This window comes from Oncorhynchus mykiss, chromosome 12 (assembly GCF_013265735.2).
Source record: "Oncorhynchus mykiss isolate Arlee chromosome 12, USDA_OmykA_1.1, whole genome shotgun sequence".
Classification (NCBI taxonomy): domain Eukaryota; kingdom Metazoa; phylum Chordata; class Actinopteri; order Salmoniformes; family Salmonidae; genus Oncorhynchus; species Oncorhynchus mykiss.
Window position 1 is genome coordinate 30717428 of NC_048576.1, and position 71309 is coordinate 30788736.

The 71309-nt window shown below is 41.6% G+C and overlaps 5 protein-coding genes across 6 annotated transcripts; 3 read left to right on the top strand and 2 right to left on the bottom strand.

The window, feature by feature from the left end:
- Positions 1-672: 672 nt before the first annotated feature.
- LOC110537430 (gamma-sarcoglycan) lies at positions 673-12360 on the top strand. The gene is made up of 7 exons (XM_021623467.2): positions 673-1311; positions 1735-1836; positions 3024-3114; positions 9486-9605; positions 9803-9875; positions 10903-11026; positions 11263-12360. Exons 1-7 carry the CDS (start codon positions 1114-1116, stop codon positions 11434-11436), a joined length of 882 nt encoding a protein of 293 aa, XP_021479142.1. The 5' UTR covers positions 673-1113; the 3' UTR covers positions 11437-12360.
- An 8441-nt stretch (positions 12361-20801) lies between these two features.
- LOC110536847 (tumor necrosis factor receptor superfamily member 19) lies at positions 20802-22285 on the top strand. The gene is made up of 3 exons (XM_021622519.2): positions 20802-21198; positions 21373-21489; positions 21653-22285. Exons 1-3 carry the CDS (start codon positions 20940-20942, stop codon positions 21862-21864), a joined length of 588 nt encoding a protein of 195 aa, XP_021478194.2. The 5' UTR covers positions 20802-20939; the 3' UTR covers positions 21865-22285.
- A 52-nt stretch (positions 22286-22337) lies between these two features.
- mipepb (mitochondrial intermediate peptidase b) lies at positions 22338-38013 on the bottom strand. The gene is made up of 19 exons (XM_021623465.2): positions 37339-38013; positions 36945-37118; positions 36774-36862; positions 36583-36669; positions 36304-36367; positions 35932-36114; positions 35602-35758; positions 35409-35457; positions 35223-35283; positions 35055-35107; positions 34650-34803; positions 34392-34469; positions 34095-34299; positions 33704-33813; positions 33168-33242; positions 32974-33090; positions 31316-31437; positions 27888-27961; positions 22338-23028 (listed from the first exon to the last, which is right to left on the bottom strand). The coding sequence occupies exons 1-19, from the start codon at positions 37474-37476 to the stop codon at positions 22931-22933; spliced, it is 2088 nt and encodes a 695-aa protein (XP_021479140.2). The 5' UTR covers positions 37477-38013; the 3' UTR covers positions 22338-22930.
- Positions 38014-52736: 14723 nt separating this feature from the next.
- LOC110537432 (non-histone chromosomal protein HMG-14) lies at positions 52737-56450 on the bottom strand. The gene is made up of 6 exons (XM_021623471.2): positions 56219-56450; positions 54606-54632; positions 54385-54414; positions 54252-54287; positions 54025-54132; positions 52737-53700 (listed from the first exon to the last, which is right to left on the bottom strand). Exons 1-6 carry the CDS (start codon positions 56234-56236, stop codon positions 53653-53655), a joined length of 267 nt encoding a protein of 88 aa, XP_021479146.1. The 5' UTR covers positions 56237-56450; the 3' UTR covers positions 52737-53652.
- A 162-nt stretch (positions 56451-56612) lies between these two features.
- LOC110537431 (guided entry of tail-anchored proteins factor 1) lies at positions 56613-71210 on the top strand. Of its 2 annotated transcripts, none has more exons than XM_021623470.2 (5): positions 56613-56963; positions 58981-59146; positions 69695-69762; positions 69939-69999; positions 70728-71210. In XM_021623470.2, the coding sequence occupies exons 1-5, from the start codon at positions 56874-56876 to the stop codon at positions 70799-70801; spliced, it is 459 nt and encodes a 152-aa protein (XP_021479145.1). In that variant the 5' UTR covers positions 56613-56873; the 3' UTR covers positions 70802-71210. The 2 variants fall into 2 exon arrangements, with proteins under 2 accessions (XP_021479145.1, XP_021479143.1); XM_021623468.2 differs by having other exon boundaries at positions 56628-56963; positions 69939-70053.
- Positions 71211-71309: the final 99 nt, after the last annotated feature.

Below are 71309 nucleotides of genomic sequence, written 5' to 3' on the forward strand. Positions count from 1 at the left end.
CTCATGCGGAGGGATGCTAAGCATCACTCAGTCAGTGCCGATTCGGAGCGTGATTCATGGCATCTTGCTGGTAAATGCCAGGTCCATGGGTCTGAGCTCCATACAAAAGTCCCATTGCCTCTGCAAAGGAGGGAAACTTTCTCTCTGAGACTTTGGTAAGAGATGCTTATTGTCATTGATTTGTCTGTCATTGGTTAAGGAACAAGCTAGTAGTCTGAAGATTCTGCCCTATTGTTTATCATGTTGCATGTCATGTGAATTAAAGTTATTTTTAAGTAGCATATGTTATTTCAAGATCAGAACTATTTTTGTCGCTATGGTATAAAAATGTGTAATACATCCCCTGAACATGAGTCAGATGATGTAAAAACCAGCAATCACTTAAGGTTATGTTACGGAAGATTCATTTTTGACCATCACACCACTTATTCCCATAGATTGTTCCCCTGTTTCAGTGGGGGAATACTGAACAGCTCATTAGGATGCTTTGAACAGGAACTGAACTGACATGTAATTACTGGGGAGATTTAGCAGAGTTGTTCCTGTTTTTCTTTTTAAGTGGTTCTTCACAACAAGATCTCATTAGTGTTCAGTGCTGTTCATCCTTTTGGAGGCAAAGTTATCATTTCCATCTCATCTTGTTCCCATCAGTTATTTAAAGCATGCAATGTATAGATTGAGAAATGTACAGTTCACAAATACATTTAGGATTTTGGGTCTCATATCCACTCTAAAAATAATTTCATCATGCTGAAGAGATGCCAGAAATTAAAAACTTCTAAACATCCAAATTGACTGGACTTCTGCTCAAAAGGATAATTTCACTCTCACCACGTTTGAAGCATTCGGTTTTCTGATTAGTTTCTAAACAAGGTACTGTATAATAATTGTTTATCTAAATAAAGTAATGCAACAGCAGATTACATGACTTCAATGCAATGTGGTCACACATATAGCAGCACATTATTGCATCTTTACTTCAAACTTGTATGACTTGTACACATAACATGTTGTATGAAAATGTTTCATTGTGATGCTCCATGTTTATGCTATGTTCCCCAAGGTTGTAGGTAGCCTATTCTGCAACAGTGCTATAACTGTCCTTCTCAGCTGATGGTTTTGCAGCAATACCCCCCACCAGCAGAGGGTGCTGAAGGCCCAGACACAGAGGAGCAGAATGATGATCACAGGCTGGGGGTCTATGGCTGGAGGAAGCGCTGCCTCTATCTGCTGGTGCTTCTCCTGCTCTCCACCCTGCTCGTCAACATTGCCCTGACAATCTGGATCCTCAGGGTCACCTGTCTCAACACAGTGAGTGCATTTCAACAGTATTTCTCTTCTCGCCTGCTATGAGGTTCCCTCTGACAATTTTGAGTAGGTGGCCAGGAGAAGGATGCATGAAATCAAATGAAATACTTTTGAGACTCACAAGGAGTACATGCTCAGTCTAGTTTGCTCAGTTCAGTATTTATCAGTGACAGTTGCTTATTACTAGACATCCTGGATGAGAGAGCCTATCTTGAAATGGGTTTTATCTATAATAAAACAGGGAAGTCATTTGTACACCTTTGTCTAGTTAAAGACCATCAAGGCATGTCGGCAGTCTCACAAAACACTTCAGAGGTACGATAAGATAACTTTAACTCTTCTGGAGGAGAATATCAGAATATTACAAGAGCAAGAATGACAAAACAGAGTTTGTATTAAAAGTTGATTTCCTTCTGATTGTTTCAGGAAGGAATGGGGCAGCTGAGAATAACATCAGATCGGGTGAGGCTTGATGGAGTGTCCGAGTTCCTCTTCTCTCTCTACGCCCAAGAGATACACTCCAAACAGGTAAACTAATTCAAGTTCTTTACATTGAACATTTACATATCTTCCTGTTTCCCTCGATGTTCTGGCTAACTCAGTGCTAACTCCACTTATACTGAATGAAGTGTCTGAGCCATGAGTTGAGGACCAATGAAATCATATTCCCTTGCAAAGATTGCATCATCATCCCTTTCGCCATGGATTAAATATTTTATTCATCAAATGTTTTTGTGTAAAAAGATTGAAATACCTATGTTACTATCACATTTAGTAATGGGGCGGCAGGGTAGCCTAGTGGTTAGAGAGTTGGACTAGTAAGGTTGCAAGTTCAAACCCCCGAACTGACAAGGTACAAATCTGTCATTCTGCCCCTGAACAGGCAGTTAACCCACTGTTCCTAGGCCGTCATTGAAAATAAGAATTTGTTCTTAACTGACTTGCCTAGTTAAATAAAGGTAAAATAAAATAAAAAATGACAGGATGCATTTCAAACTTCATCCACAGTAAAAGTTTTGTATGACTTTTTATTAAATTATTTTATTTATAGGAGAGGTGGGATGCACCAAAGCCAGCATTAACAATACGTTATACAATAAAGACGGCAGTTCAACAAGCCTATTTCACACCGTAGCCTGCTTGATTGGCAAGATAACTTTTATAATTTTGATTTTGCCACAAATTAAAATGTGGAACTGACTCACTCATGGATTGACGTTTCAGCATTGTCTCAATGAAGAGTTTGGCGTTTGACTAGCTAGTTAAAGCCAATTCATGCTTGATCCGAAAATGTGGTCGGAGGCGCAATTGCGGAGCCTTCAGAAGTATGCAGAGGCCAAATTGAGCTCCATACTGCATTGGCATGCGGCGCACACATTTTGTAACAATGCGGGAGACTCTGTATAGCCACGCATTGACATGATTGGTTGACGATAGGTGGGGCTGAAGGTCGTGTATAAATACAAACTCACATTCTTGACAACATCCTTCACAACAGTTCTGCGCTGCTCTGCGAAGAGCAACACATATGAATGCCCTGCCTTCTGCAGAGAGAACAGACCGTATCACCGTAAATTAATGAAGTCTGAGCTGGAATGTGAAGCTGACTGAAGCTGGCTAGTTTTAGAAAACCCTGAGTAGATTTAGCTTTAATTGTAGTATACCTCTCTGATCAGAATGACACTGCACTCAAACACTGTTCTCTTGCTTCACAGGACACCTCCCTTCTTATCCACTCTGAGTCCCAAAATGTCACGCTCCAAGCCTGCAATGGGAAAGGAGGTGTGTTAGGTAGCCTTAACCTGGGTAAGAGTCCATCTTTGCTAGCTACAAGAATGTGATATATAGTGCTATTATGACTCAAAACATGCTTCTAAGGAATCAAATTCAAAACTAGTATTTTTTAAATACACTTTTGATGTTTAATAGATGACTGTATAATGAACTCATGCTGATGTATCTATTAGTTTCTCTGTGGCACTGATAAGATGCAGACCTACTGGACTAAATAGATTTATGAGAAATGGAGATGTCAAAAAAAGCTAGGTGCAACTCTGAATAATCAGAAAGGATGGCTTTAATGTATTCAAATCAAAATGCCATAGATGGGATGCCTCCACATGAGCCCTGAAATATATTATTCTCAGTTTATGGGCTCATATATATATATATATGATTAATACTTTAGATCCCTACATTTGATGGCTAATATAAATAGCCTGTGAGTATTTATCAAAGTAGATGGCCCCTCCCTCCGTCCGTTTAAGCTAGAGATATGTTTTTTTGCATTGGATGCATTTCAGTCCACCGCATTCACCGATGTCGCACTTCTGCACCTGCGGTGAAAGGTGACAGAGCTAGAGCGGTGTTTGTCAGACCATGAGACATCCCAGAAATCGGTCTTCTCACAAAATAGTCGGTAGCGTCCGAACAGTTTGGCCCACAAACTATTATGACCCCTCTATGGAAAGATGCTCTACGACCCCCACAAGCGTCTTGGGACTCGTCTGAAGTCGGTACAGCCGATCTGCCAACTTCTGTCTGTAGCATCCAAACAGTTCGGTGTACACGGTAATGCCTCTCACAAACACATACATGTCAGTTGTGGGGCCTGTGGGCGTCCTAGAGCAACACAAGACTCGTCTGAAGGTCCGCCGTCAACCATTTGAAAATATTTATGGAAGTACAGTATATATGGAGACTGTTTAGTGCCAAAAATAAGGGGTTAAATATAAGTCAAAAAATAAAGATTCCTGATCTTTCTTAAACACTACATGACCAAAAGTATGTGGACAGCTGCTCGTTAAACATCTCATTCCAAAATCATGGGCATTAATATGAAGTTGGTCCCCCCTTTGCTGCTAGAACTGCCTCCAATCTTCTGGGAAGGCTTTCCACTAGATGTTGGAACATTGCTGCGGGGACTTGCTTCCATTCAGCCACAAGAGCATTAGTGAGGTCGGGCACTGATGTTGGGCGATAAGGCCTGGCTCGCAGTCAGCGTTCCAATTCATCCCAAAGGTATTCGATAGGGTTGAGGTCAGGGCTCTGTGCATGCCAGTCAAGTCCTTCAACACCGATCTCTGTATCGCTTCGTGCACGGGGCAGTGTCATGCTGAAACAGGAAAGGGCCTTCTCAAAACTGTTGCCACAAAGTTGGAAGCACAGAATCATCTTGATTGTAATGTATGCTGTAGCGTTAAGATTTCCTTTTGCTGGAACTAAGGGGCCTAGCTCAAACCATGAAAAACAGCCTCAGACCATTATTCCTCCTCCACCAAACTTTACAGTTGGCACTATGCAGTCGGGCAGGTAGCCAGACAGTGAAGCGTGATTCATCACTCCAGAGAATGTGTTTTCACTGCTCCAGAGTCCAATGGTGGAGCGCTTTACACCACTCCAGCTGATGATTGGCATTGCGCATGGTGATCTTAGGCTTGTGTGCGGCTGCTCGGCCATGGAAAACCATTTAATGAAGCTCCCAACGAACGGTTCTTGTGCTGGTGTTGCTTCCAGAGGCAGTTTGAACTGGGTTGTGAGTGTTGCAACCGAGGACAGACCGTTTTTACGTGCTAACAGTGAGGGAAACAAGTATTTGATCCTCTGCTGATTTTGTACGTTTGCCCACTGACAAAGAAATGATCCGTCTATAATTTTAATGGTAGGTTTATTTGAACAGTGAGAGACAGAATAACAACAAAAAAATCCAGAAAAACACATGTCAAAAATGTTATTAATTGGTTTGCATTTTAATGAGGGAAATAAGTATTTGACCCCTCTCAGTCAGAAAGATTTCTGGTTCCCATGTGTCTTTTATACAGGTAACGAGCTGAGATTAGGAGCACACTCTTAAAGGGAGTGCTCCTAATCTCAGTTTGTTACCTGTATAAAAGACACCTGTCCACAGAAGCAATCAATCAGATTCCAAACTCTCCACCATGGCCAAGATCAAAGAGCTCTCCAAGGATGTCAGGGACAAGATTGTAGACCTACACAAGGCTGGAATGGGCTACAAGACCATCACCAAGCAGCTTGGTGAGAAGGTGACAACAGTTGGTGCGATTATTTGCAAATGGAAGACAAACAAAATAACTGTCAATCTCCCTCGGCCTGGGGCTCCATGCAAGATCTCACCTTGTGGAGTTGCAATGATCATGAGAACGGTCAGGAATCAGTCCAGAACTACACGGGAGGATCTTGTCAATGATCTCAAGGCAGCTAGGACCATAGTCACTAAGAAAACAATTGGTAACACACTACGCCATGAAGGACTGAAATTCTACAGCACCCGCAAGTTCCCCCTGCTCAAGAAAGCACATATACATGCCCGTCTGAAGTTTGCCAATGAACATCTGAATGAATCAGAGGACAACTGGGTGAAAGTGTTGTGGTCAGATGAGACCAAAATTGAGCTCTTTGGCATCAACTCAACTCGCCGTGTTTGGAGGAGGAGGAATGCTGCCTATGACCCCAAGAACACCATCCCCACCGTCAAACATGGAGGTGGAAACATTATGCTTTGGGGGTGTTTTTCTGCTAAGGGGACAGGACAACTTCACCGCATCAAAGGGACGATGGAAGGGGCCATGTACCGTCAAATCTTGGGTGAGAACCTCCTTCCCTTAGCCAGGGCATTGAAAATGGGTCGTGGATGGGTATTCCAGCATGACAATGACCCAAAACACACAGCCAAGGAAACAAAGTAGTGGCTCAAGAAGAAGCACATTAAGGTCCTGGAGTGGCCTAGCCAGTCTCCAGACCTTAATCCCATAGAAAATCTGTGGAGGGAGCTGAAGGTTCGAGTTGCCAAACGTCAGCCTTGAAACATTAATGACATGGAGAAGATCTGCAAAGAGGAGTGGGACATCCCTCCTGAGATGTGTGCAAACCTGGTGGCCAACTACAAGAAACTGACCTCTGTGATTGCCAACAAGGGTTTTGCTACCAAGTACTAAGTCATGTTTTGCAGAGGGGTCAAATACGTATTTCCCTCATTAAAATGAAAATCAATTTATAACATTTTTGACATACATTTTTCTGGATTTTGTTGTTGTTATTCTGTCTCTCACTGTTCAAATAAACCTACCATTAAAATTATAGACTGATCATTTCTTTGTCAGTGGGCAAACGTACAAAATCAGCAGGGGATCAAATACTTTTTTTCCCTCACTGTATGTGCTTCAGCACTCTGCCGTCTCGTTCTTTGAGTTGGTGTGGCACAATCTGTTGGTCCGTGTGGAAAATATTGTATTTAATATGTTTTAGGCTAATAGCATTCAGGCCAATTTTTCATGAAAGTGTTTTATTTAGATATTTTTGGAGAAACTTCAAGGGGTCTGAATTCTAAATCAAATAGCTAATTATCCTTGGTATCACCTTAAAACAATTCTATATAGTTTAGAAGAACTCCCTCTCCCGGCTTAGACTGTTCTGGGTTATATTAGTTATGAAGGTAAGACCCAGATGCAGACAATGTTGAATTAACAATGGTTTAATAATCTAACAGGGGTAGGCAAAAGACAGGTCAAGGCAGGCAGGTGTCAATAAACCAGAGGTGGGGCAACGGTACCGGATGGCAGGCAGGCTCAGGAAGAGTGGTCAGGCAGGCGGGCTCAGAGTCAGGACAGGCAAGGGTCAAAACCAAGAGAGTGAGAAAAAGGGAGACTGGGAAAAGCAGGAGCTGAGACAAATGTTAGTCGATTTGACAAACAAGACGAACTGGCAACAGACCAACAGAGAACACAGGTATAAATACACAGGGGATAATGGGGAAAATGGGTGACAGTTGAAGGGGGGTGGAGACAATCACAAAGACAGGTTAAACAGATAAGGGTGTGACGGGTTATAACATAATGAGGGTGAGAGCGGATATTAACATTAATTATCTCCCAACTTAATGTATTCATGCTCAATGCTCTTTAAAATGTCTGTGTCCTCTCCATGTACTACAGTTGAAGTCGCAGGTTTACATACGCCTTAGCCAAATACATTTAAACTCAGTTTTTCACAATTCCTGACATTTAATCCTAGTAAAAATGCCCTTTCTTAGGTCAGTTAGCATCACCACTTTATTTTAAGAATGTGAAATGTCAGAACAATTGTAGAGCGAAAAATTTATTTCAGCTTTTATTTCTTTCATCACATTCCCAGTGGGTCAGAAGTTAACATACACTCAGTCAGTATTTGGGAGCATTGCCTTTAAGTTGTTTAACTTGGGTCAAACGTTTCGGGTAGCCTTCCACAAGCTTCCCACAATAAGTTGGGTGAATTTTGGCCCATTCCTCCTGATAGAGCTGGTGTAACGGAGTCAGGTTTGTAGGCCTCCTTGCTCGCACACGCCTTTTCAGTTCTGCCCACAAATTTTCTATAGGATTGACGTCAGGGCTTTGTGATGGCCACTCCAATACCTTGACTTTGTTGTCCTTAAGCCATTTTGCCACAACTTTGGAAGCTTAGGGTCATTGTCCATTTGGAAGACGCATTTGCGACCAACCTTTAACTTCCTGACTGATGTCTTGAGATGTTGCTTCAATATATCCACATAATTTCCCTTCCTCGCAATGCCATCTATTTTGTGAAGTGCACCAGCCCCTCCTGCAGCAAAGCATCCCCACAACATGATGCTGCCACCCCCGTGCTTCACGGTTGGGATGTTGTTCTTCGGCTTGCAGGCCTCCCCTTTTTCCTCCAAACATAACGATGGTCATTATGGCCAAACAGTTCTAATTTTGTTTCATCAGGCCAGAGGACATTTCTCCAAAAAGTACGATCTTTGTCCCCATGTGCAGTTGCAAACCGTAGTCTGGCTTTTTTATCACGGTTTTGGAGCAGTGGCTTCTTCCTTGCTGAGCGACCTTTCAGGTTATGTCGATATAGGACTCATTTTACTGTGGATATAGATATTTTTGTACCTGTTTCCTCCAGCAACTTCATAAGGTCCTTTGCTGTTGTTCTGGGATTGATTTGCACTTTTCGCACCAAAATATGTTCTGTCACGCCCTGACCGTAGAGATCCTTCTATTCTCTATGTTTGTTTGGTCAGGGTGTGACTCTGGTGGGAAAGTCTATGCTTTCTGGTTATTTGTTTTTGGCCGGGTATGATTCTCAATCAGGGACAGCTGTCTATCGTTGTCTCTGATTGGGAATCATACTTAGGCAGCCTTTTTTTCTTTTCTCATTTGTGGGTTGTTGTCTTTGTTTGTGGCATGTATAGCGTTACAGAGCTCCACTTTCATTTTGTTGGCGACATTTAAAATAAAAGAATGTACGCTTAACACGCTGCATCTTGGTCCGGTCATTTCCTTGAAGACGATCGTGACACGATCTCCTTCCTGAGTGGTATGACGGCTGCATTGTCCCATGGTGTTTATACTTGTGTACTATTGTTTGTACAGATGAACGTGGTACCTTCAGGCGTTTGGAAATTGCTCCCAAGGATGAACCAGACTTGCGGTCTACAATTTTTTTTCTGAGGTCTTGGCTGATTTCTTTTGATTTTCCCATGATGTCAAGCAAAGAGGCACTGAGTTTGAAGGTAGGCCTTGAAATACATCCACAGGTACACCTCCAATTGACTCAAATTATGTCAATTCGCCTATCAGAAACTTCTAAAGCCATGACATCATTTTCTGGAATGTTCCAAGCTGTTTAAAGGCACAGTGAACTTAGTGTATGTAAACTTCTCACCCACTGGAATTGTGATACAGTGAAATAATCTGTCTGCAAACAATTGTTGGAAAAATGACTTGCACAAAGTAGATGTCCTAACCGACTTGCCAAAACTATAGTTTGTTAACAAGTAATTTGTGGAGTGGTTGAAAAACAAGTTTTAATGACTCCAACCTAAGTGTATGTAAACTTGAGTAAAATATAAATGTGTTTCGGTAATGACCCTCATTAGGCAACTCAATGATTCCCATTTATGAAGCACCTTTCATTTCAGAATCTAAGCGTTTTTAAATATTGGTCTTAACTCGCATCTCCCACTATGTGTACGTGGAGATAGAAAATAGCTGTTCTGCTGAATCAAAACACTCTCCACACACAGTTATTGCTGTGTGGGTAGATGTGTTTGTAACATTTGAACTCAACCCACTGTGTGCATCCATTTACTTAAGTGTTAATTAAATGCCTACTGTGTTTTAATCACTTTGGTCATATAATTTATTTGTATTTAGGTCCACAATCCATGGAAAGCGTAGGACAACATTTTGAGGTGATGACAAGCACTGGGAAATTGTTATTTTCTGCTGGTACAGAACAGGTAGTTGTTGGAGCGGATAAGCTAACCATTACAGGTATGTGGGCATTTCACACTATTCAGAGAAACAGTCCAACTTTGTTTAATCATGAAACATCCTTTGTTACTTTTGTCTGATATACTGTAACTGTCAGGGATATGGTAATACATACAATATCTGCGTACTGATTCACATGATGTTATTATAAGAATATAGTCTAAACTGAGCAGTGCTCCTACATTTGTGTTCTACAGGGTCTGATGGTGCTCAGTGTGAACATTCCATAGAGACATCCCTGGTCAGGGCAGAGCATTCCATGGACTTGAGGTAACTTTAAAATGTTGACACCTAATGGCAGTTTTTATCTGATCATAGGGGAGAGAAGCCTTTGCTTTTCTTCTATTGTTAAATTAGAGTTTTGATAATTTTGTCTCCATTTCCTGTGACAGAAATAATCCCACCTTGGGTAAACAACATAACGATTAAACATAATTTGTTGTCTTACAGTCACCATGTGTATCACACAGCAGGGCAACATTTCCCAGACATCTTCTCTCTTCAATATAAATGTCCCATCAACAGCAGTGTCCGCAGTGGTGGAGTGCAGGCTGCAGCACAGACGTAACAGGCACGACAGTCCCCTGCTCTGGGGTTAGGAGCAGCGTGTGTTTCCTGTGCCGTTGTTATCTCTCCCTCCATCTTGGTTTCCCCAGTGTGTGGCCCTCAGAATGCACAGCGCTCTGCTCACTCTCTCTCCCTCAGCATACAAAGTGTCCTACCTTAACGAATCGTAATCCTAATGCCACACACTCCATGTACTGCCAGTGGGTGGGAGTAGAGACCTCCTCTTTTGTGTACATGAGTGGGCAGACCTATAAATTGGAACTTATGTATTTAGGGGCTTTACTGTCGATGTAAAGAGATGCTTTTGTGGAAATATGTAAATCCAATTTACATGTTTAATTAAGATAAGAGGTATTAAGCTAATTTCTGATTTGGATGGCTCAAGGGGTCTCATAGCAACAGCTTGGAGATGGTGTGCATAAATATTCATGTCATTGGCTCATATTGCTCGGTGAAAACCCCCAGTGAATTTGTCCACAGTTCTTTCAGTCTCTGCCGATTTCCAACAAATTAAATTCAAATATGTTCTGTATTCAAATTGATAACATGACTAAATACATTTGAATGTAGACTGAATAAATGTGCTAAACTGGTAATGTGTGGATTTTCTGCCACCTATAGGCTTAATTAAAGTCCAATTCAGCCTTCTAAGTGTAAAGCATGTACCACTTGTGTCCATTCTCTTATTATCTAATATCCTTTACTGTATACTGTCTTTCTGTGTGTTCAGGCTAGAGGCCCCCACCCGGTCCCTCCACCTGGATGCTCCAAAGGGAGTCCACATCAAAGCAGTGTCCGGCAGCGGCCAGGCCGTGTCCAGCATGGACATCTCTCTACTCTCTATGGACGGAGTGGTAAGAAGAGGCACCACTAAATCTAGGATAGCACACATGGCAACACTTTTTACTTCAGTGTCCTGATTACAATACTTAATACACCTTTTACGAATTCATTTGCATTGGAATAAGGACACTGTCATGTTTCCAAATATATTTCTTATTGTTAGCAAAAACTAAATGAATGTCTTATAGTTCATGTGCTCAAACAAATAATGAATATAGCATCATATTATTTTCCTCTCTTTCTGCAGTTGATTCTGGATGCTGAGAGGGTGCAGCTGCCCAGGTTACCTCTGAGTGGAGAAGGAGAGAAAGGGAGTCCTGGGGAGCAGTTGTATGAAGTGTGTGTGTGTCCTGATGGAAGACTGTACCTGTCCAAAGCTGGTCACACCTCCACCTGCCATGACAACAGTCACAATTGTTAAAAGACCACACTCTATTATCTTGAGATTTGTATTTACCTGGGTTCATCTTTATACATACATCATCATTGTGCAGTCAGTCGTGTCTTGCCTGAAAATTATGCAAAGTGCATATTAGAAAAATATGAAAGTTCAGAAAACTTTTAATAAAACAACATTTGTATATTTTAATAGTTTTTTTTTCACAGCTTCATATCTAAAAGATGTACATGCAAGGTGTTCTACTCTAGTGGCACCAACTATGTTACCTGTTTTGTCTGGGAATAGTTTCATTAATTATATTTGTGGATATTTTCATCCCTTTCACAGTAAACATGTTGGTTATGATGTTGTACAACCGGATAACATGTATGATACTATACGTCCTATATGATATTGTACGACCGCTATTCCATCCATAACGTAACCTATTGTAGGGTAATATATCATACTAAACGGAGGAAAACAAATGCATTTTCCAAATCATACGCATTGCTCTGAAGACAGGTTGATATTTTGAACATGCAGTGTACATATGTGATTGAAGATTGTTCAGGGGGAGCTTGATGCGCTAGTATCTGGCAGGCGGCAACAGTATTTGTTGAAAAAGTAGCCTACCCAATAGCCGTGTCTGCGAACTACACTTCTGACTGGGTATTTAGGAGTGGGGCGCGGTATTTTCTAGGAACCTGTTATGGAATAAACTCTGTTGCCTTATCTTGCCTATGGTAGCATCATATGTCATGTCCGCCAGATATCTACTTATATTACTGTACTTAATAGCTTCTTATGTCAATTAACATTGGACGTACTGTATCAGAAGATGGACCGTTTAATCGCATTATTATGAGCGTGGGTGGTATAAAAGTATTAGCTCATTGATTCCCATCCAGGTATTGGCAGACATTTTGAGACAATAGTTAACATTGAGTGGAAGCTAAAGAAGATGCTGTCGCTTTTACTGGAGGTGATTATTTTGTGCTCTATGGTAAGGCATAAAGTTTTTCATTTACGGATGTAGTTTTTCATTTGTTCTAGTGTATCTGAAGTCTGTGAGTGATGCTCTTGGTCAGGTTCATGGAACTGCAGTGGAGAATAGAGAATGCAGGGAGCAGGAGTACAGGGATGAAGCAGGGGACTGTGTCGCCTGCAGACAGTGTGGATCTGGGCAGGAGTTATCCACGGTGAGTAGTCTATCAAACGTATTCCCTCCTGTCAAAATTATTGATACAACCAGTCATGCCGTTGTAAGAATATAATTAATGTGCGCGCAGCAAGTAGACTAGCGGTTAAGAGCTTTGGGCCAGTAAGAAAGGTTCCCCTATAAGATAATACAAATCGCTGGTTCGAAACCCTGAGCCGACTAGGTGAAAAATGTGTCAATCTGAACCTGAGCAAGGCACTTAACCCTAATTGCTCTGGATAAGAGCATCTGCCAAATGACTAAAATGTTATGTATTTCCTGTTACATACTTTGTTGACATATGAAACATTTTACACATGTTACTATGCAAGTTGTCTCTTTCTCTCTCAACCACTGTCAGCGACCTCTGCTTGCTGTTCCTTAACAAACTCCCAACCCCCACCACACCATCAACTGGGTATCCTGTGTGTGTTTGTTAAACCCCTCAGGAATGTGGTTTTGGCTATGGGGCGGGTGCTCGCTGTGCACCCTGCAGACCGGGGCGCTACAAAGAGGAAACAGGAGGGCAGAAATGCAAGCCGTGTCTATCATGTGCCCACACCAGCCGCCTCCATAGAGCCAACTGCACCACCACAGGAAACGCTGTGTGTGGAGACTGTCTGCCCGGGTGAGGACAGCTGCTGTCTCATCCTCCCCATTATCTTCGAAGTGTCTCCATTTTCCATCACATATGCTGTTGTTGTTGTATTACAGGTTCTATAGGAAAAGCAAGCTGAGTGGGTTTCAGGACATGGACTGTGTACCCTGTGGAGACCCTCCTCATGCCTATGAGCCTCTCTGTGAGTAGGCCTTTTCATCAATACAAATGATCTATGCACACTCACACACACTACATACTCTCACAGACATACATATTGACGCCACACTCACACAGACACAAATTGTATTAGTCACATACACATGGTTAGCAGATGTTATTGCAAGTGTAGCGAAATGCTTATGCTTCTGGTTCCAACAGTGCAGCAGTATCTAACAGGTAATATCTAACAATTTCACAACAAAACCTAATATCTGAAAAAATTCCACAACTAAACCTAATACACACAATCTAGTAAAGGAATGGGATAAGAATATATCAGTATACAATATATGGATGAGCAGTGACAGAGCAGCTGAGATGCAATAGATAGTAAAGAATGGATAGTGAAGGACACAGTATTCTTTATATACATATGAAATGAGTAATGCGAGATATGTAAACATTCTTGAAGTGGCATTATTAAAGTGACTAGTATTCCATTTATTAAAGTGGCCAATGATATCAAGTCTGTAGGTAGGCAGCCGCCTCTCTGTGCTTGTGGTGGCTGTTTAACAATCTGATGGCCTTGAGATAGAAGCTGTAGTTTCAATCTCTCTGTCCCAGCTTTGATACACCTGTACTGACCTCGCCTTCTGGATGGAAGCGGGGTGAACAGGCAGTGGCTCGGGTGGTTATTGTCCTTGATGATATGTTTTGCCTTCCAGTGACATCGGATGTTGTAGGTTTCCTGGAGGGCAGGTAGTTTGCCCCCTGTGATGCGTTGTGCAGACTGCACTACCCTCTGGAGAGCCTTGCGGTTGTGGGCGGTGCAGTTGCCATTCCAGGCGGTGATACAGCCCGACAGGATGCTCTCAATTGTGCACCTGTAAAAGTTAGTGAGTGTTTTTGGTGACAAGCCAAATTTCTTCAGCCTCCTGAGGTTGAAGAGGCGCTGTTGCGCCTTGTTCACCACACTGTCTGTGTGCGTGGACCATTTCAGTTTGTCGGTACACCAAGGAACTTAAAACTTTACACCTTCTCCACTGCTGTCCCGTCGATGTGGATAGGGGGGTGCTCCCTTTGCTGTTTCCTGAAGTCCACAATAATCTCTTTTGTTTTTCTGACATTGAGTGAGAGGTTATTTTCCTGACACCATACTCCGTGGGCCCTCACCTCCTCCCTGTAGGCTGTCTCGTCATTGTTGGTAAATAAGCCTACCACTGTTGTGTCATCTGCAAACTTTATTGAGTTGGAAGCGTGCATGGATGGAGGTGTGCATGGCCACGTAGTCGTAGGTGAACAGGTTGTACAGGAGGGGGCTGAGAACACACCTTTGTGGGGCCCCAGTGTTGAGGATCAGCGGAGTAGAGATGTTGTTTCCTACCTTCAAAACCTGGGGGGCGGCCCTTCAGGAAGTCCAGGACCCAGTTGCACATGGCGAGGTCGAGACCCTGGGTCTCAAGCTTAATGATGAGTTTGGAGGGTACCATGGTGTTGAATGCTGAGCTGTAGTCAATGAACAGCATTTTTACATACAGTTGAAGTCGGAAGTTTACATACACCTTAGCCAAATACATTTAAATTCAGTTTTTCACAATTCCTGACATTTAATACCAGTAAAAAGTCCCTGTCTTAGGTCAGTTAGGATCACCACTTTATTTTAAGAATGTGAAATGTCAGAATAATAGTAGAGAGTGATTTATTTCTACTTTTATTTCTTTCATCACATTCCCAGTGGGTCAGAAGTTTACATACACTCATATTTGGTAGCATTGCCTTTAAATTGTTTAACTTGGGTCAAACGTTTCGGGTAGCCTTCCACAAGCTTCCCACAATAAGTTGGGTGAATTTTGGCCCATTCCTCCTGACAGAGCTGGTGTAACTGAGTCTTCTGATAGGCTAATTGACATAATTTGAGTCAATTGGAGGTGTACCTGTGGATGTATTTCACGGCCTACCTTCAAACTCAGTGCCTCTTTGCTTGACATCACGGTCACTGTAGGTACGACGTGTCGTGGTAATTTCCTGTATTACTAAGTGAAAGGAGAGTTTATAAACCACACACAAGTCAGAGTTATACTTTAAACTTAATCTTTTAATAATATGAGCTTCCCCATAGCCATTTGACTCTCAGATCAATTCAGTCTATAAATGAATTCTGAGAGTGCTTACAAAATGGCAACTGAGATCTTTTATAGCAAAGATCCACCCCTCCCAACTCACAATGACGAACCACAGGTCTTAGGAAAACTGCATAAAGGAAGACTTTTACTTGAGAGAGGAGTATCCCATAGCCAGACAGCATTAGCTATACATTATCGTTCAGTTTGGTCTCCTAAACGAAGTTCTTATCTTGTTCTTGGTACAACATAGTGCCAAAACATTACCTCATCCAATGGCATATATCAATTGTCAATTCTAGATACTCCCATCTCAAATACAATCCCTCCTGGACAAGCTCATGTAGAGGAGAGTGAGCCTCTAAGTCAAGATAAGGGCAACATCAGAGGGGACATACAATGGTTCCAGACACTGCCATACTCTTCCCCCAAATGGGAAAAGTAGGGAGTGACTAGCACAGACATTGTGGAGCCAAGAGATAATTGGTTCCCCCCCAATCATCCCTTCACATGGTTTAAAAGAAACCTTCACATATAAAGACAAGCCTGACCTCTCCCCTCTCTGGGCCCCAAGTGACTTTACCCACATAAGCATATTTATGAAAGTAGATAAAACATCTTATTTATCAATGTTACCTAACTAATTCTGATTCTGCTACGACAGACGTCATCGATGCACTTATTGATGAAGCCAATGACTGATGTGGTGTACTCCTCAATGCCACCGGAGGAATCCCGGAACATATTTCAGTCTGTGCTAGCAAAACAGTTCTGTTGCTTAGCATCTGCTTCATCTGACCACTTTTTTTTATTGATCTGGTGCTTCCTGCTTTAATTTTTGCTTGTAAGCAGGAATCAGGAAATTAGAATTATGGTCAAAATGTGCACTTATAAATCATAACAATTTGAATCAAAATACAGCTGTAGACAGAAGTCAAAGATCAAACATCACACATACAACTGATGTCTCTCATGAGTTCTGCCCCATAGGAAAAGTCCAAGTTACTTTTATCATGCTTGTAGTCAACCCCCTGTGATGTCACTGCATACGTCATTACCTGCTACTCCTCAGACCAAGCCCATGCATACACAGCTATAATAACTTGCAAGAGATACAATAGTTCCAGTGTTTTCTAAGGCCTCAGCAGTAAATGTCCACTCCCCCAAGTTGATTTATAGAGGTATGTCTGACTAGCCTCTTATCTCTTCTACTCCCCTGTAAGGGCTCTTTGTTTATCTTTGAAATGCTTTTTCACAGACCCCGTTTCTTTATAAGAGGCAGAGACTTAGAAAAGATTGGAACAATTCTAAAACCTTACAATGAATATATATATTGTTAATCTGTAGTCTAGGACCCTATAAATGTAGAGGAGGAGGGGTCCCATAGCCCCTCCCCTTCTATTAATACAACATAAGAATATCAATTATTTTATTATAATACATTATAATACATCAAACATTTGGGGCAGCCCCTATCATGACCCCAATTTGACCCCATCAAGGGCGAGCTCTGGGTGAGCGTTTTCTTGTTTGCTTATGGCGGAATACAGCTCATTCAATGCTGTCTTAGTGCCAACCTCTGACTGTGGTGGTATGTAAACAACAACGAAACACACAGATGAAAACTCTCTAGGTAGGTTGTGTGGTCTAAAGTTTATCATGATACACTATCTCACAATAGCTTGAGACTTCCTTAGATATCGTACACCAGCTGTTATTTACAAAAATAAAAGACGCCGCTGTTCTATCCTGCCGGTGCAGCATATAACCAGGCAGCTGTATGTTGATAGTGTGGTTGTTCAGCCACGTTTCCGTGAAGCATAAGATATTACAGTTTTTAATGTCCTGTTGGTAGTTTAATCTTCCGCGTAGGTCATCTATTTTATTGTCCAAAGACTGCACGTTTGCTTGCAGAATGGAAGAATGTGGGGGTTTATTCGATCGGCCATGAATTCTCAGAAGGCAGCCCGCCCTCCGGCCCCTTTTTCTCTGCCTCCTCTCCATGCAAATCACAGGGATCTGGGCCTGTACCAGAGAAAACAGTATACAGTGCCTTGCGAAAGTATTCGGCCCCCTTGAACTTTGCGACCTTTTGCCACATTTCAGGCTTCAAACATAAAGATATAAAACTGTATTTTTTTGTGAAGAATCAACAACAAGTGGGACACAATCATGAAGTGGAATGACATTTATTGGATATTTCAAACTTTTTTAACAAATCAAAAACTGAAAAATTGGGCGTGCAAAATTATTCAGCCCCTTTACTTTCAGTGCAGCAAACTCTCTCCAGAAGTTCAGTGAGGATCTCTGAATGATCCAATGTTGACCTAAATGACTAATGATGATAAATACAATCCACCTGTGTGTAATCAAGTCTCCGTATAAATGCACCTGCACTGTGATAGTCTCAGAGGTCCGTTAAAAGCGCAGAGAGCATCATGAAGAACAAGGAACACACCAGGCAGGTCCGAGATACTGTTGTGAAGAAGTTTAAAGCCGGATTTGGATACAAAAAGATTTCCCAAGCTTTAAACATCCCAAGGAGCACTGTGCAAGCGATAATATTGAAATGGAAGGAGTATCAGACCACTGCAAATCTACCAAGACCTGGCCGTCCCTCTAAACTTTCAGCTCATACAAGGAGAAGACTGATCAGAGATGCAGCCAAGAGGCCCATGATCACTCTGGATGAACTGCAGAGATCTACAGCTGAGGTGGGAGACTCTGTCCATAGGACAACAATCAGTCGTATATTGCACAAATCTGGCCTTTATGGAAGAGTGGCAAGAAGAAAGCCATTTCTTAAAGATATCCATAAAAAGTGTTGTTTAAAGTTTGCCACAAGCCACCTGGGAGACACACCAAACATGTGGAAGAAGGTGCTCTGGTCAGATGAAACCAAAAGTGAACTTTTTGGCAACAACGCAAAACGTTATGTTTGGCGTAAAAGCAACACAGCTGAACACACCATCCCCACTGTCAAACATGGTGGTGGCAGCATCATGGTTTGGGCCTGCTTTTCTTCAGCAGGGACAGGGAAGATGGTTAAAATTGATGGGAAGATGGATGGAGCCAAATACAGGACCATTCTGGAAGAAAACCTGATGGAGTCTGCAAAAGACCTGAGACTGGGACGGAGATTTGTCTTCCAACAAGACAATGATCCAAAACATAAAGCAAAATCTACAATGGAATGGTTCAAAAATAAACATATCCAGGTGTTAGAATGGCCAAGTCAAAGTCCAGACCTGAATCCAATCGAGAATCTGTGGAAAGAACTGAAAACTGCTGTTCACAAATGCTCTCCATCCAACCTCACTGAGCTCGAGCTGTTTTGCAAGGAGGAATGGGAAAACATTTCAGTCTCTCGATGTGCAAAACTGATAGAGACATACCCCAAGCGACTTACAGTTGTAATCGCAGTAAAAGGTGGCGCTACAAAGTATTAACTTAAGGGGGCTGAATAATTTTGCACGCCCAATTTTTCAGTTTTGATTTGTTAAAAAAGTTTGAAATATCCAATAAATGTCGTTCCACTTCATGATTGTGTCCCACTTGTTGTTGATTCTTCACAAAAAAATACAGTTTTATATCTTTATGTTTGAAGCCTGAAATGTGGCAAAAGGTCGCAAAGTTCAAGGGGGCCGAATACTTTCGCAAGGCACTGTACTTTCGCAAGGCACTGTATAGTTTGCGTCGGCCTCGTCAGACTCGTTAAAGGAAAAAAAGGATTCTGCCAGTCCATGGCGAGTAATCGCAGTCCTGCACATTGACTCGGTAGCGGTATTCCTTGTATATAGCCTCGTTATTATTTTATTATGTTACTATTTCCGTTTATTTCTTCTTATTTACTAATTCTTTTTTTCTTACTTTTTAACTGCACTGTTGGGAAAGGGCTCATAAGTAAGCATTTCACGGGAAAAATCTACGGCTGTTATATTCAGTGCATTTGACAAATAACATTTTATGTGATTTTGATTTCCCCATAGGCAAGATTGGGCTTCAGTCCATGTACTATAAGCACGCTTAATGTTACTGTACCACTTTTAGAATAATTTAAGAAAATATTTCCAGGGAACATGTGAAATGTGCTTTACTGATGTCTGTCTGTTTAACCATCTTTCTGGGATTGTTTGCACACACATATCCACTATGTACCAGCCTCAAATGAAATTCTTGGAAGATCAAATCATGCCCACCACTATTTTGTAGTGGAGTGTGAGCTAGCTGGCTGTTGAACTTCCGTCTCTCTCTGTGTTTAACTTGGCAGTCAAATGGGGTTGAAATAAGAACACATTTCCCAGATGTTACAACCTACTGTTAGATGTTAGGTATGGAAAAATACTCCTGGTATTGAAGCACACTTTGATACCATAAAAGGCATATTTAGATGATTTTGAGATTGCAAAAACTTATTTGAAGTCCATCTGAGAACTCTTGTAGTTGAAATGTGAAATTCTTATGAGACAAATAGGTTGTTGTATCCTAGAGTGACAGTGCTCTCCAAGTGTCTTCTCACTACATGCCTCCAGTTGTGATGGAGCAGCATTTCATTCATAGTGACTTTTATAAAACAAAAACAAAGTGTAGACCAGCACAAGTAAGTTATTGCATATCCTTCCAACTGAAGGATCTTACCGTAGTTTGTACTTCCAATCACTTTTTTGAGAAAATAAGCTTGAAAAAAATTAATATGTGCTTGTTTTTGATTTCCTGACACCTTTTAGACACCTCTGTTCTGGTGGTTCAGTTTGGTGATGCCCCAGGGTATGTTCGGTTTGGTTGTCAAACCAAAGGGTTTTGGCACAGAACAGTGTTATGATTAGATCAGCATGTAAATTTGTTTCAGTGGATTGTCCTCTATCTGAACTGATAAGCAGGAAAGATTTGGGGAGACAAAGACAACCAGACTCAATGTGCTGTCTTTGGATTTGAGAAGCCACTACCAAAGAGGACATATGAGATAGCATTCACTGCCTTACTGAAAACCTAATATACACATGCCAACACACACTGCACCCACACTCAATTACAAATCTGAATTATCCCATACTTAAATACTTTGAGAAAGTGGGTGTCATAACAACTAGAGGTCGACCGATTATGATTTTTCAACGCCGATACCGATTGGAGGACCAAAAAAAAGCAGATACCGATTAAATTGGACAATTTTTTTTTTTTTTTTAACATTTTTTATTTAGAATAATGACAATTACAACAATACTGAATTAACACTTATTTTAACATAATATAATACATCAATAAAAATCCATTTAGACTCAAATAAATAATGTTCAATTTGGTTTAAATAATGCAAAAAACAGTGTTGGAGAAGTGAAATATGTGCCATGTAAAAAAGCTAACGTTTAAGTTCCTTGCTCAGAACATGAGAACATATGAAAGTTGGTGGTTCCTTTTAACATGAGACTTCAATATTCCAAGGTAAGAACTGTTCTATAATTAAATGCATGTTTGTGGGTGTGCTGTATTGCACCCAAGGATAAACAGCTGTAGTGATATTTGTGCACATGCGTGTGTGTTTATGCATGTTTACTGTGTAGGCAGTAGCAGGGTGAACCTGGTGCCCCTTTCGTCTGTTGTGGCAAGCTCCAGGGACACTGTCCTGGCTGTAGTCATCTGCATCGCTCTGACTTCTGTCCTACTGGCCCTAATGCTTTTCTGTGCCATCTACTGCAAAAGACAGCTGGAGAAGAAACCTCATGGTAACCCTGCCTGAATCACAGATTCTCACTCATCCCTCGTGTCGACTAAGATTGTAATCATGTCAAACAATGTTTAATGCAGATATTATGCTGTATTTATACCATGCCAAATATTTGATATAAACACTTGTGTTAATGTAAAAAGTAAATAACTTTTGTTTTTGCACTAATCAGAGCCATGCCAGGGTGGTAGCTGCCATGATGCAAAGTTCCCCAGCTTTGAGAATATTCAGGTCTATCAGCTACATGAAATCACCTCAAACAGCTACCATGGCACGGGCATAACTTGTGGTATGTTGTTCTGTTAGCCTGGGCTTGCAAATAACCTTTTCATGTCATTCTTTACTAATATGCACATGGCGCCAAATCCACATTTGAGAAGAGTGCATAACTTGAATTTCTGCACTTGACATGTCCCATCAACATCTCTAAAACTGCATTTTCCTGTCCTAAGGTCAAGTGAAGCTTTTCCCTTATCAGTTCTCTGAGGAACCTTGCAGCACGGAGAACAGCAATGGTATGGCCACATATCCTGCCTGGGACTCACAGAGAAGACCATTAGAGAACACATTGCCCAGTGAGCTGAACCATGATCTCTACCAAACTGATGTGGAAGTGTCTGATGAGGAAGACGAGAAGACGTGGACCCATGCTGTATTAAACTAAAGATCTGGGATTCACTAAACTGAGTAGGCCTAAAAGCAGAGCCCATTTCTTCATGAGGATAACCTTTGATATGTTGACTGTCATAACAGACTTGTGGTTATGTGAAAGACATTGCAACTGCTGACAGAAACGTGACTTGCTGGTTTCAAAGCCATTCAAACTTGTATTTTCTGCTTCTGTTATTTTCCAGAGCTCATCTCATTGCTATTACCAAATATGTGTGGGCCAATGTCTGATATAGTCCAAGTTTAAATTTAACCAATTCTCTTGGATTTTTAAAAAGCTTATAATTTACAGTCTCATCCAAAATTATTGGCACGCTTGATAAAGATGAACAAACAATTCTGAGCTATTGTATTTTAGTACAATTGCTTAGAAAAAGATAGTTTAACAAATAATAAAAAATCTCAATGATGGATGGCACCCATTTTTAATACTTTGTTTTTGACATTATGAAGCCGTTACGAGCAGGGTGTCAATCATTATTTTAATGGTGTTCGTTAGTATGAAGGAAAACCAGAGAATACAGCAGAGCTCTTCCAGAGGCCAGCATGGAGCCGTATTGCTTTAGTGAGTCTGTCATTTATCTGCAGCCCTTCAGACATCCTCCGTCCCCTTATTCTCTGTCAAAACAATAGCAGGCCCACAGCTCTTTCACTTGTTTCACTAATCAGGCTGCTGATGGTCTATCTCACAAAAAAGAGTATTCAAGAGTGATTCATTCAATAGCTGAAACATGTAGCTAGAGATTTACAGAGTAATAGCCAAGTAAGAGAACACTAGTTGTTCAGATGACAAAAAAAATAGACAATATAGGGTTGGCACTGGCAACATGGATGTTAAGGGTTCATAATTCACAATGAGACAAGGATGCATCACAAGTCATATACAATATTATACACACTTCATATTTTCATTCCCTCATACTCATCAGGCCACTGCAGAGTAATATCAATTTTGAAATTCAACATCGCTAAGCGTAGGATGAAGTAAGTGGGGAGGGGCCCTGCCCCTAATTTCCCGTGATAATTCACAGTAGGTAAAAAACAACAAAAGTACAATCTGCTCATGAGGAATCATCACGGCAAGTTACTGAGTCTGTGTCCAGGTCAGCTACTAGAGCGTCCACTAATTCTTCAAGGGTAGGAGAGCTCTGAAGCATGCCTGCAAACCATGGAACAGGCCAGGAGAGAGGGGGACAGATTTAGATAAAGGACTTCAATGACAAATTTGAAACTTGTCTGGGGGAAAGAAAATCTTGATATTTTATTTGTAGTGCTCAATCTATTGAGCTATTGTTTTAACCCGGATTCATTGTGTTTGAGTTCATTCATATGTACAGAAATTAAACTAGATCCAACCAGGTCCATGTCAAATTGGCCTGAAATACACCGCTGATTATCTGTGCTGGTTCTGTATTGTAACAACTCAGCTTTGGCTGTACTCATGTCATGTTGACAGCTACTAAGAGGTTAATTACCAGAGATGCATGTCACCTCTCAGAGCCTGATTGAGTTAACACAGCAATTGAAAATGAAAGCCATATACAACTCACTTTGGCCCTATGGGAGAGTAATGCCATTGATTAATGTATTTGATCTTCAGCCCATCTTTCAACTGAGACTATAGGAGCCCCACTGCAACTGACTATGAAAAACAAGAGCCAGTGCCAAAATTCTGAGTGACTCCAGGGAATGTTGAGAGTGGGTTTAGCTTTTTGGGTGTGAGTGGATAGAATAACATCTAGTTTCAACATTTGCTAAATGGATGTAAAAATCTATCTGGAGAGTTTCCAAAGTATCACCATAAATAGGGCTTTGAATTAAGTGTGCAAATTAAAGGAAATATCCACCCATTTTGAACGTTCTCGTTTTTGTGCATTTCTGAGCAATGTTCCATGATGGCACCGGAGGGGAAGGCTGCCATCTTATCGGCTCTTAACCAACCATACTATTTAAAAAAATATGTTGTTCGTAACTTGTTTTGTACATAATGTGCTGCTACCATCTCTTATGACCGAAAAGAGCTTCTGGATATCAGAACTGCGATTGCTCACCTCAAACTGGACAGAGAGTTCTTCAATGAGTCAGATGGGAGTGATATAATACAGAAACCCGACCAGGCCTAGATCCCCGTAATTCAGCATGTTAAACGTGCAACCAGAGGGAAAAACACTCCAGACCACCTTTACCCCACACACAGACACGTACAAAGCTCTCCCTCGCCCTCCATTTGGCAAATCTGACCATAATTCTGTCCTCCCGATTCCTGCTTACAAGCAAAAACTAAAGCAGGAAGCACCAGTGACTCGGTCTATAAAAAAAGTGGTCAGATGCAAAACAGTCCTGTAGTTTAGCTAGCACAGACTGGAATATGTTCTGGGATTCTTCCGATGGCATTGAGGAATACACCACATCAGTCACTGGCTTTATCAATAAGTGCATCGAGGACGTCGTCCCCACAGTGACTGTACGTACATACCCCAACCAGAAGCCATGTATTACAGGCAACATTCACACTGAGCTAAAGGGTAGAGCTGCCGCTTTCAACGAGCAGGTCTCTAACCCAGAAGATTATAAGAAATCCCGCTATGCCCTCCGACGAACCATCAATCAGGCAAAGCATCAAATGCAGGACTAAGATCGAATCGTACTACACCAGCTCCAACGCTCATCGGATGTGGCAGAGCCTGCAAACCATTACAGACTACAAAGGGAAGCACAGCCGAGAGCTGCCCAGTGACACGAGAATACAAGACAAGCTAAATAACTTCTATGCTCGCTTTGAGGGAAGTAACACTGAAACATGCATGAGAGCATCAGCTGTTCCGGACGATTGCGTGATCACGCTCACCGCAGCCGATGTGAATAACACCTTGAAACAGGTCAACATTTACAAGGCTGCAGGGCCAGACGGATTACCAGAACGTGTACTCCAAGCATGCACTGACCAACTGGCAAGTGTCTTCACTGACATTTTCAACCTCTCCCTGTCGGAGTCTGCAATACCAACATGTTTCAAGCAGACCACCATAGTCCCTGTGCCCAAGAACACTAAGGTAACCTGCCTAAATGACTACCGACCAGTAGCACTCACGTCTGTAGCCATGAAATGCTTTGAAAGGCTGGTAATGGCTCACATCAAAACCATTATCCCAGAAACCCTAGGCCCACTCCAATTTGCATACGGCACCAACAGATCATGCAATATCTATTGCACTCCACACTGCCCTTTCCCACTTGGACAAAAGGAAGACCTATCTGAGAACGCTATTTATTGACTACAGCTCAGCGTTCAACACCATAGTACCCTCAAAGCTCATCAATAAGCTAAGGACTCTGGGACTAAACACCTCCCTCTGGAGACAGAAAAGATTTGGCATGGGTCTCGGATCCTCAAAAGGTATTACAGCTGCACCATCGAGAGCATCCTGACGGGTTGCATCACTGCCTGGTATGGCAACTGCTCGGCCTCCGAACGCAATGCACTACAGAGGGTAGTGCGTACGGCCCAGTCCATCACCGGGACCAAGCTTCCTGCCATCCAGGACCTCTATACCAGGCGGTGTCAGAGAAAGGCCCTAAAAATCGTCAAAGACTCCAGCCACCCTAGCCATAGACTGTTCTCTCTGCTACCGCACAGAAAGCAATACCGGAGCGCCAAGTCTAGGTCCAAGAGGCTCCTAAATAGCTTCTACCCCAAGCCATAAGACTCCTGAACAGCTAATAAAATGTCTACCCAGACTAAATGCATTGCCCCCCCCCCATACACTGCTGCTACTCTTATTATCTATGCATTTGCCCCCCCCCCCCCCCCCCCCCCCAGAACACTGCTGCTACTCTTGTTATTATCTAGGCATAGTCACTTTAATAAAACTCTACCTACATGTACATATTACCTCAATACCGGTGCCCCCTGTATATAGCCCCGCTATTGTTATTTACTGCTGCTCTTCAATCATTTGTTATTCTCTTACATTTTTTGTTGTTGTATTTTCTTAACTGCATTGTTGGTTAAGTGCTTGAAAGTAAGCATTTCACTGTCTACACCTGTTGTATTCGGCGTATGTGACAAATAACATTTGATTCGATCTATTCCTGGGGAATGGGTGAATCTTTCCTTTAAACACAAATAAAGCTTCCCGTCTTGAGATTTATGGTGGTTTCAGGATAACCTGGGAGGCATCAGAGGGCCATGATGCATAGTAGGAGCCCTTACCTGTTTCCAAACCCAGGGAAAAGCAAAGCAACTGCCATCATCACACAGCTATAATTAAGAGTTTGAAGTAGCCAAAGCCTGTGCCTCAGGCATATACACTTACAAAACAAACTATGCATTGATGGCTTTGCCAAAATGATATAAGTTGATAATATACAGTGCCTTCAGAAAGTATTCTATCCCCTTGACTTATTCCACATTTGGTTGTTTTACAGCCTGAAACCAAAATGGATTTAATTTTTTTTTTCTCTCACCCATCGACACACAATACCCCACAATGACAAAGTGAAAACTTTGCAGATAGCAGATTTATTGAAAATTCAATACAGAAATATTTAATTTATATTCACACCTGAGTCAATACTTTATAGAAGCACCTTTGGCAGTGATTGTGGCTGTGAGTCTTTCTGGCTAAGTCTCTAAGAGCTATCCACACCTGGATTGTGCAAAACTTACCAAACATTCTTTAAGCTGTCTAATTGGTTGTTGATCATAGCAAGACAAACAGTTTCAGGTCTTGCCATAGTTTTTCCAAGTAGATTTAAGTCAAAACTAACTCAGCTACTCAGGAACATTCACTGTCTTCTTGGTAATCAACTCGTGTAGATTAGGCCTTGTGTTTTAGGTTATTGTCTTGCTGAAAGGTGAATTTATCTCCCAGTGTCTGGTAGAAAGCAGACTGAATCCTCTAGGATTTTGCCTGTGCTTAGCTCTATTCCGTTTCTTTTTTATCCTGAACAACTCCCCAGTCCTTAACGATTACAAGCATACCCATAACATGATGCAGGCACCACTATGCTAAAAAAAATGGTAAGTGGTACTCAGTAATGCCTTGTATTGGATTTTCCCCAAACATAACACTTTTTATTCAGGACAAAAATGTAGTTGCTTTATCACATTTTCTTGCAGAATTACTTTATTGCCTTGTTGCAAAAAGGATGCATGTTTTGGAATATTTGTATTCTCTTCAAGCTTCCTTCTTTTCACTCTGTCAATTAGGTTAGTATTGTGGAGTAACTATAAAGTTCATCCATCCTCAGTTCTCCTGTCACAGCCATTAAACTCTGTAACTGTTAAAAGTCAACATTGTCATCATGGTGAAATCCCTGATCAGTTTCCTTCCTCTTTGGTAATTGAGTTAGGAAGTACACCTGTATCTTTGTAGTGACTGGGTGTTTTGATACACCATCAAAAGTGTAATTAATAACTTCACCATGCTCAAAGGGATATTCAATGTCTGCTTTTTTTTATTTTTACCATCAACCAATAGCTGTCCTTCGCGAGGCATTAGAAAACCTCCCTGGTCTTTGTGGTCCGTGTTTGAAATTCAGTGTTCGACTGAGGAACCTTACAGATAATTGTATGTGTGGGGTACAGACATGAGGTAGTCATTCAAAAATCATGTTAAATACTATTATTGCATGCAACTTATGTGACTTGTTAAGCACATTTTTACTCCTGAACTTATTTATGCTTGCCATAACTAAAGGGTTGATTACTCATTGACTCAAGACATGTCAGCTTTTTAATTGATTTATTACCATTTTGAAAAGCATAATTCCACTGACATTATGGGATAGTGTGTGTTGTTGGCCAGTGACAATAAAAAAAACATTTAATCAATTTCAAATTCAGGTTATAACACAAAAAAAAAGTGGTCAAGGGTTGTGAATACTTTCTGAAGGCACTGTACTATACATACAGGAGTGGTGACCTGGGGAAGGAACTAATAGGAGAAAAATAGTGCAAGAACCCTAAAGAAAGGGAGGAAGGTAGCGGCCAAGAAAAATAGTGAGTGTCCTTACCTTCCACCATAAGCATGGGCTCCTTACTACCTCCATGAGCTAGCATCTCCCTTCGATATCGCTCTCCCATGTCCCTGTGTGGGGACATTAAACGGAGGGGGTGAATAGGCAGAGAGAGATAGTATTGGGGTTTATGTCAGACAGATAAGGATATGTCTGAATACTGTACTGGCTTGGTTTTCCAGTGGGTTGAGCTGTGCTTTCACTGCCACTGACTGTAGTCTGCCACTCTACAAGCCCCCATGACAAAGACACAAAGAGCAGAAAGAAAAAAACAGCCCTGAGAAAAACATAACACCCCAGGCAAAACAATACTCAATTTCAAAACACAAATCCCCTGATGTCACAGTGACATCTGTGATGTGGGTGTGTGGTTATTTTCTTTGTCACTGTCATGTTCAGACTAGTGTGAGCGAATCCAGCTAGTACAGATTTCCCTAAAGTAAAATCTTCGAAAGCCAAGTTAAACAGATCACCGACCATTTCAAATCCCACCGTACCTTCTCCGCTATGCAATCTGGTTTCCTAGCTGGTCATGTGTGCACCACAGCCACGCTCAAGGTCCTAAACGATATCATAATCACCATCAATAAAAGACAATACTGTGCAGCCGGCCAAGGCTTTCAACTCTGTCAATCACCGCATTCTTATCGGCAGACTCAACAGCCTTGGTTTCTCAAATGACTGCCTCGCCTGCTTCACCAACTACTTCTCAGATAGTGTTCATTGTGTCAAATCGTAAGACCTGTTGTCCGGACCTCTGGAAGTCTCTATGGGGGTGCCACAGGGTTCAATTCTCGGGCTGACTCTTTTCTCTGTATACATCAATGATGTCACTCTTGCTGCTGGTGATTCTCTGATCCACCTCTATGCAGACGACACCATTCTGTATACTTCTGGCCCTTCTTTGGACACTGAGTTAACTAACCTCCAGACGAGCTTCAATGCCATACAACACTCCTTCCGTGGCCTCCAACTGCTCTTAAATGCAAGTAAAACTAAATGCATGCTCTTCAACCGATCGCTGCCCGTAGCCTGCCCGTCTAGCATCACTACTATGGACGGTTCTGACTTAGAATATGTGGACAACTACAAATACCTAGGTGTCTGGTTAGACTGTAAACTCTCCTTCCAGACTCACATTAAGCAAATCCAATCCAAAATGAAATCTAGAATCGGCTTCCTATTTCGCAACAAAGCCTCCTTCACTCATGCTGCCAAACATACCCTAGTAAAACTGACCATCTTACCGATCTTCGACTTCGGCGATGTCATGTACAAAATAGCCTCCAACACTCTACTCAGCAAATTGGATGTAGTGTATCACAGTGCCATCCCTTTTGTGACCAAAGCCCCATGTACAGTGGGGCAAAAAAGTATTTAGTCAGCCACCAATTGTGCAAGTTCTCCCACTTAAAAAGATGAGGCCCGTAATTTTCATCATAGGTACACTTCAACTATGACAGACAAAATGAGAAAAAAAAATCCAGAAAATCTAATTGTAGGATTTTTTATGAATTTATTTGCAAATTATGGTGGAAAATAAGTATTTCTGCAAGATTTCTGCAAGATTTCTGGCTCTCACAGACCTGTAACTTCTTCTTTAAGAGGCTCCTCTGTCCTCCACTTGTTACCTGTAATAATGGCACCTGTTTGAACTTGTTATCAGTATAAAAGACACCTGTCCACAACCTCAAACAGTCACAGTCCAAACTCCACTATGGCCAAGACCAAAGTGCTGTCAAAGTACACCAGAAACAAAATTGTAGACCTGCACCAGGCTGGGAACACTGATAATCTCCCTCGATCTGGGACTCCACGCAAGATCTCACCCCGTGGGGTCAAAATGATCACAAGAACGGTGAGCAAAAATCCCAGAACCACACGGGGGGACCTAGTGAATGACCTGCTGGGACCAAAGTAACAAAGCCTACCATCAGTAACACACTACGCCGCCAGGGACTCAAATCCTGCAGTGCCAGACGTGTCCCCCTGCTTAAGCCAGTACATGTCCAGGCCCGTCTGAAGTTTGCTAGAGAGCATTTGGATGATCCAGAAGAAGATTGGGAGAATGTCATTTGGTCAGATGAAACCAAAATATAACTTTTTGGTAAGAACACCATACCTACTGTGAAGCATGGGGTGGAAACATCATGCTTTGGGGCTGTTTTTCTACAAAGGGACCAGGACGACTGATCCGTGTAAAGGAAAGAATGAATGGGGCCATGTATTGTGAGATTTTGAGTGAAAACCTCCTACCATCAGCAAGGACATTGAAGATGAAACATGGCTGGGTCTTTCAGCATGACAATGATCCCAAACACACCCCGCCCGGGCAACGAAGGAGTGGCTTCGTAAGAAGCATTTCAAGGTCCTAGAGTGGCCTAGCCAGTCTCCAGATCTCAACCCCATAGAAAATCTTTGGAGGGAGTTGAATGTCTGTGTTGCCCAGCAACAGCCCCAAAACATCACTGCTCTAGAGGAGATCTGCATGGAAGGAATGGGCCAAAATACCAGCAACAGTGTGTGAAAACCTTGTGAAGACTTACAGAAAATGTTTGACCTCTGTCATTGCCAACAAAGGGTATATAACAAAGTATTGAGAAACTTTTGTTATTGACCAAATACTTATTTTCCACCATAATTTGCAAATAAATCCTACAATGTGATTTTCTGGATTTTTTTTTCTCATTTTGTCGGTCATAGTTGAAGTGTACCTATGATGAAAATTACAGGCCTCTCATCTTTTTAAGTGGGAGAACTTGCACAATTGGTGGCTGACTAAATACTTTTTTTGCCCCACTGTACTACCCACCACTGCAACCTGTATGCTCTCGTTGGCTGGCCCTTGCTTCATATTAGACGCCAAACACACTGGCTCCAGGTCATCTATAAGTCTTTGCTAAGTAAAGCCCTGCCTTATCTCAGATCACTGGTCATCATAGCAGCACCCACCCGTAGCACACGCTCTAGCAGGTATATTTCACTGGTCATCCCCAAAGCCAACTCCCTTGTTCCAGTTCTCTGCTGCCAATTACTGGAATGAACTATACAATTAATTGTACCCCAGTATCTCTGCACATTCATCTAATGCACATCTATCACTCCAGTGTTTAATTGCTAAAATGTAATTATTTCGCCACCATGGCCTATTTATTGCCTTACCTCCCTAATCTTACTACAATTGCATACACTGTATATCATTTATTTTTATTGTGTTACTGACTGCACGTTTGTTTACTCCATGTGTAACTCTGTGTTGTTTGTGTCGCACTGCTTTGCTTTATCTTGGCCAGGTCGCAGTTGTAGATGAGTACTTGTTCTCAACTGGCCTAACTGGTTAAATAAATAGAGACTTCACATGGCAGACTAAATAACTTTTGAGAAAATATTTACAACATGGGTCAGGTCAGGTGAGTTTCTCTCACCTGTTGAAGGGGTCTTTTTGAAAGCACTGCCTCCACACCATGGAGGCTATGGCGCGCGACATGAGGTATGAGTAGTACTTAGCACCGTACCCAATGAGGTGGCTGAATCTCAGCTGCCAGGCCTAGGGACAAGAATACCAGTTACCCATCTTTATCTAAAGACACCAGGGTTGGGGTCAATTCCAATTTAATTTGAAATTCCAATTAAATTCTTGAATTCACACATTAAAGTAGAGAATTTACGTTGACTTCAATTCGAATTTCAACAATATTCAAGTTTTGGAATTAATTAATAAATTAATTAACTATTTTTATCTTTGGGAAATGTTCAAATATTGAATTCATGTAGTTAGTATAAAAAATGGGCTGCAGGATTTGATTTAAATAATTTCAACTTTATTTATATATATATATATATATATATATATATATATATATATATATATATATATATATATATATATTTCCAGTATAGCTAGGCTGTCTGAACAGCGAGTGAGTGACATGATCAGCCTGAAAGCCTGAGGGAATTGAATTCAATTTGAATTTGTTGAATTGTTGGGGATAATATTGAATTGGGAATTGTATTATTGGAATTTATATAACATTGAAATTGAGAGAAATTGAATTACCTCTTAATTCAAAAACTGGACTGGAATTTAAATAGAATTAAATGGAATTTACAGGGAGGGATTTAATTTGAATTGCATTTGTGGAATTAACCCCAGCACTGAAAGACACTTCCATATTTTCGATTGAATATTTTGTATTCAAGCAACATTGTTAATCTGAAAATATTTTTTCAAACCTCTCTCCCACCTTATAGAAGATTACTAAATTGGCTACAGAACATAAGTGAGACGTGCAGTATCTATCGGAATGATGCTGCTTCTGTGTATTCTCTCTCTCTGGCCAGTTGTTTCTAACTCCTACGCAGTCTTATTTTAATGATAAGAGCCCAGCTGTCTGTGTGGTGACTTGTTATAATCCAAATCCAGTGGGAACCCTCCCCTTTGCTTCTCACAGTCAATGACAGATAAGGACCTATCAAAAGACTTGCTGAGTGTCACAGTTCCAAACATGTTCTAAACTAAGACCGGGGTGAAAGTGTGTATATGATCACTGCAGTTAACAGATGCAGTTTGGTTTGTATGGCCAGGCACTAACTTAAATTGCACCTGAAATTAAAATACCACATTTTGCAACTGTAAATAAAAATCAGAAACTGTCAGAAGTACAGCATAATATTTCATTCCGACATAAATTGGTCTTTTCACATTTGGGAAACTACTTTTATCCTACCCCAGGGAAAAACTGAGCTCTGCTATTTGGCAACAAACTAATGTAAAATGAATAGAAAATGGACTCACGGAGTAGATATTGGTTAGCTGTGGTGGTAAGCCAATTCAGGGAGAATATCATTGTCCAAATTACAGTTGAGAAGAAATAGCCTGTTGGTTGTTCTATTCTGTTTTATGTTTCTCTGTGGATATAAATTCTCTCTCACACAGTAAGGGGGGTACAATATCCGGATGGTTTATATCCGGTAGAGAGAATAGTCTAATTACTATTTACCCCCAAGGATCTGACATTCACAGATCAGTACATCGTCCACAGTTTCAGTATTATGAGACTCACTAAGATATCTAGGCACTTACAGTATTTGGAACGTAAGGTAGTCCATAGAATTTCTCTTGCATCTTTTTTAGAATGTCTGTCGTTGACCGATTTTGTGGCTTGCCATGATACACTTGATCCAAAGCAGCATAAAAAACCTGTGAAAAAATAAACACGCCAATAATTGTATTTAATAAGTACTGAAAAGACACACAAACTGCCACTGTGGATATACCTGAAGCTGAGTGTCGGCAGCCCCACAGATTCTCTTGGATTCACAAAGGCGAGAGACCATGCTCTTGGGCAGGGGCTGAAATAGAACAAAATATTTCTGAGAAACACAAAACACACCCATCTATCGAGTCTTCAGTGTGGTGAACCTCTGGTATCTTCAGTATTTGGCTAAATAAATAGTTTGCTATTAGCTTGACTGTTTGTAGTCTGTCTAATCACTAAAGACTTCACACAAAACCAACGTGTGTTCAAGTGCAGCCGAGAGCATTTGGTTCAGAGCTGATGCAGAGCTAGTGATGCGTCTCAGAACTATTATCATACCAAAGGGGCAAAAGAAGGGCTGCCAAATTCTATATTATTATTATTATAATAACAGACAGTCTGATAGGACAGCTTCTGTATCTGTGGACCACAGCAGTAAACAAACAGCTCAAGAACTACTGCTAGTCCATATAGATGACATAATCTTAAGAATGACTGTGTTGTGTGTGTGTGAGGGAAAGTTACAGAGGATAGGTATGAACTTGTGCTGCCCACCTGTCCGGTCTGATAGTGCCGTGCAAACTGATTTACCACCCGATAGTCTGTGGCAAAGAACTCCATGAGGATGGAGGGGACTTCAGCAAAGTCAGTGGAGCATCTAGTTCCTGGAAAAGACCAGTCAGAAGATGAGTCTCTCACAAAAGAGATTGTTTACCAACTGTACTATGTCATAAAATGTTTAGCGATAGCATGCCATGCTAGCACTGTATCGTAGGTCATACAAACACAAGACTGTAGGCCTATTAATCATATGGTAGTTCACTAAATGTGTCTGCTAAGCAAATAAATGTGGCTGCTAAGCAAATGCGCAACATATGCAATGCAGTAATAAGAGACAGGGGAAATTCCTCCTAAAGCAGTAGGCTCTGGCCTGGACTCAGGTTACCTGTGACATGTTGGTAACGCGTGCGTCCCAGCATGGAATGCATGGCGTGGCCCATCTCGTGGAACAGGTTCTCCATCATGCCGGGGTTGAGCAGTGTTGGGGTGCTACGTGTGGGAGGGGGCAGACTCAGCATCAGCACCACCACAGGATGTTGGTATTCCCCATCCTTCTTAAGACGCCCCCCTTGGATGGTGAAGTGGCAATCCTGGGAGCACAGAGAAAGCCTTGATATGATCAGCATTAGAATCTTACTTTCGCAGAGGCTTTAGGCAGTATTTCTGCAGCAGCTTGTCTTACCTGGTGTGGTTTGTCAGGCCTTCGGAAGAAGTCACAGTAGATGTATCCCAGAAGACCCTCGGTCTCATGGACAACAGCCTGTTAAGAGAACCAACTGACATTTAGGACTGCTTAAAATAAAATCCATCCCCAAAAGAAACGATGGGCCTTAAAATTACAAAAAGCCAAGCAGCAACTATTACATTTTCTGCTGGTTCACTCAAAGGAGCTCCCAGAAACTGGTGTTGAGTGTCATACAGACAGAGACTGTTCTCTCACCAACTTGCGGACTTCTTCACTCCACACCTCTCCTGCCATGGGCTGTTCATTCTGGAAGGAGACTCCCAGCAGCTGGCTGAACAGCATGTTGAGGCCCTCCATGCAGGCCCCTAAGGAGAAGTAAGGACTGTACAGGCTGGGATCGATGTTATACCTGCACACACAAACATACACAGACACTTGTAAGGCTATGTTATTACAGACCGTTTCCCGAATAATGTTAAGCAATACACAAGCCCCCTCTAGAGGCCTTTTAGTAGAAAGTAAAGCTCAGGTACTCCCGTCAACCTTTCAATAGTTTCTTTAGGAGATTCCCAACGATTCCTTGTTGACAAGTCATATTATTTCCACTTAGAATATACTCATAGGTTTACAGTACTGTATACCTTTGTATAGGTATCTTACCTCTCTGCCCGCACAGCGCTGCTGAAGTAGGAGTGGTCCCATGGCATGAGTACCTTGGATTTTTTTTTTAACATTGAAACATCAAACAGCAGAAAGATTGTCATGATCTCCTACACATGGATGTCAGAACCATGAGAGCTACTTATACGCATTTATAAGATGACTCACGGTGCTTCTTGAGTTCATTTTCATCTTCATATCCCTCATCAGGTTAAAATCTTTGGCAGTTCTGGATTGAGGAATAGGGACATTGTGTGAGCATGTGCTACTCTTACAGTATGTTTGAGATGGGCAAAACATTGATGAGTTGTACAGTGTTCATGCCAGTGTCTGGCTATCTGACTCCTACCATACCTGTCCGAGAGTTTGTCTGTCAGCAATTCAAGGAATTTCATGACAGTCTCTGCAAAACAAAAACATACTAAACACACTGGTCAACACAGCATAGTACACACTTCTCTGTTCGAAGAATCATAAAATCAATTACAAATATTTCTTCCAAGCAGCAGAGCACAAAGAAATTAGGTAAACAGCCAGAGTACTTTACCTGGAGTCTTGGCCATAGTTCCATTTAAAGCCCTGTGTGCAAAAGATTCATAGCCCACTAATTTGGCTAGCTCATTCCTACAAGTCAACAGGTCATCCAGACAAAGCAGCAGACTTGAATTCGGAAAGAGAAAGATTTTATAAGCAGCCTCCCGCACCTAAGAGAAAAGGACAAGCATTTAATATCTATAGGCTACTGCACAGCAAACAAACATGCCCAATACCATTTCCTACCATGGGACAGTAGCTGGAAGACCACTAATTATGTATAGAGATAAACCTCTGGGTTGTGCGCACGTGCACGTGCACACACACACACACACACACACACCAGTTCATCAGGAGAATCTGCATGGAGACCTCCAATCTGGATGGAGTTGCCGTCTATGGAGAAGCAGTGTCGGATGTGTTCTGGCAGGGCCGTCTTCTCTATCCTATTGGGCAGGTGGGTGCCATTTAGAAATTCATTGTTCAGATCCAGTAGGTTGACATTGAGGCTCACCGCCTTCCCTCTCTAGGAAAAAGATTCATACATTGAAACAGAGGTGCTGTTTAGGTTAAGCTCACATTGTGGTTATACTTCCCTGAGGATGTGGCTTAGTAGGCTAATAATCAATGTGTACATGACAATTATTGATTTAAAAATATATTCCATGAAGTGTAAGTGATAGGCTAATAATGTAATTTATATCACATCACTAACCTTTGATTCATCCAGATGAATGCCACTGATCTCAAAATCAAACATGAACAGTTCTGCTACTCTCCTGCAAAATGTATTGCGAAATATCAGTAAAACAAGATTGCCTGTCTACCCAACCTCCTTGCTCCAGCCAAACACTACGCCCACGGACATTAGTTTCTTCTCTGCAATGAAATATGTAGCAAACATTGAGCAGCGGAAGAATTCAGTTTGAGTCGTCAGGCAAAAGACAAAATGCACTGCTACTCATCGTACAAACAGGAAGATGATTGTACATGCCTTGTATCTGGGTCCAAAGAATCCAGAACCTCTTTGTTATCTAGTAGGTTCTTGAGACTCCTACACAGTTCAACATTAGTGTTCAGCCTATCAGGGCAAAAAAGAGAAAAAAAGAAAGAATGTATTAAAAACGTGTTTTGCTTGACATCATGTAATACTTTACTAGAGAAACTACGGAAGAGGGTTCATACCTTTCTACTACTGTGCCAATGTTTATGCATGCCTTCTCAGCAGCATCCCGAAAGGCAGGGTCTGGATGGCCAACTTTGACAAAATCTGCCTGCAAGAAAAAAATACAACATCAAGGGTTGGCTTGACAACGACGATGCCAATGATCTCTGAGTGTGACTGTGAGCCATTACCAAATCTGCCACTTTGCAAAGGCTGTCAGAAAGTTGATCGAAGGTCTCCACGGTCAGGGCGCCTGGTGGGTTATTGCAGGCTGTTTCTACCAACTGTTCTGTTTCCCTGAGCGCTCGTTGTTGAGCCACCTCGAAACCAGCCGGAGTACTCAACCCTGGAACCCCGAATAATCCCTGTGCAAATATAGCACGTACAATGCCATGTCAAAAGTCTGTGGCCAACTCTTCGTTTTCGAGGCTGATCATTACAACAACCCCAAATGACACATTTATAAAAGAGCAAGTATTTTTCTAGTGAACACAATTATGGGTGATTTTGACAATGAGGACATTTAATATAGGTTGGGATTTTATGCAGCTAGTTAACTTCTAGTTCTAACGTTAGCTGACTTACCACGTTCTTCTGAAACAAATCAACTTTCCTCTGCTGGGCATTGAATGCTGCTCCAACCGGAGACCAAGTAGTGACATGTCGTGATAGTGTCCTTGAGTTCCTCACAACACTCACAAATCGTTGACACGCCAACATCATAACAACTTCAACTGATTGTTGTGGAAAGAAAAAGAAAGGTAGGTCAAAGTGGAAATTCCGTGGGGAGTAACTTGGCTCGCGCTAAATGATTATCTCTATAATAAGCAAGCACGTTTTAAGCTTTTGCTTTGCATCCATGCTGATACTTTCATAATACCAAAAAAGTATTGGATTTTAAATTAGTCTTTATTTCACTGTTCACTGTATTTCTCTATAATTATTCGGTTAACTAGCTAGTAGCCCACCACTGCCATTGAGAATTGAGCTACAACGAGCACTGCCAAGCATGAATGACGAATGTTTACAATTCTCAAAATGGTTCCGATGTTTCGTGTCTGCACTTTCGCGACTAGACCCTATCCATAGGGCTGGGCGATATATCGAATTAAATCGATTATTTCAAATGTAAGTTTATGCGCGATATTCGAAATGCATGTATCACATAATCTAGTTTTTTTTGTATTTTTCGTTATGAGCGTTTATGTCAGCTTGTTCTCATGTTGTCTTTTTGGTCTCGTTCGCTTCTTCTGTGATGTGCGCCTTCTTATTTCTTCTTCGATGAGGTTTAACGGCGGTTGGCATCCAATAATTGTTTCATTACCGCAACCTACTAGACTGGAGTACAACTTCCTTATACTTTGCTTAATTATTTTTTACAAATACCCTACCATCTAACACTACACTCACAAAAAAAACACCACCCGACTCCACTATTTAAATCTATTTAGTCCTACTTCAGGCCAACAACCTGAAAGGATGGGACACCACCACTTAACACACCCTGTAACTTCTGATGTCAAGTCTTGCACATCCAAATACCTCTCTGCAGCTGCCACCACAACCTCAATTTTCTGTAACTTACATTCCATCCCTGCAGTACAGTTGATAACCATTGCTAAAAATCCAATCTTACGGAAACATATCACTTGTTGGCCTATCCCCCTGTACTGGTACAGATCTACTACTCACACCACTCCTCTCAGGTTACCCCACCTTGCCCCATCTTCCTCTACTTTCTTCACTGACTCAGCATATGACAACTTCTGCACTACTCTAACCCTGGAAACCCACTTTCCCATTTACACCAGAGATCTGTATATAATAACGTAACTTCCGGCACTACGGGGTGCCTGAGGACATAGTGTCTGTTCGAGGTCTCCAGTTCACGTCGAGGGTCTGGAGGGTGTTCATGAAACGTCTCGGTGTCTCGATCAGCCTTACCTCGGGTTTTCACCCTGAGAGTAACAGGCAGGTGGAGAGAGTTAACCAGGATGTGGATAGGTTTCTGAGGTCTTATTGCCAGGACTGGCCGGGTAGGATGGGTGGCGTTCGTGCCCTGGGCAGAGATGGCCCAGAACTCGCTCCGCCACTCCTCCACTAACCTTTCCCCCTTCCAGTGTGTACTGGGGTATCAGCCGGTTCTGGCTCCTTGGCATCAGCGTTAGATCGAGGCTCCTGTGGTGGACGACTGGTTCCAGCGCGCAGAGGAGACATGGGACGCCGCTCATGTTCACCTTCAGCACGCCGTGCTACGCCAGAAAACTAGTGCAGACCGTCACCGGAGTGAGGCCCCGGTGTTCGCACCGGGGGACCGGGTCTGGCTCTCGACCTGAAACCTGCCCCTCCGCCTGCCCTGCCGGAAGCTGGGTCCGCAGTTTGTGGGGCCATTTAAAGTCCTGATGAGACTGAACGAGGTGAGTTACAAGTTACAGCTTCCCCCTGATTACCGTAGTAACCCCTCGTTCCATGTGTCTCTCCTCGGGCCGGTGGTGGCTGGCCTGCTCCAGGAGTCTGAGGTGCGGGAGGTTCCTCTGCCCCCTCTGGACTTCGAGGGGGCCCCGGTGTACTCTGTTCGTGCCATACTGGATTTGAGGTGCCGGGCGAGGGGCCTTCAGTACCTCGTGGACTGGGAGGGGTACAATCCGGTGGAGAGATGCTGGGTTCCGGTGGAGGACATGTTGGAACATGTTGTGAGGCACTGTTGTGCCTTCTTCACCACACTAAATGTGTGGGTGGACCATTTCTGTTTGTCTGTGATGTGTACGCAGAGGAACTTAAAACCTTCTACATTCTTCACTGCTGTCCCTTCGATGTGGATAGGGGGTGCTCCCTCTGCTGTTTCCTGAAGTCCATCTCCTTTGTTTTGTTGACGTTGAGTGAGAGGTTGTTTTCCTGACACCACACTCCGAGTGCCTTCACCTCCTCCCTGTAGGTTGTCTCGTCGTTGTTGGTGATCAAGTCCACTACTGTTGTGACGTCTGCAAACGTGATGATTGAGTTGGAGGCTTGCATGGCCACAAGGTCGTGGGTGAACAGGGAGTATAGGAGAGGGCTGAGCACGCACACTTTCGGGCCCCAGTGTTGAGGGTCAGCCAAGTGGAGATTGTTGTTTTCTACCTTCACCATCGGGGGCGGCTCGTCAGAAAGTCCAGGACCCAATTGCACAGGGCGGGGTTGAGACCCAGAGTCTCCAGCTTGATGATGAGCTTGGAGGGTACTATGGTGTTGAATGCTGAGCTGTAGTCAATGAACAGTGTTCTTACATACAGTATGTATTATTTTTGTCCAGATGGGACAGGGCAGTGTGCAGTGTGATGGCGATTGCTTCATCTGTGGACCTGTTGAGGCAGTATGAAAACTGAAGTGGAACTAGGGTGGCCGGTAAGGTGAAGGTGGTATGATCCTTGACTAGCCTCTCAAAGCACTTCATGGTGACAGAAGTGAGTGCTACGGGGCGGTAGTCATTTAGTTCAGTTATCTTTGCCTTTTTGGGTACAGGAACAATGGAAACCATCTTGAAGCATGTGGGGACAACAGACTGGGATAGGGAGTGATTGAATATGTTCGTAAACACACCAGCCAGCTGGTCTAGGCATGCTCTGAGGACACAGATAGAGTGCTGTCTGGGCCAGCAGCCTTGCAAGGGTTAAACAGCTTGGAAAATTCCTGAAAATGATATCATGGCTTTAGAAGCTTCTGATAGACTAATTGACATCATTTGAGTTGATTGGAGGTGTACCTGTGGATGTATTTCAAGGCCTAACTCAGTGCCTCTTTGCTTGACATCATGGGAAAATCAAAAGAAATCAGCCAAGACCTCAGAAAACAAATTGTAGACTCCACAAGTCTGGTTCATCCTTGGGAGCAATTTCCAAACACCTGAAGGTACCACATTCATCTGTACAAACAATAGTACAAACACCATGGGACCACGCAGTCATCATACCACTCAGGAAGAAGACTCTTAGAGATGAACGTACTTTGGTGCGAAAAGTGCAAATCAATCCCACAACAAAAGCAAAGGACGTTGTGAAAATGCTGGAGGAAACGGATACACAGGTGTCTATATCCACAGTAAAAGGAGTCCTATATCGACATATCCTGAAAGGCAGCTCAGCAAGGAAGAAGCCACTGCTCCAAAACTGCAATTAAAAAAGCTAGAATACGGTTTGCAACTGCACATGGGGACAAAGATCGTACTTTTTGGAGAAATGTCCTCTGGTCTGATGAAACAAAAATAGAACTGTTTGGCCATAATGACCATCATTATGTTTGGAGGAAAAAGGCGGAGGCTTGCAAGCCAAAGAACACCATCCCAACCGTGAAGCACGGGAGTGGCAGCATCCTGTTGTGGTGTTGCTTTGCTGCAGGAGGGACTGGTGCACTTCACAAAAAAGATGACATCACGTGGTAGGAAAATTATGTGGATATAATGAAGCAACATCTCAAGACATCAGTCAGGAAGTTAAAGCTTGGTCGCAAATGGGTCTTCCAAATGAACAATGACCACAAGCATACTTCCAAAGTTGTGGCCAAATGGCTTAACAACAACAAAGTCAAGGTATTGGAGTGGCCATCACAATGCCCTGACCTCAATCCTATTGAAAATGTGTGGGCAGAACTGAAAAATGGTGTGCGAGCAAGGAGGCCTACAAACCTGACTCAGTTACACCAGCTCTGTCAGGAGGAATGGGCCAAAATTCACCCAACTTATTGTGGGAAGCTTGTGGAAGGCTACCCGAAACATTTGACCCAAGTTAAACAATTTAAAGGCAATGCTACCAAATACTAATTGAGTGTATGTAAACTTCTAAACTGTGATGAAAGAAATTAAAGCTGAAATAAATCATTCTCTCTGCTATTATTCTGACATTTCATATTCTTAAATAGAGTGGTGATCCTAACATACCTAAGACAGGGAATTTTTTACTAGGATTAAATGTCAGCAATTGTGAAAAACTGAGTTTAAATATATTTGGCTAGGTGTATGTAAACTTCTGACTTCAACTGTATACTGAGATCGTGTGACAGATCATGTGACACTTAGATTGCCCATAGGTGGACTTTATTTAACTAATTATGTGACTTCTGAAGGTAATTAGTTGCACTATATCTTATGTAGGTGCTTCATAGCAAAGGGGGTGAATGCACGCAACACTTTTCAATTTTTTTGAATTTTTTTAAACAAGTTATTTTCTAAATTTCACTTCACCAATTTCAAACTTTTTGTGTATGTCCATTACATGAAATCCAAATAAAAATCTATTTAAATTACAGGTTGTAATGTAGCTGTCACGGCCATTGTATGGAGGAGACCAAGGCGCAGCGTGGTAAGCGTACATACTTCTTTAATTAAAGAAAGAACACTGAAAAAACTATACAAAACAACAAAATAAAACGTGAAGCTAATATGAGAAGTGCAGAACAGGCAACTAAAGGCAACTAAAAATAGAATAAGATCCCACAAACTACCCAAGGAATATGGCTACCTAAATATGATTGAGTGAGTTAGCTAGTGTTACTGTACGGGTTTTCAATGGTTTCTGACAGTGGCAGCTTTAGTCAGACGTGTGAAGTTGAGGATGGATGCAAATTCTGTTTGCTGACGTTGGAGTTTACCTTATGTTTGATGTAGTCAAGTTAGTATAACTAGCTAACTATGTTTCTAACATTTTAATTCATTTCTGTAATGAAATGCAAATGTCAAGGCCAATGGACAGCTTTGAAAAGGATATGATGAATGAGTGGAACCTGGCCTCTTTGATTCCAAAGTTTGAGGGTAAGTAAAACTAAGACATTTATTTTACCATACTTGCTTTATTACAGATATTCTGTCACATTGACCAACCTGACATACAACACACATATCACAGGCTGGGAACATCTCATGGGCACTTAGGGGTAAAGTGCCTTGCTCAAGGGCACAACAGCAGAATGTAGTATACAGAGATATTGTAGTTGGTAACCGTCTGACTGCCGGATCACTTGCTGCAGATCTCCCTGCAGGAAGCTAGGGGTTCAAACCGATAACTCGCTGGAATCGACCTGCCTTTCTGGAATCGGCCTGCCTGTTTTTTTTTCTACCCAATTTCGTGGTATCCAATTGGTAGTTAGTCCTGTCTCATCGCTGCAACTCCCGTAAGGACTCGGGAGAGGCGAAGGTTGAGAGCCATGCATCCTCTGAAACACAACCCAGCCAAGCCGCACTGTTTTTTGACACAATGCCCGCTTAACCTTTTGCGTGTAGGGGGCAGTATTTTCGTTTTTGGCTAAAAAACATACCCATTTGAAACTGCCTATTTCTCAACCCCAGAAACTAGAATATGCATATAATTGTCAGATTAGGATAGAAAACACTCTAAAGTTTCCAAAACTGTCCAAATATTGTCTGTGTATAACATAACTGATATTGCAGGTGAAAACCTGAGGAAAATCCAATCAGGAAGTGCCTCTTATTTTGAAACCTCTCTGTTTCTATGCATGCCTATCCTCCATTTAAAGGGATATCAACCAGATTCCTTTTTCTATGGCTTCCCGAAGGTGTCAACAGTCTTTAGACATAGTTTCAGGCTTTTATTTTGAAAAATGAGCGAGAAAGATCTTATTGCGTAAGTGGATAGGTGGGGGCTCTCAGAGTGAATTTTGTGCAACAGAGTAAAGTGGCCATTGTTTCTCCTTGTCCTATTGAAAAACCTACACTCCCGGTTGATATATTATCGAATACATATTTTAAAAACAACCTGAGGATTGATTATAAAAAACGTTTGACATGTTTCTGTGGACATTATGGATATTATTTGGAATTTTCATCTGCGTTATCGTGTCCGCTCTTTCCTGTGGATTTCTGAACATAACGCGACAAACAAACGCAGGTATTTTGGATATAAAAATAATCTTTATGGAACAAAAGGAACATTTGTTGTGTAACTTGGAGTCTCGTGAGTGAAAACATCCGAAGATCATCAAAGGTAAACAATTAATTTGATTGCTTTTCTAATTTTCGTGACCAAGCTACCTGATGCTAAGTGTACTTAATGTTTTGTCATGTGATCGATACATTTTCACAAACGCTTGGATTGCTTTCGCTGTAAAGCATAATTTCAAAATCTGAGACGACAGCCTTTTGTTAATCCACCTGTTAATCCACCTAAACTGTGTTTTGCAATATTGCACTTGTGATGAATATTAATATTTTTAGTAATATTATTTGACTGGGGCGCTATGCTATTCAGCGGTTGCTGATGACAATTATCCCGCTTAAGGGATGGGTAGCGTCAAGAAGTTAACCCAGAATTCAGCCGCACCAATGTGTTGGAGGATACACCTGGCGACCGTGTCAGCGTGCATTGCACCCGGCCCGCCACAGGAGTCGCTAGAGCGCGATGGGACAAGAACATCCTTGCTGGCAAAACGCTCGCCTAACCTAGACGACGCTGGGCCAATTGTGCTCCCCCCATGGGTGTTCCGGTCGCAGCCGGCTGCGACAGAGCCTGGACTCTAGACCACTGCGCCACTCGGGAGGCCTGGCCTGCCTTTCTAACCTCGAAGCTACTGCGACCCCTATTAATTTAGCTTATTCCTCATTCCCTGGCTTATCAATCCTTCCCCCCTCAAAGTATGTAATTTAGAAATGTGGCTGAAACTATCCCATAAAGTCTCCCCCCTAGCGGTTAAGCTTAGCGGTTAAGAGTGTTGGGCCAGTAACTGAAATCTGCCGTTCTGCCCATGAGCAAGGCAGTTAAACCCAACAACTAGACACACCAAGCTTGAGTAGTAGCTAGGTCTTGTGTATATTGAAAACTGATTGTTAAAAGGAATTTAAAATTAATTGAGTACTTTGTGCTCACAACAGTCAAATGTGATAGGGCAGCCCAGATAACATCTGGCCGGCAAATCAAGTTGCAGAGTACATGAAGGAGATTGCGATCCAGAGGGCTCATTGAACAAGACAGAATGGGGCCAAGACAGTCGAGATAGTCAGAGTATCCGTGTCTGCTGGTTACTCCAGGCATGGTGGATAATTATTTTTACAAAAACATGCGACTTGAATTTGATTCTGTTTGCTAGCCTGGCTGACTCACCGCTCAGGGAGAGCTGTAAACCACACTGGGCTGCAAAGGAGGCTGTTTGTTAATGCAATATTCACTCATAAATTGTGCAAAAGGGTTTGATCGGTTCTCTGAAATTAGAAAATAAATTGAGTTGAGACCTCTAATTTTTGGGATTTGAAAATCCAACTTTTGTAATAGAAGTGGGCGGCGCTTGGGGGCTGTGTGTGGCAGTGCGTGTGCAGGGGCGATTTTAGCATGTAAATCTTGGTGGGGCAAACTCTCCCCGAAAATGTTAGATGTATGCCAGCAAAGCCACTACACAAAACAACACTAAACAATACATTAATTGCACTTCAACGGTGACAAACTGTGCCCACAAACTGTTATGTCCTACATAAAGCTGTCCCAACAACAGAGCTTTCTTTTTAGCACCATTGAGTGAATCCTTACAACCTCTACACCTGGCTATCAGCAGAGCCTTGTCTGGCAGCAAAACAGTTCATTCAGCCTCAGTGCCTTTTAAAAAAAACATAGCTGATATGGCTGACTTGCTTAAACAAATGTGGTGAATATTGACAATTGAGATGTACAAATTATGGCATGAGGGAACGATGAGCAGATAAGAGGCAATCCGTAATTTCGATAAAGACGTTAATGAGCGAGCTAGGACGGAGGCAGTCAATATAATATTTGTTCAGCAAATGTACAGCGACAGAATTCAGAACATGGGCCGTTCTTACAGTATTCTCCCTGTACACCAAGTCAGAACTGTAGGATAAATAAAGGCAGCATACAGTGCATTCGGAGAGTATTCAGACCCCTTTACTTTATCCACATTTTGTTACATTACAGACTTATTTTTAAATTGATTAAATTGTTTTTATGCCTCATCAATCTACACACAGTACCCCATAATGACAATGCAAAAACAGGTTTTAAGAATTTTTGCAAATGTATTAAAAATAAAAAACAGAAATCATATTTACATAAGTATTCAGACCCTTTCCCCAGTACTTTGTTGAAGCACCTTTTGGCAGCAATTACAGCCTCGAGTCTTCTTGTGTATGATTTGACAAGCTTGGCACACCTGTATTTGGGGAGTTTCTCCCATTTTTCTCTGGGGATCCTCTCAAGCCCTGTCAAGTTGGATGGGGAGCGTCGCTGCACAGCTATTTGCAGGTCTCTCCAGAGATGTTTGATTGGATTCAAGTCCAGGCTCTGGCTGGGCCACTCAAGGACATGCAGAGACTTGTCCTGAAGCCACCACTGCGTTGTGTTGGCTGTGTGCTTAGGGTCGTTGTCCTGTTGAAAGGTGAACCTTTGCCCCAGTCTGAGGTCGTGAGCACTCTGGAGCAGGTTTTCATTAAGGATCTCTCTGTAATTAGCTCCGTTCATCTTTCCCTCGATCCTGACTAGTCTCCCAGTCCCTGCCGTTGAAAAACATCCCCACATCATGATGCTGCCACCACTATTAAAGCATCAGACAAGCTCAGTAGCTTACATATACTTGATTTTATTTAAATATATGGAAAAATATACATTCTAACATTTCTACCAATCGATTGGTCGAAAAAACAGATGACTCTCGGTCGACAAGATTTTTTGGGGGTCAGGGGCAGCCCTATTATCGATGCATCGTGCCGAAACATCAAAGAGATATTCCAGACTGAGGTCAGGAGGCCATTGAGAGTCAAATGTTAGCCACACTAATGATTAACTGCAATGGAAAATTAATTGTCTGCTTTACTACAGATTGCTCAGAAGCATTTTAAACCCAGACTGCTCGGAGATACTCTGAAAACTGGATCGTGGTCTTCAAGGACAAAAAACCTTTGCTTCGCCGGCCGAGAGAAGCAGTCCCAAGATCTTCTCTTCGAAGTGCAGGTATAGTTTGAAATGGCCCTGCTGGTGGTGCTTCAGAAGCTCATAAAGTTATTCACAAGTTATTCACAAAACATTCTTCTCTCCAGATACACAAGGTGACATTGTTTTAAGACTTCTGCCAGTGGTCCTCCCAACACCAGTCTACAAGATTGGCAGGAAGACATTCCGAACCAGCTTCGAAGAGACCAAAACCAAAAAGTCCTTAATTGAACAGCCTGTAAGTTTAAATAGTGGATAGGCATAGGGAGATTGAGTAGATGATAGCATTTGTAAACCTTGAATGAAAGGAACAGCATTCCAAAATCTGTTATGCATAACTGCACTCTCCAAGACATTGTTGTGTAAATTAATCTATTATCATCAGCCCCAAAAGAATGGAAGATGTAGGCATCAAACAATTATTTATTTATTTATTTATTTATGTGTAAATGGCTATATAGTATACAAAATAAATTGTGTGTGATGGCATTGGCAGTGTGCCTCCATCCTTTGCACAAGTCCTCATATTCTAAAATGTAATGATTTCTATCTAACATGGTTGAGCACATGTGCCAGTCGGAAGTGACCAGACCCTACCCATTTGTGTTGGCTCACAGGTGTTTAGTCGTTAGGCATTGGAGCAAGGTACATTGCTTGAGGCACTGGATGTGTGCTTCAAATCCTATTATGCGTTTGATATCAACTTTCCCAGACTGTGTGCCCCAGCATGGTAATTCCTACAAACCACAGTGTATCAGCTGCCAGGAACAGAATCCCCCTCAGTAAGACTGTTGTGAGCTTGTCTTTTTTCCACTGAACAATAGTGGAAAAGTATCTACTCTTGTATATAGTGTGAGTAGTGACAGGAGAAAGCACATGTGTTTGTGTTCTTGTGAATTAATAGATCAATGTATATATGAGCCATGAGTGACTTTCTGATTCAGAGGGTTTGGGTTAAATGTGGAAGACACATTTCAGTTGAATGCATTCAGTTGTGCAACTAACTAGGTATGCCCTTTCCCCTTCATATTCCAATGCTAATATGCTCTTAAGGCATAGCTCTGTTAAATTGACTTTTTGTTTGTTTTAATGCATTTTTCCTTACTATACGGTATGTGCTTGTTTGCCTTTAGTTCAACTACTGTTGCACAAATCTTCATATATTTGTATGACTAATATATAATTACTTTTTTTTGTTCAAGCTGGGCTGCAGTATTTAATATACAAATGTTACATTTTGGTGATTATGAAAATTGCTTTATGAGTCATTAGTCCATGTCCTTAGTAGTGACCTTCAAACGTAACATTTTACACTTGTAACAGTGTTTTGACTCGACCCAAATGTTGACCATTATTGTATGGCAAAACAGCTTAGCTGTGTTTGAATACTTATACTAACCACGCCAACTGTACTATTTGTAAAGTAATTTGAGTATGTAGTCTGCTTATTGGTCATAGTATAGATATAGTTAGTATGCCAAAAGTTCCCGGATGTCGTATTAAATTTGCCAAAATACGAAGTATACAAGCAGTGGACACTATATCCGTGCATTAAGTGCTCATTATGTAGTTCTTCAGAAAATGGGAGTGGTTTTCAGATTTGAAGAAAATGGCAGAAAATAAGCAGTCGAAGTCCAACGAGAGCAGATACATTGCTTTACTAATTCATTGCTTTACGAATTATGACAAATGTTAAGAAAATGTTGAGCAATGTAATAAAGTAATGACTTTTCAAATAAGTTAGGTTACACGTTATGTTGGATGACAATTGATTAGCTATGCTATCCTTATGAAACGCATGACATATCATTACAGCAGTATGTTAGCTAACATTAGCTAATTCTAATTCTGTCTACTCTGATTTCAGAGCACTCTTGTCTGAGTGTCGCGTTCTGACCATAGGAGTCCTTATTTTCTATGGTGGAGTAGGTCAGGGCGTGACTGGGGGGTTAGTGTAGTTTATATTTTCAATGTGGGGTTCTAGTTTTGTTTTCTATGTTGGTGTTTGGTATGATTCCCAATTAGAAGCAGCTGGCTATCGTTGTCTCTAATTGGGGATCATATTTAAGTAGCATCTTTCTACCTGTGTTTTGTGGGATATTGTTTATGGGAAGTTATAGTTCAGCACTCCATTGTCGTCACGTTTCAATCTTGCTTTATTGTTTTGTGCGTTTCACTAAATAAAGATGTGGTTGGTCCGAGTATGCTTTCAACGAACGGCAGAGTACAGAACAACTGATACATTTACGAATGCTCAACACCCGTTAAATATGGCCGGTGTCAGTAAACGTCGGCAAAAAAACCCGTAATTAAATGGTTGCCAGCAGCACAGTTAGTCACCAATTTTCTGGATAACATGAAAACAGCCTAACCAGCTCTGGTAGGGCGAGTAAAATGGTCAGACTGAGGTTTGCACATCTATCAGTCCAGTGTTTTAATTGCTAAATTGTAATTACTTTGCCACTACTGCCTATTTATTGCCTTACCTCCCAAATCTTACCTCATTTGCACACACTATATAGACTTTTCTATTATTATTGACTGTACGTTTGTTTATTCCATGTGTAACTCTGTGTTTGTCGCTTTGCTTTATCTTGGCCAGGTCGCAGTTGTAAATGAGAACTTGGTCTCAACTAGCCTACCTGGTTAAATAAAGGTGAAATAAAAAAGTGTTCCCTCATTTTTGTCTGGGAGTAGCTGGCAAGCTAGCCAACGTTTGCCAGTTAGCTTGGGTGCTTAACTGCCACCCTCGGATCACACCCTAAGCCAGAGCGTCCAGTGTGTACTCTGAACGCTCCGGACACGGAACGCTCTGAATTTACAAACGGACAATGCTCTGGATTTACAAACGCCCAGAGTGCACTCTGGCACTCCAGATTGAATTTACGAACACACCCCACATCTTAAAATGTCTAGCTAGTAATTTGTTATGCTAGCAAGAGGTTGCATAGCAACAGCATCAACTTCTGGTAGACAGGTGAAGCGCTTGTACACTCAACTGAAAGGATACCGTTGGTTTACAGTATGCTAAAATGAACTAATGGTGTGGTATATACTCATTAAGTGTGTAGTATTTAGTATGGGTATTCGAACACTGCTCGTGTGTGTTTGTGCTGTCGCCTAAAATAGCTGAAGTGTGTCAGTGAATGTGCTAATCTATTGATTAGCTGTGGAACTGTCTGATAGACAGATCTGTGTTAATACTACTTAAGACAGACTGTCTCACACACGCATGCTTTGTTTTTCTCAGATTGCAATCTGAGTGTGCACATCAAGTTCAACTGAGGCTTTAGTCTGATTGAATTGTTTGGTTTCTGAAACATAATTCAATTCAATTTTAACAAATAGTCCTATCTTATGAAATCTTATTTTATGAAATAACACATATTTAGACAATCGGGCTTTGATTCCATTTGCTATTTTATATATTTTGTATATATTTGTATATTCTACATTGGATGTGATGTTTGTTCTGAAATGCAAATTATTTGACATTCAACATTGTATCTTGACTGTGTCAGAAAAGGAGTGGGTGGGATGGTAGAGAAGGCACAAATATACAGTGCCTTTGGAAAGTATTCAGACCCGTTGACTTTTTCCACATTTTGTTACTTTACAGCCGTATTCTTAAAAAAAAAGGATCTTTAGCAATCTACACACAATACCCCACAATGATAAACCGAGAAAAGGTTTGTAGACATTTTTGCAAATGTATTAAAAATAAAAAACAGATACCTTATTTACATAAGTATTCAGACCCTGCTATGAGACTCGAAATTGAGCTCAGTTGTGCTATTTTGTTATTTTTTTTGCATTTTGTGTAACTTATTTTTTTACTTGTGTACATAATGTTACTGCTACTGTCTCTTATGACATGAAAATAACTTCTGGACATGAGAACAGTGAAGGATATCCTGCTTTCACTGGAACAGGCCCAGATCCACACATTTTGTGAAGAAAAGAAGCAGGAAAAGGGGCCGCAGATCGGGCAGCCTTCTGAGAATCCGTAGGCAAGCGAGTAAACTCCATTTACTTCTTGCTAATGTGCAATCATTGGAAAATAATATTGATAACCTACGAATAAGATTATCCTATCAACGGGATATAAAAAAACAAACATCTTATGTTTCACCGAGATGTTGCTGAACGACGATATGGACAATATAGAGCTAGCGGGATTGTCCATGAACTGGCAGAACAGAGATGCTACCTCTGGTAAGACGAGGGGTGGGGGTGTGTGTCTATTTGTCATTAACAGCTGGTGTGCAATGTCTAATATTAAAAAATCCTTGAGGTATTGCTTGCCTGAGGTAGAGTACCTTAGGATAAGCTGTAGACCACACTATCTACCAAGAGAGTTCTCATCTATATTATTTGTAGCTGTCTATTTACCACCACAGAACGAAGCTGGCACTAACACCGCTCTCAACCAACTCTATAACTCTCTAGGTTTTTCCAATGGCAGGGACTGGGAGACTAGTCAGGATCGAGGGAAAGATTAACGGAGCAAAGTACAGAGAGATCCTTAATGAAAACCTAATCCAGAGCCCTGAGGACCTCAAGACTGGGGCAAAGGTTCACCTTCCAACAGAACAACGACCCTAAGCACACAGCCAAGGCAACGCAGGAGTGGCTTCAGGACAAGTCTCTAAATGTCCTTGAGTGGCCCAGCCAGAGCCAAGACTTGAACCCGATTGAATATCTCTGGAGAGACGTGTAAATTGAGAGGATTGCCAAGCTTGTAGCGTCATACCCAAGAAGACTCAAGGCTGTAATCGCTGCCAAAGGTGCTTCAACAAAGTACTGAGTTAAGGGTCTGAACACCTACGTAAGATGTGATATTTCAGGTGTTTTATTATTAATACATTTTCAAAAATTCCTACAAATCTGTTTGCTTTGTCATTAGGGGGTATTGTGTGTAGATTAAAGGACAAACATCTATTTAATCAATATTAGAATAAGGCTGTAACCTAACAATGCTGAAAAAGTGAAGGGGTCTGAATACTTTCCGAAGGCACTGTATAAGCTAAATTGAAATTAGGATTACACTGAATGTAATCTAAGGATTAGTTAAATATGAATTGCCGTATTAGGCATAACTCAATTTCTACCTTTTTAAGATGCCAAAATAAAAAAATTCAGTATCCTGTTTTTGTTTTTCGGGTTGTTTCAGTGAATGCATTCAACAACCTTTGGATGAAGGACTTCCACAGGACCGCCATCTCCAAAGTTCATTCAAAAAGGCTATAATTCTGAACTGGGTTTGATTTAGCTTTTATTATTACCATTTTGTTAATCTTCTAAACTTTGATTGGTAGAAATATATTGCTCAGTTATAATTTGGCTCATCTAAACATCCTAAGGTCAACAGCCCCATAGTATTCACATTTCTCTCATGTAAATTTTGTAGCTACATTCACTCTGCCAAAACAGTACACAGACACTCACCCTTCTAGATAACTTGAAACAGTCTAACCAGATCAAGTCAGTTAAGAACAAATTCACATTTTCAATGACAGGCTAGGAACAGTTGGTTAACTGCCTTATTCAGGTGCAGAACAGATTTTTAATTTGATATTTTTTTACCTTATCAACTCGGGGATTTGATCTTGCAACATTTCGGTTACTAGTCCTATGCTCAAACCACTAGGCTACCTGCCGCCCCGATAGCCTCTCTGGGGCTAGTTGTGAGCTGTCAATAAATTACAAATGTAAATAGGACAATATTTTCATATTGCACATTCTTTAGTTCTCATTAAATGTATAGTCAGTTTCTTGTCATTGGAATGTGAAGCTATTGAGAATTTACTGATGGTCCCTCACTAGCCCCACAGCGATAAATTATTTTTACGGGCAGATGCGCTTTAAAATGTATTTATATTGTTCACATCGAGGACAGATACTGGTTCTTGCCATGTCAGTCTCAAAACTGGCATGTTTTTCTTTAGCTAATGCAATATGCATTTGTGGACAACCAGAACTATCATATCTAAAATACTGTGTAGTATTGACATGATTGTATGGATTCACACGTCGCTGTATTTGACACACAAAGAGAAAAGATCAAACGATTACAACCACATTTTTATTGGTTTGTTTATACCAATCATGACACAGATACATCTATAAACAAAGAATACAAGAACTGTACACTTGTACTTGATACCTAAAACCCACATGAATATTGCTGGTTTGTGTATTTGACAGCTCAAGTGGATGTACAGTTTCTCAGCATCAAAAGGAACCATAGTCAACAGTATGTTTCACACTTATGTCATTAGCTTGGCTAAGAACAAAGAATTCCATTTACAATGTACCATTAAACACTGCATATAGAAAGTTTGAAAACCCTTTTAAACAGCAGCTGTACACATTTATTGCAATGCTATCACAGAACAGAGACAAAACCAATTACACGCAATGCACAGGCCTGATAGGGAGGAACTCCAGTGCTAGGGAATAGGTTTATTAAGCAGAATGGTTAAGAAAAAAAATGGCATGAGTACAATAGTTAACATACGGAACACAGCTTACAACATTCTAAAACATTTCTCATTATAAACAATAAAACTGTGTTGCCCCTTGAGGAATTCATCCCCACCACACAATACAGGTTACAAATACCGTCCCTCATATAGCCTATGGAATGTTAGTCTCTCAGGCAAGCTCTCTGTTTTGACCGGATCCTGTAAACAACATGCTTGCATGTTCTTGATGCAGCAACCTGGCCCATTCCCACCCCTTCCCCACAGCAAAAATAAAAACATTTGACATTTACAATAACCGTAATTGTTCTGGAGATGTAAAAATGTGGGATGTGATGAAATCCGTCTCCAAATGTATTTGTTCCATAAAAAAATGTGTTTCTACAATCAAACTACTAAAAAACTTGCATTTAGAAAATAGTCAATAAAAATATTCCCCTGAATTGTACAAGAAAGAGGAATAGGGAGCAGTGATAAAAGATGTGGTTTGAGAGATGTTATTCTGCCGCATCTTCTTTCTGTTCAGGTTCTTCTGTGGCTGGTTCCTGAAAAATCAAAACAATTTTTTTTTTTAAAGAGAAAAAGAGCACCATATCATGGGGAGGCAGGGTAGCCTAATGGTTAGAGCGTTGGACTAGTAACCGAAAGGTTGCAAGTTTAAATCCCCGAGCTGACAAGGTACAAATCTGTCGTTCTGCCCCTGAACAGGCAGTTAAACCCACTGTTCCTAGGCTGTCATTGAAAATAAGAATTTGTTATTAACCGACTTGCCTAGTTAAATAAAGATTTAAAAAAAACAAAAAAACAATTGGATTGTTTTTTCATTTATATGTCAGAAGAAATACCTACATATCCCATCAGCCCCTTACCTCTTCCTCAGCTTTGGCTTCGCCATTCTCTGCAGGCGCCTCCTTCTCCTCAGGTGCAGCCTTCTTCACCTCCTTAGCCTTCTTGGGCTTGGGTACTGCCTTCTCCTTCTGTGTGTGTATGTATGTATGTGTATATATGTACACGCACACAATACCTTAAGTCCTTAACTGCACTTAATTTACTATTAAATGTACATTCAACGTGGTTAATGTCAGCACTTCCTCACCTTTGGCTTGGGCTCTGCCTTTGGAGGGGCTGGTTTCTGCAATTAAAGGCATTTTAGCATGTGATTCTTAGCTGCAATTGTCTGTTTTTGGGTGCAAATGAAATGTGTCTACAAAGGTGTGTAATATACTTACATTTACCAATCTCTCAGATCTCCTCTTGGGCTGCAAAATATTTCAAAAGAAAATACCAATTGTTTAATAAAAACGGGAACAGATTGACAACATGGTTGATGCTGGCCCCTGGTGGCAAAGCAACGGAATTGTACTCAACATTTACATACTTGGTAAGAACTTAAGAACCAGTGCCTTGATAAAATACAAATAAAAGTATATTTGAGTAATATGTTACTCACCTCTGCTGCCTCAGCATCAGCGTTTGCCTGTGATAAAAGGAGAGAGGAATGTTAGTGACAACTCAGCAGGGCAACCTCGTTAGGTGGGTTTTACTGGGGGAGGGGCAGTTTAAATGCCTTTAGTATTAGAGAAATTGTATAATATCTACCTCACTTGCATTGGCAATGTTAACATATACTTCTATGCCAATAAAGCCCTGTGAATTGAAATTGTGTAATCAAAAGTGGGCCTAAGGAGGCAACAGTGTTATGGTCACTGCCATATCTGCTTGTTTGTTCCACTTCCACATCCATAAACACATCCATAAACTATTTAATACAAATACAGTACATGTCAACTTGCTTCAGTCATTTAAGTAATGAACCAATTAACTTGCCAATAATTAGTACCCTGGGAAAAACTCAATTGCGTGCCCATGGTCACCTTCTCAAACATTGGATGGAAAAAGCCCTGACCTTTTCCTCCAATGGGTTTTGAGAAAGGAGACCGGACGCAAGGAGTTTGCAGTTGACATTTTCTCCATGCTGCTTGTGCTCGCTACAGAGGGGAATCAGACTCCTCCCCCCAACGCATTCATTCGTGATAAATGGACATTTGCCAAGCAATATTACTGTCCTCTTCGCAGACCAGCCCGTCTACTCTGCGTTCCCGCCATTCATTCGAATTTCGAACTCTCCGAGATCCTCAGCGACTCAATGGTTACAGAATCTACTAAAATCCCCAGCAACAAGAGCGGCGCTGTGATGTCGACGAATCGCCATTGCATAACTCAGAATTGTCTCGAGCAAACAACAAAATGAAGGGCACACGAAAATAAAATAAAATCACACAAGCAAACATTCTACACGATGTAGCGTGGCATGCGTCAACTAAAGCAGATTACGTTGTAACTATACATTTTGATATTGCAAAGCAAGAAAAACGTAAATGTTTGTCTTCCTCACAAGGGCAGCCATGACATACGACTTTGTGCCCTTTTTGAAGAACCCTAGAAGCAGTCTTCTGCATGTGCATACCATACCGCCCACCGAGCGTTGAACATATCCCAACAAATTAAGTTATTTTAATGATATTGCACTAAAGGATACGTCAAAAGGATACACGGAATTAAATTAAAATGCAATGTTATACAATAAGTGCAGTCATATTTGCTTAAAAAAAGATTGATGTCACTAACTTTATTTCTGCAGAATGGCCATCTCACGACATGGCTAACTCCCTACTTCTCTTTGTCTGGCTTTAAGTAAATGTCATTTTTAAACAACCACCATGGGGGAAAAAAAAGTGACAAACCCCCCAAGTTACAAGACTGGATAAGGTAAATATAAAGCACCAAGTATTTAACCAGTCTTAATTTCCGAAGAGTAAAATCACAGCGTGACAAGATAAGACGAAGAAAACCCGCCACTTCGTAAATCAAAACAGAGTGATACATTTTAAAACTCCTGACTGCACACAACAGCAGTGTAACAATGTTGCAGCGAAGAGGACCAAAACAACTTGCATTTGTGGCTACATTTCAACAATTGTACGTGCAAAAATAAATGCATTTCATGCAATTGTGTTTTATCTCTCAAATGACACAAAATCAATACAAACATATTATACTTACTTTGCTCCTTTTAGGCATGGCTGTTTTGCGTATTTGTTAAAAGAAAAAAAGAGGGCAATGTTCCAAAACGGAGCAAGAAAAATACTGTTCGGTATAAGATTCAAACAGTACGTTCTATTACAGCGTAGCGAGACGTTAATGTTCCATTGGAACAAAACTAGCTCAAACCGGATTGGATTCCACCCCCCCTATTCAATTCATTACAGCGCTAACCTGACGGACAAACCACTCTCCGCCCCTGGCCATTGATTGGCTTTAGGAGTCGTCAACACATTTTCAAATCATAGCGAGTTACCTGTGTGGACATCTTTACATGCCAATCAGATCTATATTTATTTGCCTTTCGACGAGGGGTGGGGAAACCACGACACCCACTCCTTATACTGTTTTGCTCATACCCTTTATGGCAACATATTGGTTAAAACGTTAAGCTCCACATATGGAGAGATTCCCTACACACAATACCCCATATTATCAGAATACAAAGTAACAATGCAGTATTTTCATACACGTAGGATTTTTGGGGGAAATAAATAAAACAGGCCAACGTTACTAGGCAAAATTACAAAATTATCAGTTTTTTTTATCTACACGGGGTAGAAAGACAAGGGGGTGTGCTTCCCTAGCGACGGATATTGTAAATAATCAAAGGAAAATGGCGACTGTGTACGTCTGGTTGCTGGTCTTAGGGTCTGTGGTCTTGTGCAACCTCGTCAAAATGTTGTTACCTTCAATTTCCTCCTATGTGAGTATGCCATTCATGTGGTAACATTGTGTAGAAATTGTAGCCCAGTTGTACCGGTAAATGTGTGTTCACACTTTTAAATTGCGCCGGCATGTTTATCTGTAACATTTTAGCACAGAGACATGACATGACGTTCGTTCTACTGGGCGGGATTGACAAAGACCCGCCGGCAGTTAATGGCTGGTTGTGACTGTTCATCTCTCACCAAAACGATGTAATCTTCCCTATGAATTTATTTGACTTGATCCTCCCTTGCTCTTTTTAGCACCATAGGTGTTTTTAGTCGAAGACATTTCCGTGATTCAAGGGTAAATGCTAGATTTGGGTATGTAGTACATTTGAGTTTGAAATCTGGAAAATAACATCACGTGTATAATGGAGTCTAGCTGTGCATATCTCATGTGTTTAGTGCTATGGCAAAGTGATATTGATTCAAATTAGTGTTTTTTTCTTCCATAAGCAACATTTAAACTAATGTAAAATGTTGTCAGATCCTTAAACACCAAATCCCGTGTTGGCCACATAGTAGGCCACAGTAGCAGATAATGTTGTCATGATATCAGCATTTTGACTTCCAAGTTTAATATATACTTGACACTCGATATCTTAACAACAAAACACGAATGCATATGAGCTAAAGTAATCGAATGGCGCTTGATCCAGACAGATAAATTCAACTACTACTCTGTTCAATTATTGGAGATATATTAAGCTCAATATCAAATCAACTTCTATTGGTCACGTACACATATTTAGCAGATGTTATTGCGGGTGTAGTGAAATGCTTGAAATCATTATGTTAGAATTGTTTTACTTCAAAGTTTTTCTGAGACAGCCGTGTATGCATGCATTCATTAATACATTATACAATACGTTTGACTTTGTTTTTACCAATATAAATACATAACAACATAATGGTATTTGAATTGTACATCTCTTGATAAACTGGGTGAATTAAGATGTCGTTTAGGGCCTATCCACAATACAAGTTAATGCATATTCAGTAAGAGTGTGTGCATACATTAAGTTACTGAGCTTGTTTTGGCTGATTTCATGGGGCATACATATTGTATGTTACATACAATATGTTTCCCTTACATTTGGGACTTATTTGTTGTACTGATCAACAACATTTACTTAGAAGTAGCTTCTTTGATAAAAATGTGCTCTGTTGCTTTAATCATTAATGACGTCATTCAAAGGAAAGAGGGGAGCAGCCCATCAGAGCAACAGAGGCTATAGATAATCTTTGGGAGAGATTTGAGACCGAGACCAAGACCAAATAAGTGAATGAATACATTTTTTGGAGGCAATCAGCTTTGAAATCAGCATATTTTGTGTTATGGTTTGCATAATATCACAAAGTACTAGGGAAGTGAATTGATGTTAGCTTTAGCTGTCAGCTAGCAAGGAAAGTTAGCCTTCAAAGCTGGAAGCTACTGGTATCTTCTTGCATTGTAAAGTGTTCTAGCCTGTATGGACATTGTTTTGCGAACAGTAATGAACAGTTTAAACATTTCTACATGCTGTGTCACAATATTCAAGTGTGTTAACTTCGGTGCAACATGATTGGGGAGCTAACAGAATGCAGCCCAGACTCCCAGTGCAGGCTTTTTACAGAAGTACCGAAAGTAACAACAATTCTAGTATGAACCGTTTGTCATGGTCTAGAAAAAAAAAACTACATATGTTTCGATATATCATGCAAACACTAATAGCAAATAGAATACTGTCAATACACAAGTATGTTGCCATCAAATCAATAACTGGAGAAAACACATGAATCCCTCTTAATCGGCCATTGATTAGTGCTAATTCCTGCGTTTATTTTGTGCTAACACCCTGCAGTTTGATAACATAATTATCTGTGATGATACCTTACTGCATAGTTCACTTTTAAGCAGGCTACCCCAGCCAGTCACTGCCCAGTAGTTAAGTGAATCAAAATTCAACTCGTGAATAACATGCTTAGAAACCATTAGATTTATATTTTTGGCTGTATTTTCTTCTATTGAAGCTGTCCAAAGTTTTCCAGAAGAATGTGGAAGATGAGATAGAGATGAGGGCAGCTATTCAGGCCATGAAGAAGGAGCTTTCTTCCATCAACATGATGGACGAGTTCGCCAGGTACGCACGGCTCGAGCGCAAGATCAACAAGATGACGGACAAGTTGAAGACTTATGGTAATAAGCGGACGGCATTATATCTCTGTCTCTACCCATCAACGCTATGATCGTTTATGTACATGTTCTAGAAATGTCACACCAAAAGGCCTCACACAACACCTTATTCAACACAACCAATATAGTTTATTATCTAAAGTCAACACAGACAAGTATGCATTGTTCCCCAAACTTTTAGATTTTCACAAAATTCAACACTATTAAAATAATGAGACATGGCGGAGGTATCACCAATTGTTTCTCTTCCCTCTCAGCTGATTTAGTAGATGGGAAAACTCTTTAATAACCAATTTGGTCCATGTCTCTATTGGGGACTAGGCACATGTACACTGAGTGAACAAAACATGAACAACACCTTCCTAATATTGAGTTGCCCTCAGAACAGCCTCAATTTGTCGTGACATGGACTCTACAAGCTGTCAAGCATTCCATAGGGATGATGACTCCAATGCTTCCCACAGTTGTGTCAAGTTGCGGTTCCTGACACAAACCGGTGCGCCTGGCACCTACTACAATACCCCGTTCATTTAGTCTAGCCCCCTCTGAATGGCGCCAACAGATATGGAAGCTCTGCTAGCATCTCAGCAACTTTCCAGTATTTAATTTGTTTTGTGTGATATTTCTTACATTATAAGCCCAGAATGTTTTTTTTGTGTTATTACTTACAGCCAGAAATAACTTTTGGATATCAAAGCGGCGGTAACTCACCAGCATTGCGACCAGAAATATGACTTTCTCGAATTGCATCCTTTGATCATACCCCCCAGGGTAATTTAACTTATTCCAGAGGCTGCTCCAAGACACCGCTGGCGGAGAAGAGGTATTCGGAGTGGACTTCTAGTCCAACTCAGGAGGCGTGTACACCATCCACCGCTTCCGAGTATATTACTCGGTAATGTTCACTCCCTGGACAATAAAGTAGACGAGCTCAGGACGAGGATCTCCTTCCAGAGAGGCAACAGGGACTGTAACATACTCTCTCTGAATATCCTGTCCCCGTCCATAAAGCCAGCTGGGTTCTCAGTACATCGCACATACAGGAATAAAGAACTCTCCAGGAAGAAGAAAGGCGGTGGTGTGTTTCATGATTAACTACTCATGGTGTGATTGTGATAAAGTTCAGGAACTCAAGTCCTTGTATTCACCCGGCCTAGAATACCTCAAAATCAAATGCTGTCTGTATTACCTCCCAAGATAATTATCTTCGGTAATAGTCACAGCCGTGTATATTCCCCCTCAAGCCGATTCCACGACGGCCCTCAAGGAACTACACTGGACTTCGTGAAAACTGGAAACCACATACCCTGAGGCCGTATTTATTGTAGCTGGGGATTTAAACAAAGCAAATTTGAGAAAAACACTACTGAAGTTCTATCAACACATTGCCTGTAGTAATCGCGCTTCAAAAACTCTCAACCATTGTTGCTCTCCCTTCCAGAATGGCTACAAGGCACTCCCCTTGCCCTCCCTTCGGCAAATCAGATCACGACTCCATTCTGCTCCTCCCTTCCTATAGGCAGAAACTCAAACAGGAAGTACCCGTGCTGTAAATCAAATCAAATTTTATTTGTCACATACACATGGTTAGCAGATGTTAATGCGAGTGTAGCGAAATGCTTGTGCTTCTAGTTCTGACAATGCAGTAATAACCAACGAGTAATCTATCTAACAATTCCAAAACTACTACCTTATACACACAAGTGTAAAGGGATAAAGAATATATACATAAAGATATATGAATGAGTGATGGTACAGAACGGCATAGGCAAGATGCAGTAGATGGTATCGAGTACAGTATATACATATGAGATGAGTATGTAAACAAAGTGGCATAGTTTAAAGTGGCTAGTGATACATGTATTACATAAAGATGCAGTAGATGATATAGAGTACAGTATATACATAGACATATGAGATGAATAATGTAGGGTATGTAAACATTTAATTAAGTAGCATTGTTTAAAGTGGCTAGTGATATTTTACATCAATTCCCATTATTAAAGTGGCTGGAGTTGAGTCAGTGTGTTGGCAGCAGCCACTCAATGTTAGTGGTGGCTGGTTAACAGTCTGATGGCCTTGAGATAGAAGCTGTTTTTCAGTCTCTCGGTCCCAGCTTTGATGCACCTGTACTGACCTCGCCTTCTGGATGATAGCGGGGTGAACAGGCAGTGGCACGGGTGGTTGTTGTCCTTGATGATCTTTATGGCCTTCCTGTGACATCGGGTGGTGTAGGTGTCCTGGAGGGCAGGTAGTTTGCCCCCGGTGATGCGTTGTGCAGACCTCACTACCCTCTGGAGAGCCTTATGGTTGTGGGCGGAGCAGTTGCTGTACCAGGCGGTGATACAGCCCGACAGGATACTCTCGATTGTGCATCTGTAGAAGTTTGTGAGTGCTTTTGGTGACAAGCCGAATTTCTTCAGCCTCCTGAGGTTGAAGAGGCGCTGCTGCGCCTTCTTCACGATGCTGTCTGTGTGGGTGGACCATTTCAGTTTGTCTGTGATGTGTACGCCGAGGAACTTAAAACTTACTACCCTCTCCACTACTGTTCCATCGATGTGGATAGGGGGGTGTTCCCTCTGCTGTTTCCTGAAGTCCACAATCATCTCCTTAGTTTTGTTGACGTTGAGTGTGAGGTTATTTTCCTGACACCACACTCAGAGGGCCCTCACCTCCTCCCTGTAGTCCGTCTCATCATTGTTGGTAATCAGGCCTACTACTGTTGTGTCGTCCGCAAACTTGATGATTGAGTTGGAGGTGTGCGTGGCCACGCAGTCGTGGGTGAACAGGGAGTACAGGAGAGGGCTCAGAACGTACCCTTGTGGGGCCCCAGTCTTGAGGATCAGCGGGGTGGAGATGTTGTTACCTACCCTCACCACCTGGGAAGTCAGGAAGTCCAGTACCCAGTTGCACAGGGCGGGGTCGAGACCCAGGGTCTCGAGCTTGATGACGAGTTTGGAGGGTACTATGGTGTTAAATGCTGAGCTGTAGTCGATCAACAGCATTCTCACATAGGTATTCCTCTTGTCCAGATGGGTTAGGGCAGTGTGCAGTGTGGTTGAGATTGCATCGTCTGTGGACCTATTTGGGCGGTAAGCAAATTGGAGTGGGTCTAGGGTGTCAGGTAGGGTGGAGGTGATATGGTCCTTGACTAGTCTCTCAAAGCACTTCATGATGACGGAAGTGAGTGCTACGGGGTCGTCGTTTAGCTCCGTTACCTTAGCTTTCTTGGGAACAGGAACAATGGTGGCCCTCTTGAAGCATGTGGGAACAGCAGACTGGGATAGGGATTGATTGAACATGTCCGTAAACACACCAGCCAACTGGTCTGCGCATGCTCTGAGGGCGCGGCTGGGGATGCCGCCTGGGCCTACAGCCCTGCGAGGGTTAACACGTTTAAATGTTTTACTCACCTCGGCTGCAGTGAAGGAGAGTCCGCATGTTTTGGTTGCGGGCCGTGTCAGTGGCACTGTATTGTCCTCAAAGCGGGCAAAAAAGTTATTTAGTCTGCCTGGGAGCAAGGCATCCTGGTCCGTGACAATCTGTAACAATGCTAAGGTCTATTCAATGGTGGTCTGACCAATCGGAATCCATGCTTCAAGATTGTTTTGATCACGCGGACTGTGATATGTTCCGGGTTGCCTCTGAGAATAACATTGCCGTATACACGGACTGAGTTCATCAGGAAGTTTATAGGGGATGTTGTTCCCACTGTGACTATTAAAACCCACTGCATTTACACAGAAAGGTGACTGGGAATATGGTTGAATACAAACAGTGCAGTTATTCCCTCCGTAAGGCAATCAAACAGGCAAAACGTCAGGACAGAGACAAAGTGGAGTCACAAGTCAACGGCTCAGACACGAGGGGTATGTGGCAGGGTCTACAGACAATCACAGATTACATAGGGAACACCGTCTTGCTCCCGGACAAGCTGAACACCGTCTTGCTCCCGGACAAGCTAAACACCTTTTCTCGCTTTGATGATAACACAGTGTCACTGATGCGACCCGCTCCCAAGGACTGTGGGCTCTCATTCTCCGTGGCCGACGTGAGTAAGACATTTAAGCATGTCATCCTTCGCAAGGCTCCCGGCTCGACGGCATCCCTAGCCACATCCTCAGAGAATGCGCAGACCAGCTGGCTGGAGTGTTTACGGACATATTCAATCTCTCCCTATCCCAGTCTGTTTTCCCCACTTCCTTCAAGATGTCCACCATTGTTCCAAGAAAGCAAATTAACTGAACTAAATGACTCGCCCTGTAGCACTCACTTCTGCCATCATGAAGTGTTTTGATAGGATCCTTAACTAGCCTATCACCTCCACCTTACCTGACACCCTAGACCCACTTCAATTTGCATACCGCCCCAATAGATCCACAGACGATGCAATCGCCATTGCATTGCACACTGCTCAATCCCATCTGGACAAGAGTAATACCCATGTAAGAATGCTGTTCATTGACTACAAGCATTCAACACCATAGTACCCTCCAAGCTAATCATTAAGCTCGGGGCCCTGGGTCTGAACCCCGCCCTGTGCAACTGGGTCCTGGACTTCCTGACTGGCCACCCCCAGGTGGTGAAGGTAGGAAACAACACCTCCACTAAGCTGATCCTCAACACAGGAGCCCCATAAGGGTGCGTGCTCAGCCCCCTCATGGACTCCCTGTTCACCCATGACTGCGTGGCCACGCATGCCTCCAACTCAATCATCCAGTTTGTAGACGACAGAACAGTAGTAGGCCTGGTTACTAACAATGACTAGACAGCTTACAGGGAGGAGGTGAGGGCCCTCAACATCAACAAAATGAAGGAGCTGATCGTAGACTTCAGGAGACAGCAGAGGGAGCACGCTCCTATCCACATCGACGGGACCGCAGTAGAGATGGCAAAAAGCTTCTGAAATGGTCCACCCACACAGACAGTGTGGTGAAGAGGACACAAAAGCGCCTCTTCAACCCCCAGGAGGCTGAAGTAATTTGGCTTGGCCCCTAAGACCCTCACAAACTTTACAGATGCACAATTGAGAGCATCCTGTCGGGCTGTATCACCGCCTGGTACGGCAACTACACCGCCCACAACCGCAGGGCTCTCTAGAGGGTGGTGCGGTCTGCCCAACGCATCACCGGGGTCACACTGCCTGCCCTCCAGGAGACCTACAGCAACTAATGTCACAGGAATGCCAAAAAGATAATCAAGGACATAAACCACCCGAGCCACTGCCTGTTCAACCAGCTTTCATCTAGAAGGCGAGGCCAGAACAAGTATATATCAAAGCTGGGACCGAGAGACTAAAAACAGCATCTATCTCAAGGCCATCTGAATGTTAAATAGCCATCACTAGCTGGCTACTATCACGGTCACTCAACCCTACACCTTAGAGGCTGCTTCCCTATAAATGGAATCACTGGTCACTTTAATAATGGAACACTAATCACTTTTTAATCATTTTTAAATACTCTTTTACTAATTTCATATGTATATACTGTATTCCAATAAAACAGTAAGGCACGAGGGGGTGTGGTATATGGCCAGTACACCACTGCTAAGGGCTGTTCTTATGCACGATGCATCGAGGAGTGCCTGGACACAGCCTTTAGCCGTGGTATATTGGCCATGCACCACAAACCCTGGAGGTGCCGTATTCCAATTATAAATGGGTTACCAATGTAATTGGAGCAGTAAAAATATTATTTTTTGTCATACCCATGGTATACCGTCTGATATACCACAGTTGTCAGCCAATCAGCATTCAGGGCTCGAAGCACCCAGTTTGTAATGTATTTTAGTCAATGCCACTCTAACATTGCTCGTCCTAATATTTATATATTTCCTAACTGCATTCTTTTACTTTTAGATTTGTGTGTATTGTTGTGAGTTGTTAGATATTACTGCACTGTTGGAGCTAGGATAACAAGAAATTCGCTACACCCGCAATATCTGCTAAATATGTGTATGTGATCAATAAAATTTGATTTGACATACATAATCCGTGTCTCAAGGCTTAAAAATCCTTCTTTACCCTGCCTCCTCCCCTTCATCTATACTGATGTGAAGTGGATTTAACAAGTGACATCAATAAGGGATCATAGACTGACCATGTGAATCCAGGTTAAAGCTATGTCATGGAAAGACCAGGTGTTCTTAATGTATTGTACACTCCCGTGTACGTTAAGAGGAAGGGTAATAGCTGAGTGCTCATTTGGGGGGGGCATCTGCACAGCTGCAGCCTGTTGCCATCAGCCTTCTCTCGCCTCACTCACTTTTTTCATTTTCCCGCTATAATCTCTGGAGCCCCTGACAGTAACAGAGACAGAAAGGAAAGGGGCTCCATTTCAAGAACGTGCTATTCAGCAGCACACAACTTCCACAAACCACAGTGGCAACCAACCATTATTCAGTCCAAAAGGAACTGATAAAGTGCCTTCAGAAAGTATTCACACCCTTTGACTTTTTCAACATTTTGTTGTTACAAAGTAGGATTAAAATGGATTTAATTGTTATTTATTGTCAACGATCTACACAAAATACCATTCAGCAGCACACCACTTCCACAAGTCACAAAAATAAATAATGGAAAAATAAAATACTAATATATTTTCATTAGATAAGTATTCAACTCTGAGTCAATACATGTTAGAATCACCTTTTGGCATCAATTACAGCTAAGCCGTTTTTGGTAAGTCTAAGAGCTTTGCAAACCTGGATTGTACAGTATTTGCTCATTGTTCTTTGTAAAATTCAAGCTCTGTCAAGTTGGTTGTTGATCATTGCTAGACAGTCATTTTCATGTTTTGCCATAGATTTTCATGACGCTTTTAAAGTCAAAACTGTAACTAAGCCAGGAACATTCGATGTTGTCTTACTAAGTAACTCCAGTGTATATTTGGCTTATCGTTTTAGGTTATTGTCCTGCTGAAAGGTGGATTTGTCTCTCAGTGCCTGTTGAAAAGCCAACTGAACCAGGTTTTGTTTCAGGACTTTGTCTGTGCTTAGCTCTGTTCCTTTTCTTTTTATCCTAAAAAACTCCCTGGTCTTTGCCAATGACAAGCACATAAAATGATGCAGCCACCACCATGCTTGAAAATATGAAGAGTGGTATTCAGTGATGCGTTTTGTTGGATTTGCCCCTAAAAGCGCCATGAAAAGTTATGCTTTGTATTCAGGACAAAAAGTACATTTATTTCACACATTTTTTAGCAGTATGTGTAACCTTTTTATTTAAATAGGCAAGTCAGTTAAGAACAAATTCTTATTTACAATGACAGTCTACCCTGGCCAAACCTGGACAATGCTGGGCCAATTGCGCGCCGCACTATGGGACTCCCAATCACGGCAGGATGTAATGCAGCCTGGATTCGAAGCAGGACTGCAGTGACGCTTCTTGCAACGAGTATGGTGTGCCTTAGACCGCTGTGCCACTCGGGAGCCCTGTCGTGCCTTATTGCAAACAGGATGCATGTTTTGGAATATTGGAATTCTTTTCACACTGTCATTTAGGTTATTATTGTGTACTAACTACTATGTTGTTGATCCATCCTCAGTTTTCTCCTGTCACAGCCATTCAACTCTAACTGGTTTAAAATCACCATTGGCCTCATGGTGAAATCCCTGTGCAGTTTCCTTCCTCTTTGTCAACTGAGTTAGGAAGGATGCCTGCATCTTTGTAATGACTGGGTGTATTGATACACCATTCAAAGTGTAATTAATAGAGATGCGGTAGTCATTCATGTTAAACACCTTTATTGCACACAGTTAGTACATGCAACTTATTATGTGACTTGTTCCTCCCGAAGTTATTTAGGCATGCCATAACAAAGGGGTTGAATACTTATTATTATTAACTCAAGACATTTCAGCGTTTCATTTTTTAATTAATTTGTAAACATTTCTAAAAACATCATTCCTCTTTGACATAATGGAGTATTGTTATGTCACTGATCTACAAACATCTAAATGTAATCCATTCTAAATTTAGGCTGTAACACATCAATGTGGGAAAAAAGCCTAGGGGTTTAAATACTTTTTGAAGGCACTGTATATACTCGTAGAGGCCATTTTAAGTAGTTCGTACTACACTCCGTTGACATTTAGTTTAAGGGTAGAATGTGCTGTATTGGCTGCATATTCCTGTTCTCACTGGAGTCACAGTAACTCTACCACACCACCTGGCACAGGGAAATAATGCTTAGTAGAAATGTTCATATCTTTAGGGTAGTTGGCTAAAGTGATTAAGTGAATGCAGCTATCGGTATGAATCCATGGAGGGTTTTGAATTATAAATCTCCCATAATCCTCAGGGTAGAGCTGGTGGAGGATGAATGAAGATAAAGGTGACCTTGACGTCAGACACTTCCAGTGGCTTGACCAAAGCTTCTTTGGGGAGGGGCAACACTTCTGCTGACCTCTCTGTCACTGTCTCGCTCAACTCCTAACCAGCTGTTGTACAGTCTCACCTGCTAGCCTTAAAGACAGTTTGGAACAGTTTGTGTATATACAGTGCCTTGCGAAAGTATTCGGCCCCCTTGAACTTTGCGACCTTTTGCCACATTTCAGGCTTCAAACATAAAGATATAAAACTGTATTTTTTTGTGAAGAATCAACAACAAGTGGGACACAATCATGAAGTGGAACGACATTTATTGAATATTACAAACTTTTTTAACAAATCAAAAACTGAAATTGGGCGTGCAAAATTATTCAGCCCCCTTAAGTTAATACTTTGTAGCGCCAACTTTTGCTGCGATTACAGCTGTAAGTCGCTTGGGGTATGTCTCTATCAGTTTTGCACATCGAGAGACTGACATTTTTTCCCATTCCTCCTTGCAAAACAGCTCGAGCTCAGTGAGGTTGGATGGAGAGCATTTGTGAACAGCAGTTTTCAGTTCTTTCCACAGATTCTCAATTGGATTCAGGTCTGGACTTTGACTTGGCCATTCTAACACCTGGATATGTTTATTTTTGAACCATTCCATTGTAGATTTTGCTTTATGTTTTGGATCATTGTCTTGTTGGAAGACAAATCTCCGTCCCAGTCTCAGGTCATTTGCAGACTCCATCAGGTTTTCTTCCAGAATGGTCATGTATTTGGCTCCATCCATTTTCCCATCAATTTTAACCATCTTCCCTGTCCCTGCTGAAGAAAAGCAGGCCCAAACCATGATGCTGCCACCACGTTTGACAGTGGGGATGGTGTGTTCAGCTGTGTTGCTTTTACGCCAAACATAACGTTTTGCATTGTTGCCAAAAAGTTCAATTTTGGTTTCATCTGACCAGAGCAACTTCTTCCACATGTTTGGTGTGTCTCCCAGGTGGCTTGTGGCAAACTTTAAACAACACTTTTTATGGATATCTTTAAGAAATGGCTTTCTTCTTGCCACTCTTCCATAAAGGCCAGATTTGTGCAATATACGACTGATTGTTTTCCTATGGACAGAGTCTCCCACCTCAGCTGTAGATCTCTGCAGTTCATCCAGCGTGATCATGGGCCTCTTGGCTGCATCTCTGATCAGTCTTCTCCTTGTATGAGCTGAAAGTTTAGAGGGACGGCCAGGTCTTGGTAGATTTGCAGTGGTCTGATACTCCTTCCATTTCAATATTATCGCTTGTACAGTGCTCCTTGGGATGTTTAAAGCTTGGAAAATCTTTTTGTATCCAAATCCGGCTTTAAACTTCTTCACAACAGTATCTCGGACCTGCCTGGTGTGTTCCTTGTTCTTCATGATGCTCTCTGCACTTTTAACGGACCTCTGAGACTATCACAGTGCAGGTGCATTTATACGGAGACTTGATTACACACAGGTGGATTGTATTTATCATCATTAGTCATTTAGGTCAACATTGGATCATTCAGAGATCCTCACGGAACTTCTGGAGAGAGTTTGCTGCACTGAAAGTAAAGGGGCTGAATAATTTTGCACGCCCAATTTTTCAGTTTTTGATTTGTTAAAAAAGTTTGAAATATCCAATAAATGTCATTCCACTTCATGATTGTGTCCCACTTGTTGTTGATTCTTCACAAAAAAATACAGTTTTATATCTTTATGTTTGAAGCCTGAAATGTGGCAAAAGGTCGCAAAGTTCAAGGGGGCCGAATACTTTCGCAAGGCACTGTATATTATGACTATAGTTTTTTGTTTGTTTTGGTCTTCGTCAAGGGTTTTCTCAGCTGTTCGTGCACACAAATGTTTCTAGTGGCAAGCCAAAGTTTGTAGCCGAAGTCTATGCCCCTTCGTCGGTGATTGGTCAACAGTAGGGATTCTTCAATGAAGTGTTTGTGGTCATTCATCGAGAGACAAATCGGTTTCACCGACTTCGCTTTACCTCAAGAAATGCTTTTGTGTGCACGAACAGCCGAAGAAACCCTTGCCGAAGACCAAAACGTCACATAATGCCATCATAATATATGCACAAACTGTTCCAAACTGTTTCGGATGGGAAGCCTGCGTACACCTTTACAGTCCCATTGTGACAAATTGTCTCTGTGGGGAAACCACACCCAGTCGTCAGTTTGTTGTCTGAAGTTTGCATTTTCCTTTCTTCCCTCAGTTAAATCCAGAACTGGTCAGCAGACCAAAATCAAATGGGTCGTCAACATAGTGTATTATATTCTGCAGGTAAGTGAAGTAGAGCAGATTTATTGTTATTATTATTTTTTACATTTATTGGTATATTTTTATAGTAGCTCGGATTATTTCACAATCCTGCAATAGGAAACTATGCAAATATTTAATCGAGATTTGGGACTGGGGATGATGACTGACCCCCCCCCCCCGCCTTCCGTCTCTCCAAGGCTGTGCTGATGATCTCTCTGATTTGGAAATACTATGCTGACCCAGTGACGGTCTTGCCCAGTAAGTGGATTTCTCCTCTAGAGCGAATGGTGGCCTTCCCATCTGGAGTAGCAGGTAAAACAGATTACAGCGCCTGCCCTGAGAGGGGCTCTAACACCAGTAGGGGTTGCGGCTCAAATGCCACCCTATTCCCTATATTGTGCACTACTTTTAACCAAAGGACACTCTTCAAAGTAGTGCATTAGAAAGGGAATAGAGTGCTATTTCAGACACACAGGGATATTTCAGGATAACAGAACTTACTGTACAGTGTATAGCCTACTCTACTTTGTACCTGTAGCTTCCTTTAGGTATGCAGATAGCTCTACTGTTTATATAAATGAACTGTAATGGAGGTAAATGAGGATTGTATTAGTGTACTATTCAATCCATTCAACTCAATCCATTCAACTCAATGTCTGTTTTGTTTTAAAGCTCAAAGAGAGCAGAATGAATACCAGTTCCCTCATCTTTAAAGAGTAATTTTTGAGCAGATGTTTCCTCAGCTCTATTTAAACCCAAAAGTATGTTTCTCTAAGAACAGTAATACCTATGGATCACTTCTAAATCCCTGCCTGTGGATTTGTCACATTTTTATGATTTAAATTGTTTGGCTTGATCTGTGATTGAGAATCTTGATTGTTTACAATTTTAAATGAGGTTCGATGACATTGATCTGGTCTCTGGGTCTGGATCTAAACGGTAATATAATGATTATTCATTCACCTGCTCTTGTGCCTGTGTTTCAGGTGGTGTTGGAATCACATGCTGGCTCGTTGTTTGTAACAAGGTAGTGGCTATAATTCTCCAAGCGGTGGCTTGACAGCCTAAACTTGACTGTCTACTTTGAGACCAAATTATGCAATTGTTGTTGCTATTTAGTTCAATTAATGAGAAGATTTGTAAATATTTTTCATACACTGGCCTTGATATTTAAATGTTTTGTGTTTCTTTTTTTTTGTTTCACTGCATTTTGATAAACCAGCAGGGTTGTTTTGTTGCATTTTCTTTCTTTCCAAATCCATTCCTCTTCATGAAACTAGTGTGAAAAATTGTGGCTTAATACTTTGGTTACAATTTGTTCGTATTCTGAAGGATTCAAGCCATATCATTATTTTACCTACATGACAGTGTTCTGCTTTCCATTTGTGTTTGTCGGTTGCCTACTTTTCTAACCCTCTTCCAGAATTATTCTTGTGGTTGCCATATCAATAAAAACATTGCAAACATTATTTGTGCCTGGATTTATAAGTTAAGACATACAGTACCTTTCAAGGATAAATGTCACGGAAGATTAAGGCTGTTATAGAAAGTGCAAGGTCAACCTCTAG

Excerpts from the sequence above, each read along its gene's own strand:
- LOC110537430 (XM_021623467.2), top strand. The coding sequence starts at position 1,114 with ATGGTTTTGCAGCAATACCCCCCACCAGCAGAGGGTGCTGAAGGCCCA. Across the intron at positions 1,837-3,023 it reads AAGAGATACACTCCAAACAG|GACACCTCCCTTCTTATCCA; the intron begins GTAAACTAATTC and ends CTTGCTTCACAG. Across the intron at positions 3,115-9,485 it reads GTTAGGTAGCCTTAACCTGG|GTCCACAATCCATGGAAAGC; the intron begins GTAAGAGTCCAT and ends ATTTGTATTTAG.
- LOC110536847 (XM_021622519.2), top strand. The coding sequence starts at position 20,940 with ATGCATGTTTGTGGGTGTGCTGTATTGCACCCAAGGATAAACAGCTGT. Across the intron at positions 21,199-21,372 it reads GCTGGAGAAGAAACCTCATG|AGCCATGCCAGGGTGGTAGC; the intron begins GTAACCCTGCCT and ends TGCACTAATCAG. Across the intron at positions 21,490-21,652 it reads TGGCACGGGCATAACTTGTG|GTCAAGTGAAGCTTTTCCCT; the intron begins GTATGTTGTTCT and ends TCCTGTCCTAAG.
- mipepb (XM_021623465.2), bottom strand. The coding sequence starts at position 37,476 with ATGATGTTGGCGTGTCAACGATTTGTGAGTGTTGTGAGGAACTCAAGG. Across the intron at positions 36,368-36,582 it reads TCTTTGGACCCAGATACAAG|GAGAGTAGCAGAACTGTTCA; the intron begins GCATGTACAATC and ends TACATTTTGCAG. Across the intron at positions 35,284-35,408 it reads ACAGACAAACTCTCGGACAG|AACTGCCAAAGATTTTAACC; the intron begins GTATGGTAGGAG and ends TCCTCAATCCAG.
- LOC110537432 (XM_021623471.2), bottom strand. Across the intron at positions 54,288-54,384 it reads GATCTGAGAGATTGGTAAAT|AAACCAGCCCCTCCAAAGGC; the intron begins GTAAGTATATTA and ends CTTTAATTGCAG. Across the intron at positions 54,133-54,251 it reads AGGCAGAGCCCAAGCCAAAG|AAGGAGAAGGCAGTACCCAA; the intron begins GTGAGGAAGTGC and ends ATACACACACAG.
- LOC110537431 (XM_021623468.2), top strand. The coding sequence starts at position 56,874 with ATGGCGACTGTGTACGTCTGGTTGCTGGTCTTAGGGTCTGTGGTCTTG. Across the intron at positions 56,964-58,980 it reads TACCTTCAATTTCCTCCTAT|CTGTCCAAAGTTTTCCAGAA; the intron begins GTGAGTATGCCA and ends CTTCTATTGAAG. Across the intron at positions 70,054-70,727 it reads CTTCCCATCTGGAGTAGCAG|GTGGTGTTGGAATCACATGC; the intron begins GTAAAACAGATT and ends CCTGTGTTTCAG.